Raw genomic sequence first — 72,089 nt, 5'->3', positions numbered from 1 at the left:
CAGCTGTGTGTTGGAGAAGCTGATTTGGTGGGGTGTGAGGGAGATGATGGCATCCAATACCTTGGGAAGGAAGGCAGACAATGAGGGCTGTGAGATCCCAGCAATCAGGGCACCAGTGGTTTGAAAAGAGCCACTTGCCAACACATGGAGGACAGCTAGCAGCTTGGCCTCTGGTGGAATGATGTGGGGTGTCTGCATGCTGGGTGCCAACTGTGGCTCAATGTGGTGCAGCAGCTGCTGTAGGGCTTGCCAGTTTAGCCTGTACCTCAGGATGATGTCATGTTCCCTGAGGCCCTAAAGGATTGTCCTGGTCCAGAATATCCTCTCCTGACTTTGGCGTTGCCTTTGGGGTCTCTGCTGTTGTGGTGGAAGCTGCTGCTGTTGGTCCTGTGCTCTGCGTCTTCGTGCATGTTGGATTAATAGCACCTCCATGTCTTCCTTTTGGAGCTCTGATGTTGCTTCTGTGTGTTTTCCTTAAGTACTGGTGTCTTTGCCCCATTTTAACGCCTGCCCTGACCCAGGCGTTAATTTTTTACGCAAATCGGGCTGTGCGTCATTTTTCGACTCTGCCTCCCAGCCGTGCGGGATTTTTGCACGGTTGGATAAATATGGCGCACAGGTGTTTAAGTCATTTTTTGGACGGGAATGCCTACCTTGCATGTCATTAATGCAAGGCGGTGCCACGCATCCAGAAAATTACGCACACAGAGATATTTTGAGCGGGGTCTAGTGTCAAAGTATAAATATTGTGTTAGGTTTGCGCCAAATTTGTGTAAAAAAAAAGATGCAAATCCGGCACAAGCAGAGTATAAATATGCCCCTCAGTGTGCAACATGTCCTACGCTAGTTGCACAGGGTGGCCCAACAACTGTCACACACCTCCATGCACCATTTGGGAATGGGCACAAAAGTGAACATATACAACACATGGGGCATGTCTGTGATAATTTGTGCTGCTGTACAAGTATCTCCCATTTCACCATGTTACAAGGTTGCCTGTGTTATGAGAATGGTTGGTGTTGTGCACAAAGGGTCATCTTCATGCGTGCCACAAGTGACATCAATGTCACACTAGGAGCCCAATGTTACAAGGTAACACAACATTAGCATCATACAAATTGTTGCCTATGTGGATCCTAGATGTCCATTTCCCTTGTGCCATATTAACAAAGTCCCACAATGCATGCATTGATCCACTTTTACGTCCTTACATCACTATATGCCTGTGGCAGATATGCTGTACGCAAGGAAATATTCCTTATGCAGGTAAGGATTAACTCATGTGGTTGACAATCCACAAAAGTTACACTGTGCCATCTAATTACCTCAAATGTGAGGCCTGCCATAGGCAGATGACAAAGTCACACAAGCATTGTACGCAATGGACCTCCCTGTGCTTTGCTGCTCTAGTGCAATCATTCATGGTGCCAGTGCAGTAAATCACCAAAATAGTGACAAAACTCATTAAACTACTGTAGGAATGTCCACCATGGTGAACAGTAATATAAATAAATGACGGGCTTCCATGTTGTTAATGGCTGGGGCAATTGGCCTGCAAAGAAAATGGTGGTATGGAATCAATGCACCAAATACTTTGAAAGGTTGCCCAATGCAACACATAATTAACAACTACAAGCTGTAGAATTACAACCTTGCCACACACCCACTTGTCACTCCCACACCACAATGAGTTCTTTGACTACACTAAACCTAATCCAGATGTGCTGACCTTTTCAAAGACATCATAACCCGGGTGGGTCACACATGTGCTGCATGGGAAGATCACCAATATACACATGTAATGCCTATTGCATGCAGTGTCAGGTGTGCGAGGGGCACATGGAAACACGCCAGGATAAGGAATACAAGGTACTTCAGCTTGGCATGTTAAGTATGACTGTGGAAAGTAGCCTCTTTCTAGCATGGTTACCCCCACTTTTGGCCTGTTTGTGAGTGTGTGGCAGTGTGTTTTTACTGTGTCACTGGGATCCTGCTAGCCAGGACCCCAGTGCTCATAGTGAAAACCCTATATGTCAGTGTGTTTTGCCTCTCTCACTGAGACCCTGCTAGCCAGGACCCCAGTGCTCATAGTTTGTGGCCTAATGTGTGTGTTGTCAGTAGTGCTTAACTGTGTCACCGAGGCTCTGCTAACCAGAACCTCAGTGCTTATGCTCTCTCTGCTTTTAAATTTGTCACTATAGACTAGTGACCTAATTTACTAATTTCAATTGGCACACTGGACGCCCCTTATGAGTCCCTAGTATATGGTACCTATGCACCCAGGGCATTGGGGTTCCAGGAGATCCATATGGGCTGCACCATTTCTTTTGCCACCCATAGTTGCTCAGACAAATCCTTTCACAGGCCTACCACTGCAGCTAGTGTGAAATAGTGAACAGACTATTTCACGTCCATTTTCACTTAAGTAACTTATAACTCATCTATATGTCTAACCTTAATTTACTGAAGGCTAGGTGCAAAGTTACTAAGGGCCATATTTATACTCTGTTTGCGCCGGATTTGCGTCGTTTTTTTTAACGCAAATTCGACGCAAAACAAACTCCATATTTATACTTTGGCGTTAGACGCATCTAGCGCCAAAGTTCATGGAGTTTGCGTCATTTTTTAGCGTGGACACCTTCCTTGTGTTAATGATATGCAAGGTAGGCGTTCCCGTCTAAAAAATGACTCCGAGGCATGTGCGCCGTATTTATACTCCCGGGCAAAAATGACACCCGGGATTGGGCGGGTCAAATAAAATGACGTCCAGCCGCTTTTGCGTCGTTTTTTAGCGCCTGGTCAGGGCAGGCGTTAAGGGACCTGTGGGCTCGGAAGGAGCCCAGAGGTGCCCTCCCATGCCCCCAGGGACATCCCCTGCCACCCTTGCCCACCCCAGGAGGACGCCCAAGGATGGAGGGACCCACCCCTGGGACATTAAGGTAAGTGCTGGTAAGTATTTTATTTTTTTATTTTTTGTGGCATAGGGGGGCCTGATTTGTGCCCCCCTGCATGCCACTATGCCCAATGACCATGCCCAGGGGACATAAGTCCCCTGGGCATGGCCATTGGGCTAGGGGGCATGACTCCTGTCTTTGCTAAGACAGGAGTCATTTCAATGGGGGTTGGGAGTCTAAAAAAATGGCGCAAATCGGGTTGAGGCGAAAATTTTGCCTCAGCCTGACTTGCCCCATTTTTTGACGCCCAAGCTCCATATTCCCCTACGCCGGCGCTACCTGGTGTAAGTCATTTTTTTTGACGCACACCAGGCAGCTCTGCCGGCTAACGCCGGCTAACGTCATTGAATAAATACGGCACCCGCATGGCGCTTCAGAATGGCGTTAGCCGGCGTTAAATGTTTTGACGCACAACTGCGTTGGCGCAGTTGTGCGTCGAAAAGTATAAATATGGGCCTAAGTGTGAGGGCACCCTTGCACTAGCAAAGGTGCCCCCATGCAGTCCAGGGCTAATTCCCCGGACTTTGTGAGTGTGGGGACTCCATTACATGCGTGCACTACATATAGGTCAAAACCTATATGTAGCTTCACAATGGTAACCCTGAATATGGCCCTGTAAGGTGTCTAAGATCATGGAATTGTCCCCCCATTCCAAATCTGGTATTGGTGAGCCAATCCCATGCATCCTGGGGGCTCCACCATGGACCCCCAGTACTGCCAAACCAGATCTCTGAGGCTTGCACTGCAGCTACAGCTGCTGCCACCTCACAGACAGGGTTCTGCTCTCCTGGGGCCTGAGCAGCTCAGTCCCAGGAAGGCAGAACAAAGCATTTCCTTTGTGAGGAGGGTGTTACACCCTCTCCCTTTGGAGATAGGTGTTACAGGCTCCCCTAGCCTCTGGAAATGCTTTGAAGGGCACAGATGGTGCCCTTCTTGCATAAGCCAGTCCACACCAGTTCAGGGACCAAAAGTCCCTGCTCTGGTGCGAAACTGGACAAAGGAAATGGGAGTGACCACTCCCCTGCCCATCACCACCCCAGGCGTGGTGCCCAGAGCTCCTCCAGTGTGTCCCAGACTTCAGCCATCTTGTTTGCCAAGGTGTGGGGACACTCTGGAGGCCTCTGAGTGGCCAGTGCCAGCAGTTGATGTCAGAGACCCCTTCTGATAGGTCCATACCTGATAAGGTATCCAATCCCCCTCTCAGGGCTATTTAGGGCCTCTCCTGTGGGTTTATCTTCAGATTCTACTTGCAAGTTTCATCAGGAATCTTCTGCAAATACAACTTCATCCTCTGACCTTGGATCGACCGCAGACTGCTCCAGGAACCGCTGTAACTGCAACAAAGTATCCAGACGGGCTACTTCAACTCTGCAACTTCAGCTCCAGCCAACAACTGCAACTGTTTCCACGTGTGCACGCTCTCAGAACCCCCTGTCTTCACCCTGCACCAGAAGGACCGAAGAAATCTCCTGTGGAGTGACGGAGTCACTTCCTAGCTCCAGCAGGCACCTTCTAAGGTCTGGCTGTCTAAATTTGGAGGAAGTAAGAGCTTGCCTACCCGTTTGCGAGAGTACCCCTCTGCACCACGTCATATTCACCTCCTGAGTCCTCTGTGCACTATTTGCAATAATCCTTTGTGCACAGCCTGGCCCAGGCCTCAGGGGTGGGGTATTTTACTCACCTTTGTGGTTTTCTTACTCTCCCAGCGATTCTCTACACAATACCCTTGTCTAGGGGGAATTTGTGATTCGCTTTCCACTTTCTTAGTACATGGTTTGTGTTGCCCCTAGACTTATTTCTTCCTATTGCATTCTATGGTATTTTCTATTGTTTGCACTATCCTCTATCTAATTACTTACCTTATTTTGGTGTCTAGTATATATATTGTGTATAATACGTACCTCCAGAAGGAATATTGCCTCTAAGATATTTTTTGCCTTGTGTCACTAAAATAAACTACCTTTATTTTTGGTAACACTGAGTATTGTCTTTACTTGTGTATAATTACTGTGTAACTATAGTGGTATTGCAGGAGCTTTGCATGTCTCCTAGTTCAGCCTAAGCTGCTCTGTTACAGCTACCTCTGTCAGCCTAAGCTGCTAGAATACTATTACATTTCACTAAAAAGGGATAACTGGTGGACCTGGTATAAGGTGTAAGTATTCAAGGTACCCACTACAAACCAGGCCAGCCTCTTACCATTACCTATCACTATCCACAACTCAAGTACAAGTCAGAAGTTTTAGATGCTGGGTACAGCACTATGATGTCTGTATCTGGATATATTGGCACATATATACCCATTGATGAAGACACACACTGTGCAAGAGCTCGGCTTGCTCGGCTGTGCAGCATGAATTCTAATGTCCAGGGATGTGTCCTTCTCACAGATAGTCAATGCATCCCTCTACTAACCTTGGTAATTTCCATATATAGGAGGGACCTTACCAACATTGCCACACAACCTGCATGGTGTAGGGGTGTCCCTCTTTTCTGGCCTTATGCACATCTGCAGGAAGGAACACATCCTGCTAAATCTACTAACTGGAATGCTATCTGCCACTCACAGTTTTTGACGATGATTGTAATACACATTGAAAGTAGTCCACAATAGGATTAGTACAATGTCTGTTCTCAGTACCACAACTACAATGCCACCCTTAATGTGGTGTCACAACATGATGGATCCACACATCAACAAGCCTAAAAATGTTTCATGTCTGCCTCCTACCACACGTGTGTTCACAGAGTGATAGACGTGGTGGGCTTTCCACATACATCCTCCTAGCAACTTAGGCCCAGTTTCATGACAAAGTGGTGCAGCGTGCTGCTGTAAAAAAATAAAAAAATAGCAGTGCTGTGCCACTTTTGAAATCCAGGGATGCACCTTATTTACAGGAATATGTCTCATCCATTCTGTTCCCTCTGTGCTGGCACTGAAGTAAGCTGCATTCGCCAACGCAGGCATCCATGCACCATAGTGCAAAGGTGTCTGCTTTGAGGAGACTGTTTATGTGCAGGAAGGGACACCTTCCTGTACATGAAGAAACATCTATGGCAGTGGTTCCCAACCTTTTGACTTCTGTGGACCCCCACTTTATCAACAATGGAACTGAGGGACCCCCACTGAATCATAATTGGAATCCGGGGACCCCCACTGAGTCATTACTGGAAGCATGAGACCTTATTTGTCAATATTTGTTAATATTTTTAAATTTTTGAAGCAGTCGCGGACCCCCTGAGAAGGCTTCACGGACCCCCAGGTGTCCCCGGACCACAGGTTGGGAACCACTGATCTATGGCTTCCTGCTTCTCCTATGTGTGCTGTAGAATGCTGCACACATGGAAAAAGCAAACAACAAGGAGGAATAAAAGCATACCTCCTCATCTTGTCATGTTAAAGCCAACCCTGGGTTGGCGTCAGTAATTGCAGCTGCCACAAATTTTTGATTTCTTGTAAATCTGTGGAACACTGAAAAGTGCCACCGGATTATTGCTAAAAGTGAAGCTCCGGCGGTGATAGGACCTTGTAAATCTGGTCCCCAGAGACGTATATTTAGCATCCTGCACCAAACAACATAACAATGAACCATCTTTTGTGTATGTGTGCAAACAGGAAGGTCTATCTTCCACTAAAACAACACTCAGTCCAGCAGTGCAATATCCTTGCAGCTATGCAACAAGGAAACCTGAGATGCATGGATGAGTGTTGTCTTGCAGGAAGGGAGAAACTCCTGTTTGCTCAAATACACACAACGTGGTTGAATCTCACAATGGGTGGTGCAGAATGCTGGGCCCATCACTTAAAGTGTCCAGGAGGATACATGTGGACAGCTCCCTCACTACTGCCAGTCCAACAACACACATAGGGTGGGAGATGAGATACTTCATAACTCAAATACCTGTAAGAACAAATTCCAAGTATATCTGAACATCTCCACTTGTGGAGTGAGCACATATCTGGAACAAAGTTCCAGATTTCTTGCAAAGTTTACACAGTCACGTCAATGAAAGGGTACTTATGTCGAAGACCATGATTAAAAAATCAAGGTGTGTGTAACACACTGGGAACTGTGATGTGGCCGATTGTGCAAATGGTGACTGTACACAAATGATGTTCAGGTGGCATAGTGTGCCATTAGGGGACCACAAATGTGTGCCTTGCTGTGAGGGTCTGTTATATGTCACTGAGCCACCAGTAGCAAGTAAATCATGAGCCATGTCAACAGCCACTACAGTCAAAGATTGACCTTTCACTATCCCATTGCAAAGGATGATGCCTTACCTCCTGCGGACTGCCTGACCTGGATTTTACAGTTGACATGGTTGACTAGCTGCTGACCCTCAATGAAGAGACTTTCCAGGATAGTCTGGGTTCCTTCTAGACACCATCTCCAGTCGCAGGTAGGACACACAGCGCTGCAGGATCTCCACATGAACCACTCAACTACCAACACACAGCACCAACCAGTTCTGCCACAGCCCTGGACTCTGAGGACCCAGACTATCCCTTTCAGAGGACTGTGGTAGGAGTCCAGTGTGAGCTGGCACAGCAGGTGTGGGTGGGGATGTGGACCATGACAGGCAGCCTAGAAGGAGTGCAAGGTGCCTCAGTCCGAATGAGGAAAACTCAGCTGCCATCAGAGGCACCCACTTCGTGCTCCATGGACTTCAGCAGTCCCTGGCCGACATAGGTTCTTACATGAGGCAGAGGCTAAAACAATTGCCCTCCCAAAGTGGCAGCAGCTTGATAGATAACCAGCTAGGGGCTATACAAAATGCCCTGGAGTCCATACAGCGAGAAGTGGCCTCCCTCAGGGACAACATGTCTGCCTTCCACCATGCTGTAGCAGCGGTGTTGCAAAATCAGCAGTTCCCCCTTGCTGCAGTGATGCTTTATGTATCCCCACAAATGACCTTTGATTCCACATCTCTGTCTCCTGATATTGGTGTGGCCCCCTCAACTTCAACAACAGCACCACCCATGGCACAGGAGGCACCACACACATCAGAGGATGAAGATTGTGGAAGGAACAACATTCACACGTAAAACCGCCTGGTAGCTTCAATCTGTGCCACATGGACAGTATCTATTTAGTTATGTGCTTAAGATCATGCCAGTGTTGTAACAGCTGGCAATGTGCCCTCTTCACTGTATCACTGTTGACTTATCTTGTATGGACTGGCATTGTCTCAATTCCTACCAATTGTCAATTTGGAAACCTCCTCACTGATGCACACTTCTCCTACACATGTCTCATGATGTAAATTGCACATATAAATAAATCACCATATTCACATGTATAATGCTCTTTTTCAGTGTTCAATCAACTAATATATATGTATGCATTGTGTGAAGCTATGTCAATGAGAATAGAACCAAATGACACGTGTGGCTTAGTGTCAGACACAAAGGCACACACTAGGACTCAAAACATGATAAAATTGACCTATACTAGTGTGGACTCCAAACAACTTTCTGAGCCTTCAAAGCAAATGTCCCTGCTAGTTGTACCAGTACAACAAATGTGTGGGGGGCAGCTTATTTAAGATTGTGATGGGTACATGTTAGTGTGCCAGTATCCATACTCCAAATAAGGTGGAGTTTAATGTGCAAAACTTTGTAAGAATGATTGTGATAGACCTTAGCAATGACAATTGATGTTGCATTATTACCTGTCAAAGATTTTGTATCCATACACAATCTGCGTGTCAGGAGCTGCGCTGAAAACTATCTTGAGTAGCTGATGTTATACCACCGGCAAACAGACTGCCCCTTGATCGTATGGGATATACATAGCCATACATGTAAAACAATACTGAATGCATAACCTAAGGCATTTCTCTAACTTGACCAGTGCAGACATGAGAATACCCAGACAGCCAATCATCCTGGACACCTAATTGTCTGAAACTGACAGGATTTGTTGGTACTTAAAAACACAACCTATTAAAAACCTAAACTACTCACTAACCTACACTACACTAACCTAATCTGACTTATTTTAACTTAACCCTACAGCTATCTATCCTAAATCTAAACTTAACTTATACACATAACGCCACTCAATAAACATTGTCCCCCCCATTCCCCTTATGAGACAATAGGCGTGTAGGACGACTAAAGCTACACATATACGAACTAATCCTATGTCCTAAACAAATATATATATTTTTGTATTTCAAAAAAAATATATTTAATTTTTTATTTTTTAACATATACCCCTAAACATAACCCCCACCCAACCCTCAAACAAAAAAAGCCTAAAACCCCACCCCAAACTACACTAACTGTATCCTACAACTAACCTATTCTGTGCCCCCTAACCTATGTCTACCCCCTAAAACCACCCACTAAAACTATACACAGTGCAGACTGGGGAAGGGAATGACCTGGGAAGTGGTTAGTGGCCACACCTACAGCTTCTTCAGCTTCCTCTTTATGAACTTAAGCAGTCTGTAGTTCCTAGCAGTGTCCACCTCAAGTCTAGCCAACCTAGCCTTGACCTCGGCCAGGTCTCGTCGCATTTCAGCCTCAAAGGAGGAGCCGGTGGCAGATGGTGGTGGCTGTTGCAGTGCTGTTTGCGTTAGATGTGCAGTGGATGTTGAGGGTGCAGGACCTGATGGAGCACCATGGACTCTGGGTGCAGAGGACACTCCTTTTTTGAGGTGGTTGTAGGCTGTTGAGCTGGTCCTTTATTCGGGAAAGCCTTCCACGACCCTGATGACTTCTCAGTGCAGTACCTCCTAGACATCTTCCGGTAACCAGCCAGGACCTTGCAGATGTGTCTGAAGCATTCAACAAGTTTCTCACACTGGTGTTTCTGGGCTTGAGATATTGTGGCAGCTAAATCATAAGGAGAACATGTCATCAGTAACTGTATTGGGTTGAGAAAGAACAAGCATGCATTGTAAACAGCATTTTCTGATGACCCATGTTGTCAACCAGTAAACCAACAACAAGGGCAAGACCCATGTCTGTATAAATCTGCCTAGCAAGCATCTACGGTATTTTGTACATTTCACGGGGATAATGGCTCTCCCAAGTTACACACTATGGCCAAGATTTAGAGTCTAGGGCCTCCTTGCACCACATTAGTGTCATAATTAATATGACTCTAATAAGGCACAACAAGGCCAAATGGTCAACAGAATATCAACAAAGTGGTGCAATCCCTGCATTGTGCCCTTCATCACCCCTTGCGCCATATTAGACCTGTGCCAGGCATGATGTATGCAAGGGTGGCGTTCCCCTGGTAGGATGACTGCCAAAATGGCGCACTGCAATCTAAGAGATTCGGCTGTGTTGTTTTATTTTGGCTTCTTTGAATGCCAGCTCAAAGCTGGCATTAAAAGTGGGCACACCTTTGGTCACAGTGGGCCCCTATGTACAGTCCAGGGTTAGCAGAAGATTCTCTTGCAAGAAAAGTGGAGCAGCACTGGGTGCAATGTCTGTTTTCCTGTATCTGCTCCATCTGTTCACAAACTTGATACACCTCCTAACTACCAAGAAAACACTCACCATGCACATTTCATACACACATGGTATGATCGTGCTTGCTCACAACTATCATGGCTAAAACCTGTTGTTTCATCTGCACACATCTTTTTTGCTACAATCCATGGACTTGTCCCACATCCATCAGGAGAAGAGTGCAAATCTCTGTGTGTATGCAACTGACTGTTTTCCTTCTTAAAAAGCGCCTTGCACGTCCGATGCCTCACTTCATTATTGAAGAGCAGTAAAGCACTGGTCGTACAAGTGTCTCCTTGCGAAAGGCCCTTGTAGAGCTCTACACAGGTACATATATTGTACCATGTCCTGACTAAATTTGTGCAATGTGTGGCACATACTGCAGGAACAGGTGCTGTGACAAATATGTTGGAAACATCCGTGCATTGCAGAAAGCCAGCACCTCTGACACATATCTTGGCTGACACCAGTGTCTGCAGGCATGCATAAAATTTCTTGAGACCCACTAATCGATAGCAGCACATGTTGGCTCTTGCGCATCATTCAAATTATTCCCCATCCTCAGCATACCATCAGACATGATGTTGATACTGAAAGATAGATGGTGGTTTCCAATTTGACACACATGCCATCTGTACATGGCTTTACACACATCATACTCTCTCGTACACAACACTGTATGTACACATGTGACATACAAGGTGACACTTAGGGCCTGATTACAACTTTGGCGGAGGGTGTTAATCCGTCCCAAATGTGACGGATATTCCACCCTCCGTCTTACGAGTTCTATAGGATATAATGGACTCGTAATACGGCGGGTGGTATATCAGTCACATTTGGGACGGATTAACACCCTCCACCAAAGTTGTAATCAGCCCCTTAGTGGCTGCATCAGGGTCTTCAAAAGTGGAAGCCTCGATGAACAGGGTCAAGACTGATTTGCATATGGCTGGGTCCAAACTGGAATGGCATGGGCAGCAAAAAAACGATGGAATTAGGCCCAGATCACTGTACTGGGGGTGAATGTTTGACAATGTTCAGCATTCCGTCCATCACTTGTTGTTTTTTGCTTTGTCGCCCTAAGTGGGAAGGGTATGCCCAGACGTGGGTCCGTGCTTCCCATGCCACTGGATTCAAGCTAGCCTGGCTGATGAGGGGTGAAACCCCAAAACCGGTCCCAGGATGTTTGTTTCCAGTCCAGGGAGGACCTGGCCAGCAGTTCGGGCTGGACTGTTCCCATGGGGAACAGGGTCAAGACTGATTTGCATATGGCTGGGTCCAAACTGGAATGGCATGGGCAGCAAAAAAACGATGGATTTAGGCCCAGATCACTCCCAGGATGCTGGTTTCCAGTCCAGGGAGGACCTGGCCTAGCAGTTCGGGCTGGACTGTTCCCATGGGGAACAGGGTCAAGACTGATTTGCATATGGCTGGGTCCAAACTGGAATGGCATGGGCAGCAAAAAAACGATGGATTTAGGCCCAGATCACTGTACTGGGGGTGAATGTTTGACAATGTTCAGCATTCCCTCCATCACTTGTTGTTCAGCTGACTGACCTAGTCAACTTAGTGTTAGGAATGACTGACTGCCATCTACAACATGTCAGGCAGACAGACGTAGGTAGCATCCAAACCACATATAGCAATGTGACTCACACTCACATACATGTCTTTCATACGTCACGCTTACTGGGGGACAGGGTGCTGTCGATTGTCGGAAGCTTAGCGGCAGATAATCGGGAAGTGGCACTGCACCCAGTGCAGCACCACTTTTTTTGCGCCCCTTAGCACCCCCTACCACCACCATGTGTGCGCTGTATCTAAGATACGGCGCACCATGGCACTGGGTAGCGGGCAATGGCATCATAATTTTTGACGCTATTGAGGTACTTTTCAGGGTTAGTGCCAAGAATTTGTCCCAACCCTGAACAGTACATAGGGGCCATCATGAATAATGGTGTGCCCCCTTTTGACGCCTGGTCTAGAAAATGCCAGAATGATTTGCACAAAGAAATCTCTTTGTTTTCTTTGTGCCTTTTATATTTTGCCCCCCCCTAATGGGGGAATGCCCCCTTTGTATACATCATGCATGTCGTAGGCATAATGTTGCCCATAGGCTCACAAAGTGGCGCAATGCATGCATTGCACAACTTTAGCACCCTTTCTGCTGCATTATGCCTGTGCCAGCCATAATGTATCCTAAGTGGGTGTTTGCCCATTACGGGGGTCGAAAAAATGGCATATAGAAACCTAAAGGAATATTTTGCGTCATTTTGTTCTGCACATTTTAACACCTGCTCAAAGCAGACGCGTTAAAAGAGGGCACAATATTATATTTTGTTGGCCCCTCTATGTACTGGTCAGGTTTAGTGCCAAATTTATGGCAATAACTCTGAACAGTACATCAATAGCATCAAAAGTTATGACCCAATTACCCCCTAATCTACACCATGGTGTTCCGTATTTTATATACAGTGCACATATGGTGGTGGTTGGGGATGCTAAGGGACGCAAGGAAAGCAGCGCCACTTTCCTTAAATCTGCCCCTTGCTGTCCTCACCTTTCTCATAACATGCTGCACTTATCCTTATGTCCTACTGTCATGCAAATGCAAAGTAAGATGTTGCTATGTTACAGGTTTACTTCCCAACAGGTTTGCCAAACCGAACCACCAGGTGATCCAGTAGATCCCCTTCCTGGGCAATGAGGTCTGCCCACCAGTAATTGATCTGCGGGTCCTGCGCTCAACCTGGAAGATCCCGCATAGCTGGGACAACACCTTCCCCGAGCGCAGCTTCCTGCCCTCCGTAGAGTAGCCCATGATGACATGGCCACCCATTTTCACCATGGTGGGGAGGTAGTGGCACACTAACCATATAAACCCCCCAGTTCATCTGAACTCATAAGCTGTGCCCTCCCCTTCTCAGACATACTGCTGTTTCCCTCCACAGCAACCAACAAACCCCCCAAAAATATATATTTGAACCCCACCTAACCCCTAATAACCCCAACAAACGTCTCTAGCCCAAGTCAGACCCCCAACGATACAAACACAATGATAGTATAACTATGGACTAAAAACTTTAAAAAATTTACAATATGTGACAAAATGCAGACAGGACACAGCACAATAGTCTCCAAATCCAACACCCCTCACACCAGCACAAGCATTACACAACCTCTCACAAGCACAGACTAAAAGATTGTAAAGTGAAAGTAACATCACCATTCCATGTGCAGCAGCAAGGAAGACATATTAAATCACTTCCTAGCCATATGCGTCACGTTTCCTGATACATGTAGTTTTTTTGACGCATGACAGGCATGTGTGTTTTTTCCAATGAAGGCTGTCTTGGCCTGTCGAGTTAGTTTCGATGCGCAGGTGCGATGTGTCAAATTTTGTTTATGCAATTTATGGAGAACTACCTACTTTTTCAATGAAGGCTGACACTGCATGACGATTTAGAGTTGATGAGCATGGTGCAATGCACTATTTTAGTGATATGATAAGTACTGAACACTACCGTATGCGTAATTCTTTTTGACTCATGATGGGTATGCATGGTTTTTTGAGGGGAGGCTGACAAGGCACCCAGATTCACATTCCCAATTACAGTGGCTATGCATCTTTGTTGTTTGTCTGGTATGGCAACATGTGTTTGCATGTGTACCTAACTGTCTACCGGTAACATTGGAATATTTAAGCCATATGTTATAATGTGTGTGTTATGCATGGGAGTACAGGTATTGTTTGCAAATGTGCATTGTGACCGGGCATTCCCGGCACAGAGTACTACAAGTGACGTATCGGAGGGTACCGATACGTCACTTCCGCGTCTCCCCGTTGTCGGGGAAACGCGACGAGAGCGAGGCTGGCAAGATGCCGTTGCCAGGGAAACCAGTGTGGTTTCCCGGCACGGCAAGATAGAAAAGGGGGACGCGCCGCAACAGCGGAGAGAGGAGAGACCCGTGGAGAAGAAGGAGAGACTCGTGGAGAAGAAGGAGAGACCCGTGGAGAAAGAGGAGAGAGCCGTGGAGAAAGAGGAGAGACCTGTTGTGAGAGAGGAGAGACCCGTGGAGCGAGAGGAGAAACCCAAGGGGGTGGAGCACCACAAGGAAGAACCGACGAGGACGGGAGGACGAGGAGATCCTGGAGAGGACGAGGAATCCGAGCTGGATAACCCTGGAAGGAGAGATCAACAGGAGGACCGCCACAGTGCCAGCCACGACCCTGGAGGGTCGTGGCTAAACAAGGTACGGTCCTTTTGGACTCCGAAAAGGGGCACAAAGCTAAAAGGGGACTGGGGAGGGGATATAAAGGAGGGGTGAAAGGGAAGAATAAAAAAGAGGGCACCGTGACCACCGCTTGTGAGACACTTCTTCCCCTCACCAATATTAGACTATGGTCAGGTCATTCCCCAACTCCTCACCGGCACCAACCCCATCCTTTTGTTCTTACCTTTTCCCCAGTCAGTGAGAGTAGAGAGAGAATGAAACCCGGTTGTAAACCCCATACTTACCCTAGCGTTTTTCTGTCCTTCTGTTTCCGGTACCGTGCTGGATCCACCTGAGCGAACAAGCCAGTAATTCCACCTGGAAGAGAAAACAAGAGAAACAGAGGAAATCACCAATCCAGGAAAAAGACGAACAAGGCCATAATTTTGGGAGAACCAACCCCACCTTAGTTTTAAACATTTCTTGTTTTTCACCATTTCATTTGAATAAACCACTTCCTAAGCAATACCGCCACCTCTCCGTTGCATTTATACTGTTCGGTCTGTCACAGTGGTGTCAGAAGTGGGATTTGGGGACCCCTCCCAGACAACCGAACAGTATACATAATGAGTGACACCCCCTCGTTGGAAGATATGATAAAACAACTGGCCGAAGGCCAGCGACATCTGCAGTTGGTGTGGGAGGCACACCAACGAGAAGCAAAAGAGGACAGGGAAGCCTTACAGTCGGCTTTGAAAAGCCAGGCAACAATCCTCGCAAATAATCAACTGGTCCACGAGACGGCCATGAAGAAATTAACCGAGACTATTGCTGTCAGTAAGGTTCACCCCAATGTGCCAAGCTCTGTGTTGCAGAAATATCAAGAAGGTGAAGACCCCGAATCCTTTTTCACTAACTTTGAGAGAGTGGCTTCGTCAGCCAAATGGCCTGAGGATAGATGGGGTCAGTATGTCGCACCACTTCTTACCGGGATATTACAAGCAGCATATCAAGCAGCAAACCCGGGGGGAACCACACCATACCAAGAGATAAAGACTAGTATATTAGAACGTGTGGGACATGACACCGAATACTATAGGGTCAAATTCCAGAAAATCAAATGGGGACCGAATGAGGACCCCCGAACCTTTTATTATCGTGTAAAAGATTTGGCTTTGAAATGGTTAGGTTCTTCCGGGAATAGCAGGGAGGAAGTGATCCAGACGATCGTTCTCGAACAATATTTAGATGCCTTGCCTACGGCTACAAAACACTGGATCCGCCAACATCCAAAAGTGAATACTGACATGGCGATCGATTTAGCATGTGCCTATCATCGCTTGGTGGATATAAGGAGTGTACCACCCCGACCCAGCATAAAACCGGGGCTATCCAACCCCAAAAGTACTCCCCGAGCCCTTCCCGACGAGCCAGTTCCCCGCAGACTAATCGACCATCCACCGGTACCAGGTCCCCAATGTTACAACTGTGGGGAATGGGGACACATCGCCCGCATGTGTCCAAGGAAACAAGATACTAGTGAGCCAATGGAGATCGGAGTAACTCGGCGAAGGGTACTGTGTTTAGGAAGAGGTAGCCTGAAGTTTAAACAGACCCTGAGCATCAATGGACGAGCGGTATGGGCTCTTATTGATTCAGGTTGTAGCCAATCCGTAGTGAGGAAAGATATAGTAAACCTAGCAGACAAGGAAGTAGAACGATGGGTGAATATTTGCTGTATTCACGGAGACAAAGAGCAATACCCCTTATATAAACTAACAGTAGAGTGGGGAAATTACCGAGATGTCCTACCCTTGGGAATAATGACAGAACTGATTGAGGAATGTATCATCGGGACTGATTATGAGCATTTTTAAGAGATCCTGGATCATGTTAGAAAACCCAAGCTGACACAGGACTGGTGGAGGGAAGCCCCCTTTTCTGATAGTGTTATTGAATGCCCTATAACCCGTAGGAAATTGTCACGTAGAGAAAAACGGGCAGAAAAAGCGAATCACCGGGGGAAAGAGGCACAAGGACAAAGCCCAGGCCTTATAGCTGAAACACATGAGGCACCTGTCAGTTTTCCCCAGCAACAGAGGGAAGATCCTTCTCTCGCGCAAGCTTGGAAGTCCGCAAAATCAGAAGAGACCGAGGAGGTGGGTCCCTACTTCCTAATTAAGAAAAACCTCTTATACAGGATAACCACTACTCGTACAGGGGAACATAAACAACAGCTATTGGTACCCAAGCATTATAGAGATCACGTCCTAACTCTGGCTCATAGTCAACCAGGTGGGGGTCATTATGGGAGGGAAAAAAACGAAGAGTACCTCCTTAGGCGGTTTTATTGGCCGGGGGTCTTCGCCCACATACGCAAATATTGTGCCCAATGTCCCAGGTGCCAACTTACTGAACCGGGTAGACCTAAGAAAGCCCCTCTAATGTCCTTACCCATCATAGACATCCCTTTTAGTAGGATGGGGATGGATCTGATTGGACCTGTAGTACCCTCAACGAAAGGTCATATGTATATCCTGGTTATGGTTGATTATGCCACCCGATACCCCGAGGCTGTTCCTCTGAAAAGTATGACAACCAAAACTGTTGCCCAAGCAATGATAAACGTCTTCTCTCGAGTTGGGTTTCCGCATGAAATACTCACCGACCAGGGGACCCCCTTTATGTCTACTCTCATGAAGCAGGTGTGTAAGACATTGGGTATTTCCCAAATCCGAACTTCGGTGTACCATCCACAGACAGATGGATTGGTGGAACGGTACAACCGAACAATAAAAACCCTATTGTGGAAAATAGTACAGGACTCAGGGAGAGACTGGGATCAGAAATTACCATTAGTATTATACGCTATACGAACCCATGAACAAGCCTCAACAGGCCATAGCCCTTTTGAGCTCGTGTTCGGAAGACAGCCTCGGTCCCTTTTAGACATGGCCATTGAAACATGGGAAGAAGAGGCGGAAGAAGGGGGAAGACCCTTATTAGAATATGCCCACAAATTACGGTCTCAACTACAAAGTTTATGGGAAACAGTTAGAGTAAATATGGAACAAGCTCAACAAACCCAAAAACAGTATTATGACAGAGGGAGTAAGTTAAGGGTTCTGCAACCAGGAAATCAGGTTCTAATAATGCGTCCCACGTCTGAACAAAAACTGATTGCAAAATGGCAAGGTCCCTATAGAGTCCTACAAGCCGTTTCTCCTATCACCTATCCGATTGAAATCTCGAACGATCCTCAGAAAACCCAGATTTATCATATAAATCTCTTAAAAAAATGGGAAGAACCAGACAACTCCGACACTTCCGGAGAAATGGGCCGATTCCTATGTCCTAGCAAAAACTTGCATATCGAGTTTTGTCCAACCGAACACAACGATGGGGAAAGGCTACCAGCAGTAAATGAAACATTAACGATACCAGAAAAGGAACAGGTATATAGCCTACTAGAGCACTTCCGAAAGTTCTTTTCAGTAGTGCCAGGTAAAACCCCCTTGATAACCCATAAAATAAGGACTACACCGGGTAAAATTGTTAGGTTACGGCCGTATCGTATCCCCGAGGCAAGGAAACAGATTATGGAGGACGAAATAAAAAAAATGCTAGAACTAGGAGTGGTAGAGCCTTCGACTAGTCCCTGGTGCTCCCCAGTCGTCCTGGTGCCAAAACCTGACGGTACTATCAGATTCTGTATTGACTTCCGGAAGCTTAACGAAAATTCTATGTTTGACACATATCCAATACCTAGAGTGGATGACGTCCTGGAAAAACTGGGAAAGGCAAAATATATGTCCACATTAGATTTGACTAAAGGGTATTGGCAGATTCCCTTAGCCCCAGAGGATAAAGAGAAAACGGCTTTTGCCACTCAGTCCGGTCTTTATCATTTTACCGTGCTACCATTCGGACTTCATGGAGCACCCGCTACGTTCCAACGGTTAATGGATAGACTCTTAAAACCATTTCAAACTTTTGCAGCAGCTTACCTAGATGACGTAGTTATCTTTAGTGAAACCTGGGATGATCATCTCATCCATTTACACCAGATATTCCACACTCTCGCAAACGCTGGTTTAACTGCCAACTCTAAAAAGTGCGTTATAGGAAAACCCGATATATCATACTAAGGATACAAAATCGGTCAAGGGACTCTGCAACCTCAAACTAAGAAAGTAGACGCCATTCTAAATGCACCTAACCCTCAAACAAAAAAAGATTTACGCTCGTTCCTAGGATTAGTAGGGTACTATCGTAGGTTCATTCCCGAATATTCCACCCTTGCCACCCCCCTCACAGATCTTTTGTCTAAATCCCATCCTAATCGGTTAGCCCCTTTTTCGGATAACCAGAAGGCTAGCTTTGAGCAACTGAAGTCCTGTCTGACCAGAGACCCCATCCTACAATGCCCGGATTTCTCGAAACCCTTCCATCTATACACAGATGCCTCTGATGTAGGGTTGGGGGGAGTACTGGCCCAACCCGACGGGGAAGGTAGGGATCACCGGGTAGTATATGTCAGTAAAAAGCTATTTCCCCGGGAACGTCACTATCCTGCCATCGAAAGGGAATGTTTGGCCATTAAATGGGCCGTGGACACTTTACAGTATTACCTGTTAGGTCGACCTTTTATTCTTTTTACGGATCATGCTCCCCTCACGTGGTTGTCCGCTCATAAAGATACAAATTCACGGATTTTGAGATGGTTCCTTGAACTACAACCATTTTCCTTTCAGGTCCGTCACATACCAGGACCCCAACAGGCCCCGGCTGATTATTTGTCACGGTTCCCAGACTCTACTACGGTCCTCGAACAGGACCGTTCATGGGGAGAGGTGTGTGACCGGGCATTCCCGGCACAGAGTACTACAAGTGACGTATTGGAGGGTTCCGATACGTCACTTCCGCGTCTCCCCGTTGTCGGGGAAACGCGACGAGAGCGAGGCTGGCAAGATGCCGTTGCCAGGGAAACCAGTGTGGTTTCCCGGCACGGCAAGATAGAAAAGGGGGATGCACCGCAACAGCGGAGAGAGGAGAGACCCGTGGAGAAGGAGGAGAGACCCGTGGAGAAGAAGGAGAGACCCGTGGAGAAGAAGGAGAGACCCGTGGAGAAAGAGGAGAGAGCCGTGGAGAAGGAGGAGAGACCCGTTGTGAGAGAGGAGAGACCTGTGGAGCGAGAGGAGAAACCCAAGGGGGTGGAGCACCACAAGGAAGAACCGACGAGGACGGGAGGACGAGGAGATCCTGGAGAGGACGAGGAATCCGAGCTGGATAACCCTGGAAGGAGAGATCAACAGGAGGACCGCCACAGCGCCAGCCACGACCCTGGAGGGTCGTGGCTAAACAAGGTACGGTCCTTTTGGACTCCGAAAAGGGGCACAAAGCTAAAAGGGGACTGGGGAGGGGATATAAAGGAGGGGTGAAAGGGAGGAATAAAAAAGAGGGCACCATGACCACCGCTTGTGAGACACTTCTTCCCCTCACCAATATTAGACTATGGTCAGGTCATTCCCCAACTCCTCACCGGCACCAACCCCATCCTTTTGTTCTTACCTTTTCCCCAGTCAGTGAGAGTAGAGAGAGAGTGAAACCCGGTTGTAAACCCCATACTTACCCTAGCGTTTTTCTGTCCTTCTGTTTCCGGTACCGTGCTGGATCCACCTGAGCGAACAAGCCAGTAATTCCACCTGGAAGAGAAAACAAGAAAAACAGAGGAAATCACCAATCCAGGAAAAAGACGAACAAGGCCATAATTTCGGGAGAACCAACCCCACCTTAGTTTTAAACATTTCTTGTTTTTCACCATTTCATTTGAATAAACCACTTCCTAAGCAATACCACCACCTCTCCGTTGCATTTATACTGTTCGGTCTGTCACATGCATGTAGACTTTTTTCCACATACATGTTACCTCATGTGTACTGTGAGTATACAGATGTGATGGTGCTCATTTTTGGGGTCCAGCACATTGTCAAGTCTGATTTCTAAATGTACATTTCACAACACTGCATAAGATATGATGGGCTATGTCCAATACATGTTCATGCATGTGATACCCTTTACAAATCTTATGCAAAGGATGCTGTTGACTAAGGCTGGGTTGACTTCCAGTAACCCATGGCAATGTGAGTGCATATCTGTCCACACTGTGGTGTGTTGTATGGTCCAGACTTCATGATACAAAGCTACACATGTAATGTATTGTTCCCCATGCATACATGATGCAGGAGATGGTGTGCTGACATGTGTCAATTAAATTAGGTATGTGAAGTGTGTGTGAAAAGGTATGTAATGTATGCTACAGCGGTGTGTTTAGGATATGACAACTAACAAATATAAATTCCAGCAGTGACATATGTAGGCCATTGTTTCATGGCTGTGTATTTATATCTGTGCCAACTATGTTTCCCTCTGTGGGAACATTTTTACAGGTCATATAAGTCTACACGTGATTATGTGAGACATACACATTTTCAGTAGTGAAAATGTCCCTTTTGTACATACTCCAATACACGGTTCCAAGCCTGAGACACCTAGGCGGGACATGTGTGCTAAGATTTTTTAAATATGTGTGAAAGACACAGACTTGGAATGTACAATGACCCAAAGCATGTTTAATTTCCAGATTTACATATTGGCATACAATCTATGCAGCAGGGCTGCTGTCAGGCAATGATGGTACTGCAGTCATTATTTGTCCTGTGGCAGCTTGTATGCCCACACGGGCCCATTGTTGCATGCATCGAGACAGGTTGACTGTGTTCCCCTCAGCTCCGCCCACTGACCACAAGCAGCAGGCTTCTGACTGTGTCAAGAGTCAATGTGGCCTCTGCTGGGGAGTTTGGGGGCGCTGGTTGGGGATCTACCTTTCTCATGATCGCTTTTCAGCAGCACATTACACAGTCACCTGCAGACATACACCTGCCCAAATGTGATCCCATGGCCTAGTATATTTGTTTTCCTTTGAGGTTCTTGATGTCAGGCTTTCCCTATCATATATAGGTGACTGGCAGCTTGTTTGTGTAGGACATGTCTCTTCATTTGACATGGTTTGACATGGTTTCACATTAATTGGCATACATAGGTGGAATATTCCATATGATGCTTGGTTAGGGCATTTATATTTTGTGTAACTTGGTTAAGTTTTCAGACCCAGGGGACAGATTTTGTCATCTGTCACTAGCTTCTGTCATACTAGTGTGTGCTGGCCAAGCACATAGTTGCGATTGTTGCCAACGTGAACAAGTTACGTACTGACCTAGACATTCTCTGTGAATATGTGTCTGGTATTACATGGTAATGTTGTGTTCTACAGTGAGTATTGGTATGTGTGTGTTCCTTCACCCTCATTAATGGCATATCATGTCTGGTATGGGTCTAGTCCTACATTCCTGGCATTCTTTCTGCTGCTTACCCTTAGTACCCATCTTCGATAGAACCATTGAGCCCCTTCATACATGCACATGATACTAAGACAGATGTGTGTACTTTGTAGATGGACCCATCTTCTTCTACAGGCTAAGTGATAGTATCCCTCCCATTTCCAGTCTTTGCCTGATCACATGACTGCGACCGACATATCACAGTACACCTGCCACAGCCCTATTGTAGTGTCAGAGTGACCTCCACATGTTGGATCTCCAAGTGTCTAAGGGAGTCTCTCACCTGCTCTTCCACATCATTTAGTATACATCGGCATGCACTCACAGCTGCATTCCACAACCTATGTAACTGTCACCATGAGTGTATTTTGTTAGTGTGTTGACTCACCTCAGCTGTGAGTAGAGGAAATGCCACATGCAACCTTTCTGTCTCCTTCACACATACAAATTTGGAAGGGTCTGTGACATGTTTGGACATTGCTAGACTTACATGTACATTCAAAACAGGATTGGCTGTGGGAGACCTAGACATTTATGTGTTTTGGGACCCGAATGTCACTCTCTCTTGGTCAGACATGTGAGTGTCATTGAGAGGTATGTCACGTGTAATAGTGTCATAAAGACGTCTTGCTTGGTAACCTCACAGACACAATCCAGCATATGTAGGTAATTGCTTTCCCTTTCCTCCTAGGCGATACACCAGTACAGCAGTCTTTACGTGTATTTCCAGATTTGTGCAGGCATATGTCATGCCATCACACTTGTGTGATATGTGTCTGACAATGCTAATTGTAAGTGCTTCAGACTATGTCTACATTCCACCCACACATTCATGTGGAAGGGCAGTCTTCCAATGTGCTAATCAATCATGATTATGGGGCATATGTGAGAAAAGTGGAGCTGCACTCATTGCTGCCCCACTTGTCTTGCGGCCCTTGGCACACTCCACTGCCAGCATGTGTGTGCTGTTTGGATGGGTGGTTGCATTGGTGTGTGGTGGTGCACATTTCTATCATGGGCTGTGCCTCTAGGACCTGGTGATAGTCAATTAAATTCTGGACTGATAGTTCCCCCATGCCAAATATGTATTGTGTTGTCCATACTTAAGGCTGGGTCCAAATGTTACTGGGAGCACCTCCTTGCACCACAATAGTGTCATTTAGATTGACACTATGGTAGCCCTACAAGGTCAAACTCAGGGCACCATGTTTTCGTGTGGCACTACGCATTATGAGTTTGGTGGGTGGCGGAGGACGCCAACCAAACTCTTTGGGCCGGAAGACTACCACTACGGTTTTCCGGCTGCTGGCCCTATCACAAGTTTCCCGCTGGGCCAGCGGGTAGAAACAGCATTTACGCCCACTGGCCCAGTGGAAAACGTACCACAACATTGACACCGGCTCATAATCGAGTTAGTTGTAATGTTGCAGTTCGTCAGGGGCACCACTCTTGTAATGAGGGCCTTAGTGACCCTTTGTGGCAGTTTTTGCCTGTGACAGGCATCATGTACACAAGGGGGTCATTCCCCCATTAGGAGGACTGAAGAAGTTGGTGCAGAGGACTCCAAGGTTCCAATGCATAATTTTTTAGCAGGTAGTTTTCACACCTGCATAGAGCAGGTGTTAGAAGGGAACACACCATTTATTTAAATGTGACCCTATGTACTGTGCAGGATTTGGTCAGAAATGTTGTAACTACCCCTATAGAGTCCATCAATGGCATCCACTATATTGACACTATTGAACCTACTCTGGGCCATGGTGTGCTGTATATTGTATATGGTCCCCACATGGTGGTGGTAGGGGGCCGCAATGGGGCACAATTACAATGGCGCTGCTGTAGATGCTGAACCACTTTCCTGACATGTGGCCTATACACCCTCCACTTTAGACTTGCAGAAGAGTGATCTTCTGGGAATTTGTACATATTTTTTTGTGTTGTGTGCCATGAAAGAGATGTTGGGCCCTGTATTTTGCATGGGGAACCCGCCCCTTTGCCCTTGGAATACCTCCCTTGCACAAAGTATTGTTGTTGCCAATAGCTGGCTAGCATACGTATGTGCATGAGGATCATATGCACAGTGTGGCACCATTCTATGGTATGTTTGTGTTGTATGCAAGAGTTTTTAGACACCTGTGTGACAGGACAGGGCATGATGTGGTTTTCTGCAGTGCCCTGCATTGCGGGACCAGTCCTGCTAAGTCCCATCTCTCCTCATTCACATGCATTTGTGGCTTCTTCCAGTACATTGTCAGTAGTCCAGCTGCCACAGTCTACTTTTGTTACCTTTGTATCATGGTAGGGAGATGTGGGATTACCGGGTATGACTGTTGGTGTGCTTTGAGGTGTCCATTCCTACACATGATCTTTCATAGCTGGTAATGTGGTATTTATATGTGCACTATGCACCAGACAAGAGAAAGGTGAATACTTTGGGTATGTCTAGCATGTTTTGGTGATGTGTAGATGATGATAGCAACAGTCGGATGGCATTTGATGTTGGTGCTGCCTGAGGATCCTACACCATGATAAATGTGGGGAAGTGCCTAAATATGAATAGCTTTACATTGGCATGGGCAATGCAATTCACATAGCGGAGCTATTTCTTGGTAATTGTCATGTGTGAGGGATCTGTATTTTGTTGCCAACCTGTGGATACTAGTAATGGTTTGGGCCCAACTTTTGTATGCAAATGGGACATAGTACCACCTGACCTTCATGTAGTGTGTCAGTCAGTTGGCAACAGGAACTTGTACAGATGGGTTTATATGTGTGTGATGTGAATTGGATGCAGTATAGTGTGGCATGTGACATATCTGTTGTTGACTGATAAGCTGTGTTCCCCTGTCCATGTGTGTTTAGTGAGGTGTATGTATTGTTTGTCCCACAAGATGAGTGTGTTGTCTGTGTAATGATTATTGTGGTGGCTTACCTACGAGTAGCTCATTGCCATATTGACCATCCTGGAACCGCTAGTGGATGATAGAGGACCAGAATATGTAGGCATCATGGACACTGCTGGGATATTTAGCTAGGATGTTATGTCCCACAGTGGTCCACAATGACCTGAGATTGATGGAGTGGGTATGTTTGGAGTTCCTGTAGAGATGTTTGGTAGCAGCAGGATGCACAATTAGGACATGGGAGAAGTCCATTGCACCCAGGAGATGCGGGAACCCAGCTATTCTGTAGAAAACTTGCTTGATCTCCTGCTGCAGTTGGTGGGTGTTGGGGTAGCGAATGTAGTGGGGTGTGAGGCAGATGATGGCGTTCAGGGCTTTCGGAAGGAAGACAGAGAACGTTGGCTGGGAGATCCCACCCACTTGTGCCGCAGTAGTCTGGAAAGGCCCTGACGCCAGCATATGGAGGACAGCCAGGAGTTTGGTCATGGGTGGAATTGTTGTTTGACCTTCCACTCTTGCAATGATGTCTGGTGCTATATGTTGCAGCAGGAGTACAATAGACTCCTGCTTCAGACAGTAGAGTCTGATCGCCTCTTCTTCCCTGAGGGCACAGATAGTTATGCGCTGGCGAAGTATCCTCTCCTGCCTTCTGTGCTGCCTTTGTGGCTGCTGTGGTGGTGTTTGGGGTTGCCACGGTGGTGCTGGTAGCACTTATTGTTGTCGCTGTCATCTACGGCGTCTGCCGAGCTGGAGCAGTAACAGGTCAGTGTTGTCCAGTTGCTTGCCAATGCTCCTTCTGTGACTTTTCCTTATGTAGAAGTGTGGACCGGGTTCTTTGCATGCACCATTTTCGCATCAGGTTGTAAATATGGGACTAGCGTCATTTTTTGGGAGGGAACGCCTACCTTGCATATCATTGTCGTTAAACGACCCAAGGTTGGGTGACGCGCCCAAAAAATTATGCTAAGTCTAGAATTTTGTCGCTAGACTGGTCTAGCGACAAAATATAAATATGGTGCTAGGTTATCACTGATTTTGCATAAAAAATAATGGTGCAAAGTTGGTGCTAACTTTTCTTAAAATATGGACCAATGTGGTTTTGTTTCCTACACTAAACAATGATGTATAATATACTTTGCTTAGATGGGTGCAATTTTTACAATAACACTTTTTTACACAGAAACAAGCACAAAAATCACTGCTTTAAAGGTACTGTAGAAATAAACCCAATTTGAAGACTACAAAGCTTAAAGGGAGCATCTAGTGAATGGCGTCATAATAAATCTCCAAGCCCCAGCTGAACTCATCAGTCAAAGCAAAATTCTAGAATGCCTATTGTCATGGTGCCAAGGTGGTGCCTCTCCAGCTGCCTGCTGCCTCATGGAGCTGGGGTGGTGTTTTCCTGTGGCCGGTGCAGCCCCCTATGGCACAACCATGCCGCTCAATGGTGCCACTTCACTTACCTGTGATGCAGTGCCATATTTCTTCAGCTCTGTAGTGGTCACCTTCATGTCTCTCTGCGCCAGTGCCTGGATCCTTCCAAAAGCACCATATCCTGCGTAGTCTAGAGCAGAAACGTCCTCTCGTGCCTACGGCCAGCATTACATTCTTCAATGGAGACTGTGAAAGCGTCTTCTTTAGAAGCAATGTGGTGAGCTGTGCTGGTGGCTGTGTGATTTTCTATTTTAAATCTTGGATTCCATGGTCTTTTCTAATTGCTTAGTTTTTCTTCCTTCTTCACACTGAACATTTTCTGGAGAGTTCCTGGTCTTACCTTTGGAAAGACTCTATTTATGAATTCTTCTCCATATTTGCTATTAATTTAACATGGGGAGGGATGATTCCTATTTAACTTAAACTTTTTCTTAAAGAGCGCTTACTCAAAGAGGTTGAGTCTGCGCATCAGTGCGACACAATTCTGCCTAAGGCCTCTTCAGTGTGTTACTCACTTTAATGCCTGTGACTTACAATCGACCCTGACTACAGTATTCCTTCATCGCTCAAGTTCTCTACATTTGCTTCTGCAAACCATCATAAAAAGTTGTGCCTTCTGTCAAGTTTCTATGATTTCCTCCAGAGGTACTGGAGAAAGGATGGTTTCTCAGGAGAAGTAATAGTTAAGAATATAAAATTTATTAAAGTAAGTTCAGTTATTTAGAGATCCCATCCATCAAGTGTCCGACCACTCCAGCTGCTCATCTCCAACTCTTCACCTTCAATTACAAACTTTCTATCCTGAAGTGGTCGTCACAGAACATTCCGGGATTACGGCATACCACACACATCTCCCTCAGAATAGTAAAACACGCAAGTATACCTATATCACTAAAGAATAAATAAAACACATATTATAATCAACAACATACTCATCATTGAAAACCTTACTTGCACATGTAATAATCATTGCATATATTACATTGCACAAAATCCTCCAGGTGGGCTGATCTTTCACTGACGCGTAAACTTTTCCTTCTTAAGGTTTTACCTGCATTTTCTGGTGTTTTATCCATATTTTCTGGAGTCTTTATTGAGATATTCTCAGACACTCCTCCTTTGTTTGTTAGATCTCTACTTAAGTTTTTCCAAAGGGAAATCCTATTCAGATTCCAAATGTGGTGGTCTTCAGTTTTTACTGCATCTCTGAAGACTTTGATAAACTTGATACGTTGACTGAATTTTTCCATCAAACAACATCTCTTTGAGTTTTTTATTTTGACCCAATCTTCGACTTCAGGTTTGTTTTCTACTGCCATACGTTCATCAAATCTTTCTTTCCTTTTACTCAACACCCCTTTTTCTTTCTCAATACACTTTTCTCTTTCTACTTCCACTCTTTCATCGTCAGTTTTATTATTGACTCCCCTGCTTTTTATCTTGTTTACCCATGCTGGACTAACCAGGTCATCAGGAAATCTCTTTCTAAATAATTAAAAAGGTGTTTTACTTTACCTTGTTGGAGTGTTCAAACATACCATTGGCATCTGGATTATACAAAGATGCTCTTTTGGTGTTTAATACCCCTCTACTCTAAAATTTCCTCCATAATATTGTATGTCAACTGAACTCCATTATCACTGGAAATCCCTCTCTTCCAAATACTTCTTCCAAAAATAAGATTACATCAAGTGTTTGCACTGAATTTACCAACTTCAACTCAGGTCATCTAGAGAATGTGTCAGTGTATGATATTATAGACTTGTCATTGCTGTACACTCTAATAGGTCCAACTACATTGAAAGATACTTCAAACCAGGGCCGAGTTGCTAACTCTCTGATTACTATGGGTTGTGTCCTGCATTTCAGAATCTTATCACTCTCATTCCATTTAGTGCAGTCATGCACCTCTCTTTCGATCACAAAATCCATTCCTGGCAACCAGTATGTTTCCCGCACTCTCTCCTTGGTCTTTGATATATCAGGGTGGCTTTCATGTGCCCAATTGATCAGTCTCATTCTGGCCATCCCAGGTAGAATAAGTCTCCCACTTTTCATCACCAGATTATCTTCTACTGAAAGTTCATGTCTTATTTGCTAAAATCCTCTTAAGTCTTCACATGCTTTGTCTTCACTAGACCATCCACCTTTTATACTAATCACTACTTTTTTGAGATGCATGCCATCCTTCAGTGTTTCTTTCCATTCCTCTTCTTGTACAATGCCTCCAGACACCACACAAACCTTAACTGTTCCTCACCAAACTCATCTTCCATTTCAAGCTCTTTCTGTTCATTGTTACCATTTACACATAGCCGTTTGAAACAATCTACATTGATGTTCTTCACACCAGGTACATAAGAAATTTCTAAATTAAACTCTTGCAATGCTACCACCCATCTTCTAATTCTGTTGGATATTACATCAATACCCTTGTTTCAAAACACTTCCATCAGGGACTTATGATCTGTCATTATCTCAAAAGAACTGCCCCACAATATTTGTTTGAATGTTCTGGTAGCCCAATAAACAGCCAGTGCTACCTTCTCTATTACTGAATAATTATATTCAGCTCCAAGTAGTGTCCTTGACAAAAACAAATTTGTGTTGACATTTCCTTCAGTCATTTGTTCTAACACTGAACCCAAACCTTTGGCACTAGCATCAGTTCTTAGCACACTTTTTGCTCCTGGTTCAAAACTTTGAAGATTTGCTGTCATGGAAAGATTTTCCATCATTTTTACAAATTATTTGTCACACTCCTGTGACCATTTGCACTCCACTCCTGTTTTTTTAGCAGTTTTCTCATACTACTATAACATTTAGCAAAATGTGTGATACATTTGCTGTACAATTCTGCAGTTCCTACGAATTTCACCAGCTCCTCCTTACTAGAGGGAAATGGCATGCTGTTAATAGCATTAACCAAATTCTCCTTAGGGCGAATCCCTTCCATGGTAATCAAATGTCCTAAATATTCTATCTCACTCACACCAAGCCCACATTTTTCATGCTTTAGCGTAAGTCCACTCTCTCTCAATCTCTTCAGTATTTCACACACTGTAAGATCATGTTCTTCCAGAATTATTCCATGAACCAACACATCATCATGATATATTTTCAAACCATTTATTCTCCTCAATAGATATTCCTTGGCTCTCTGGAAAACTGCTGAAACAGAAATCAACCCAAAAGGCATTTGTAGATACTTACATGTTCCAAACCGTGTGATAAAAAAGGCCAACTCTTGTGACTGAGGGTGCAATGATGTCTGATGGTACGCTGAGGTTAGATCTAGAGAGGTAAACCATTTAGCCCCTTAAAACAACATAACATCGGAGTAATACTTGGTAAGGGATATCAATCTACCACTACTGCCTTGTTCAACTCCCTGAGATCCACACAAAGTCTCACTTCTCCATTCACCTTCCGAGCAATGACAATAGGTGACTCCCATTCTAAAGCTTCAAATTATTGAATCACACCACACTTTAGCAGTTTCTCCAATTCCATCTCAGGGCATCCCTGTTCCTCATTGGAACATTGCTTACCTTACACACTTTGGGCATCACACCAGATCTAAGTTTTATGTAATGAACATAGTTTTTAAGATGATCTAGTTCTTTCCTAAGCACTTCAGGAAACTGTTTTTCTTAATCAATTTTTACAAAGGTTTCACGCACCTTTGATGCCATTACATCTTCCTTATCAACCCATTTTTCCTTCCACCTCACGGAAGGTTTTTTATTTGGATCAAGGGTACTCTGTCAGGTCTTTTAGATGGAGCAAACTGATCAAAGAATCACCCTTTACTGACACAAATAATTTTTCTAGAATGATTCTATCTTGTGATTCCACTGTGCCCCAAATATAATCCATAAATTTGATGGGTTGTCCTCCATGCCTTTTAGGTTTTATAGCCAGTTTTGACAATTTTACTGATTTTCACAGTTTTTCCTAAAAAACCCTCAGAATAAGTGTTATCTTTGCACCTGAATCAAATAGCATGCTCACAGGAGACCGCCTCAAATGGTCCTCCCTTTTCCTGACCTTTGATATGCAAAACATTTCCTTCACTTTCATTATCATGGTCACACGATACTTCACTCACTTTTTTCTTATTCTTTTCAGATCTACAGCAAGAAGTAAAATGTCCTTTTCTTCCACAAGTTTTACTTTTTCAAGTTCCACCCTGGATATTCTTGAAATTTGCTACATGTCCCATATTGCCACACTTGAAATATCTAATTTGTGTTTTTTTCACTTCTTGTTTTTCTCTTAATAGCCATTATCATCAGTTTTCACTACCTGAACCACATATTTTTTTGGGGGCAAACTTATGGTTACAAAATACTCCCACACATGCTTGGGAATGTTCACATGACTTTGCCATGGTTATCACTTCATTAAGTGTAGGGTTATATTTTAACCACAAAGCTTCCCTTGCCTTATCTAAGACACAACCTAACATAAATTGGTCTCTCAACCTCTCATCAATTGTTGCTCCAAAATTTCAAGTTGAAGCAAGTTTCCTTAAACTAGAAATATAAGCCTTTACAGATTCTCTTACTTGTTGCATTCTTCTCCCATAGTGACATCATTCTAACGCACTGCTTATCTTTGGTAAGTAATGTAGATCAAGTTTTCTTAGACAAATCTAAGCCCATTTGCATTTTCTGCAGTCAACTTACATAAGTGTTCAAATACTTACTGGCCCTCAGCTCCCAAACAATGCATAAGTAGAAACGTACTTCTCTCTGAGCTAAGAGTGGTACCACAAGCTCTGGCATAATGCATGAAAATCTTCTTCCACTTCTGCCAAGGTATTGTTGATTTGCCAGTGGGAGGAAGAAAAAATATGCATGCAGTGACATTTTGCATTATGCCTTATAAATAGTAAATAATGTACAATTTTAAACAAAAATACATTTTGAGTTATTAACACACCAAGTCACAGAATCACAAGTTTGTGTGTATTACTGTGGCTCATCACAGAATGCTGGTGATGTTGATACACAATACGAATAATGAGTTTGCAAGTTTGTGTGTTTTTGATGTATTATTGTGTCCGGATCACAGAATAGTATTGACGTTCACATGCAAAATAAATTACGACCAATCACCACACTCTGTAAGTATCACACAATATTGCACAGTTATTGATACGCAGTTATTAAATATAAATAAATGTGTGCATATTATAGAATATCAGCAGGTAGTGAGATGGAAAATAAATGGTGAATCCTTGTGTGCATGTCACAGAGCACATTTGTAATTCTTTAAATATGGTTGAGGTTTGAGTTTCTTTTAATATGACCACCAGTCCTTCGACAAGAGTCTACATGCAAATGTACTGTAATTACTGTATATTTCATTAACTGCAAAACCAATTATGCTGTCTATGTCTTAGGCTGCAGCTGTAATAAAATGTATGTAGGGAGTACCATTAGACCACTCAAACTCTGTGTGCAGGAACACGTTCGTGCAATAAAGAACAAAGACATGAGATATCCTCTGGCGCTCCATATGATTGAGCAACATCCCAATGACAGCAAAATCTGGTTACATGGGGTAGATCAAGTATTACCTAATGGGAGAGGAGGTGACAGAGAACTAGCCCTATGACGTGAGGAGGCAGCATAGATATGCCACCTACGCGCTGTAGGAATGGTCCATAATACTGATGAGGAATTTCATTATTTCCTCTAAGTATTTTATACAGTCACTCCTATTGGGTTGACAACTTTGCCATTATCAATGTTGTAATAGGCATTTTTCTTATTCTAGGCCCTCTTTTTTTTCCATTCAGGACCACCTCTTTTTCTTTTTCTTCTCTAACATTGTTGTTATTTGATTCGCTTAGACAACTCCATTTGCTTGTTATTATGTAGTTCTTATTTTCGTTATATGAGCACAATTATTTATGTATTGGTTTCATACATTTTTTCACTCTTTTTTGTTGATGGCTTTTTTAGCATTCTTCGAAATCGTTTTCCGTTATTTCTTAACAATTCGTTTCATATGCCCGCTGGTTTTTTTATTTATAATCATTGGGTTTCTTTGTTTTTGACACGTGATATTACACTACATATTTTTATATCCTTATGATTTCTGAACTTCTTATGCTTGCCAACCCAATTCCCCCATCCATTCCTAGCTTTCTTTATGGTTTCTTATTCTGGTATTCCTACCTTTTACATATTACTCTTTGGTATCTTGGAATGGTATCCTTCCAAGATGGCCGCCTTCATTTCGACCATCGGCACTGCCTCCGACGACTGGTTGCCTTAGCAACGTCTGTTTCCTTGCGAAACTGGCTTTGTCGGCGTGTTTATGAAAAAAAGGGGACCATACCATGCCCGGCGTTAACGTACTACGCACGGTAACAGCAGAGCCGCAGCGGTTTGAGACGCTCTCGCCGATCGATATGGTATTTGTTCCATTTCGTTCTTTTTTTCTTACCCTATGCTTTACCACCATGATCTCCTGGACGGGGTTTGGCATTTAGATTTACCGAACCCTGAGACACTAGCCAAATACGATCGTCTTAAGCGTACCTGCATATATCCTCCTCACAATAGCTTACCTTTAACCACCAATACTTTTTGTTTTCTATCTACATTGCCCGTCGGGCCCGTTTTTTAGTTAAAGTTGTATTTTCATTCATTACTTCATTATATCATAATAATTCGAGCTGAATATTTCATAGTTCTTTCCTGGTTTAATTTTTGCCACTATTGCCCCCTTATTATAGGGTTTTCCTTTCTTTTCTGTTTTTATACTCTTGTTTCTATTCAACATTCATTACTTGTTCTGCAATATATTTGGTTTTAACTTTCGTTATCTTTCTTTACATTGATAGTATACTACTCAGGCATTACATTTCTTGGTACTCATGACTTCAAAAATCAATATGCGAGCAGTTATCTACTATCATCCATACACAAGGTAGGACTTTCTGGTGATTTGTTCTTATGTGCAAGAAAAACTCAATATTGATAAGATGTTTTTGTGATGATTTATAGTATTCAGACCGCATTGTTCTATTCCAAGTGGTGCAGTTTCAAAATATCGTACTTCTCAGAATGTTTGTGACTTATAAAATACCTTAGAGAAAATCTTTTATTGGCACCTCTCGGTTTAGATATATGCTTGCGATCCTGTATCCCATTGATTCAGGGCCTACTTTTTGTGAGTCTTTTTGATTAGAATAGCGCACCCAAAAACACTATCATACATCTTAGATGAGGATATCTGTAAATTCCTCCTCTTTATTTTTCAAAAGTACTAACTATATATCAGGTTAATATTTTTTTTTACATTAATTCAATCATTTTTTCTTGGGTCACATTCCCTATGAATAACACACATATAGTATCATATTTCAAGCGTTTTTACATTAAGCCTAACAATATTCACTTCTAGCAATGTTCTTTTTTATATTTGGTGTCATCTAAATGTTTGATGACTTATTTTGGACCGCCAAGGTTAGCTATCAATACTGTTGTAAATATTTAGCACTTATTGTAGTTTCGTTTTTGTTTAATTTCTCCTTAAAGTTTGTACTTTTTGGTTCTTGTTGTCCCTTGTCTGCATGTTGTATAAATTAACGTAATTTGTTAGTCATGTTTTTAATGTGCACTTTATATGTGTTAGTATTTTTTATTTTTTATATTTTGTATGTATTTTTGGAAATATATTTAGGATATTCTTCCTGTCATATTTCAGCCCAGAAGAAGTCCTTTATTAAGGACGAAACTGTTGGCTGATTTGTCTGTATGTGCAGGGAAAACTAAATAAAGAAAGAAAAAGATGACCTTGTGATGATATGGACAATTGGACTTTATTTATATTTCTCTACTCTAAGGTGTGCACTATCAGAATATAGATTACTGTAATTACTGTGTGCGTGTCACAAACCTATTTGAAATACATGCTCTAGTGATTAAATAATCTTACTAAGGTGGACATATGGCAAGAAGGATGCACTCACGTCAGTGTGTTGGCTTCTGTATTTGTTAGCAAGAATTGTGAGGGAGAAGCAGCTTCACTCGCCGGAAAGTCAATGAAAGTGCCTTGTGCACGTTGATGATAGGAGTTGAAAGTAGCCATGTGAGGAAGGTTGAAGAGAGTGGCCGCATACAGTACTGGAAGGATCAAATATAAGGTAGGCGTGCACCTTAATTCTTTACTCAAAATGCAGTTACATGAGACGCTGCACCATAATTAAAAGTCTACCACGCGTGCCTTGACAGTTTCTGTATGGCTCGTGTTGTCCAAATAAATATTTTAAAAAAGCAGCATGAGGAAAAGTAATTAACACAACTCACCCACAAGTGTTAAATGTTTATATTTAACACATTTAAGTTCAGAACACACTTCAGGACACACTTTCCTATTCTCCTTCTTGTCCCCATACGCATAGATGTTGAGATCTCTACACCACTATTTTGTTGATTCCTTTCTCAGCTTGTCCCCAATCTAGAAAATATGGTTTCTCACGGGAAGTTATAGTTGAAAATACCTTATTTATTAAAGCAAGTTCAGTTACTTTAGAGACCCCATCCATCAAGTGTCCGACAACTCCAACTCTTCACCTTCAACGCTTCACCTTCAAATACAAACATTCTATCTTGTAGTGGTCGGCACAGAACTTTCTAGGATTTCAACATAGCACAGGTACCAGATACTAATTCAGTCTTTGTTTCATCTCTTATCCTGAATATTGCACGTGCCAAGCCCACAACGTCAGGCTGGTTGAATGAAATGGCTTGCCCTATCTTTGCTTCAAGGGCAATCAGACAATGACCTGAAGACCAACTGAAGACAACTGCAAATTAATTACAGACCGTTAAAGCAGAATTGAAAATATTGGCTCCACTCCACTCTGTGGCTAGGGACAAGATATCTGTGGAAAAAGAATGCATAGCTAGAAACAAGATACCTGTGAAAGGAAAATGTTCATCATATCCTCCATGCTATGATCTTGATGTTAATGGACCCAAAAAGGATACTGAGGTCCTGCAACAAAAACGAATATGATGAAGGAATTCTAATTTAAATGATGGCTTGGGAAACTGCAATATGCATGTATAGGCTGGCTTCAGCATATCCTGTTGATTTACTGATATCATAATGCATTGGAAATGTGTTTTCATTGCCAAGTTTGCAAGTGTTAGATACAGGTACGGTGTGGAGAGCATTTGAATTTGTTAAGTATTTGGGCTATCTCAATGAGGTAAACAATGCCACATGTTTTGTGCAGGAAATAGAAGCTTAAACTAGTTTTGTGGTGTGTTTTTATATATTTCTATTAAATACATTTTATTTTGTTTTATGTTGTGTTTCATTATGTGGATATTCTCTCTAATTACTTAATAGTTTGTAAAAATTTGAATCCATAGGATTTGTATATCATCTGTTCAGTGTTGTTGTATATTGAAGACTCTGAGATGGCTTTTTTTGTCTCTCTCTGTTCCCTGTTTCTTATTCAGTATCTTTCCTCCCTACTCTTTGTTTGTCTTGCCTGTGGAGCGTCTCTTCTTTGTCGTGCTCTGAATGGATTACTTGGATCCCTCAATTGTTTACATCCAGGAAACATACTTTTTGTTTTTCTTTAGGCATTCCATGGGAGTGTATGAGTTTCCATGCTCTCTCCCTCTCTTCATTGTGTGCTGATTACCCCTTCACAGCCCTCACCCTGCTTTCCTTGTAGCTCTCTCACCTAATCACTTCCTTTCCCTACCCATCGTGGTCCCACTCGCCTAATTTTTAAACACCCCTCTTCATCACTCTTCGCTTATGTAACTCACCTGATTCTCCCTCCTTCAATCTCTACTATATATGCTTAATATGTAACTAATAAAAGGTTATCACTAGCTGAAATTCCCACATCTTTTTCACATTTTGAAGAAAGAAGATTTGTCGATGGTGAACAAAATATATGGAATTTTAATTTTCCATTACGCACTTGCATCTTAGGTTCATCTCCAAACCCCAATTTAAATGTTGTTTCCTTGACACTTGGTTTCAATATGTTGTGTAATGGTATTATGGCAAAAAACAGAGGACTGAGGTCTTTCCTCCTAGGGCTATTATAACATGTATAGAGGCTTTGCACACATTCATTTAGTATATTTATCAATATAACAACCACTAAAGTGTTTCTCTACTTTTGGAGGATTTGCTTTCTATCACTCGTCGGTGTCTGGAATGTTGCATATGTTCGTTCACATCCACCAAAGTGTTTCTCCACTTTTGGAGGATTTGCTTTTTATCACTCATCAGTGTCTTGAATGCTACATGTGCTTGCTCACTAACTCAAAGGTCTTGTGTACCTATTAAAACTTGAGTATGGGGATCACAGGTTTGAATCCTCTTAAAATTACTATGGGATGTATCTTATAAAGTCGGCAATTAAAGTGCTAATTTTAGAAGTTTTGGGTTGACATTTCTTGAATACGTAAAAAGCTTGAGAAGCGGTATTTTACTACCCGACTGATTGACAAATTTATAAAACTAATCCGCTACTTTGGGAAAGAAGTGTCCTGGTGCTGATTTCAAGTTAAGCTGAATTTCTACCCTATTCAAAAGCCTGTTTGCACAGGGATCGGAAGTACATTTTTTGTGAAGATGATCACACCCTTTGCAGTTTTACCCTGATAAATTCGAAGCGGTTGAAATGTGCCCAAATTTATTAGAGGGAGGGAAAAGCCTGATAAATGGCCAAACATGCATAATTAGATGTGTTAACCCGATTCCGCATGTTATGCCTCATTTTCATGTTGAAAACTTGGAATGGGAGATATTTACCACATAGTAAATGCTTCACCCTGGGATAATAGTATATACCATGTTTGGTAAATACCCAAACCTATTCCTAAAAACTTGTAATCAGAGTCACAGTGGGAAATGTTCCTCACTGGAACATTAAAAAGGAATATACTGCTTTTGAATGGAAGTAACGCACCTTTTGTTGATATCACTGAAGTAAATACCAGTGCATAGTAATATGGCCTATTACAAAGCAAAAATGCAACACAGCAAAAAATAACAGGGCACAACATGGCAGTCAAGAGATTCTTCAACACAATAATCACTTTATAACACAACAGCACCATGCAGTAATGCAAAAAATGCAAAGGACAAAAACAACATATCCTCACCACAAGAAAGATACATTGCTATCCCTAAATCAAACTGGAAGAAACCGAGTGATCATTTTAATGGATCGGTTGAAGTCATCTGACGTGGTCTTGTAGATCCGTTCAGTAGGATCAAATTGGCTTAGAAGGTATATATGACTATTTGAGTACATACATCTGGAGTTAGGCACAAACTGCTCTTACGCCTGATTTACTCAAGCATTTAACACCACACCTGAAATGATGGTGCTTGCCTATTCAAAATAGTGAAACGGTTAACTTCTCACTAAAAATGTAAAGGTATGTGCTGATTTTGACACAAAACATAGCAGAATTATTTGACATGTGTATAGTAAATAACAGAAAATTACAATGTGCACAACGCCATGTAACAATCCAATTAAAACACAACAGGGTTCAGCACAGCAAAACAGTCAAAAACATAACAGAATAAAACAACCATAACACAATACCATCATAGTGTAGTGAGGCAAAACAAAAACACAGCAGCACAAAAAACAGAACACATCAACACCACAGCAAAGCGCAGCACAACAAATATGAACAAACATTCTTGTTGCACATCTCCCTACCTTCTTAACATAGTGGTAAAATCTGCTTGGATTAACCACTGCCTTCACTTATCACAAAGGACATGAAATAGTGGCAGTTAAAAATGTTTTGTGCTGGACTTGTAGGATCAGGTATGATGAACTATTTGGTTTTGGGAAATCTCTCTCTTGTTCATTAATATACTGTTATAAATTGGGTCTCTGGTTGGCAGTCAGTTTGCACTCTTTCAAAGCAGGGACCCTAACTCTAGTCAGGGCAATGGAGATACACACTTGAGATAACCCCAGCTCACCCCCTTGGTTGCTTGGAACAATCAGTCAAGCCAAAGACTACACAGGTACTCCCATCAAATTGTACAGCCCCTCATAAGTAGTCACCTTACTGCCCTTCACCCACCTATCCAGTGACCCTCAAAAAGAGTCTACACACTCCAACCAAGTTTGGAATTCCTTTTTCTTATATGATCTAAATTCCATTTTGTAATCCTCAGGAGTAAGACCATAACTGGTGAGTAGGGCGTCCTTCAAGATAGAATAAGTAAGTCCCCGAGAACCTCCTAAGGATGTCAGGTTGTCCCTCCCCTCTACCTCAAAGTGGTTCCATAGACCCACCCTCCAATGTGCTCCAGGGATCATGTTCATGTGGAGAGCTGACTCATACCCGTTAAACCACAAATAGATGTCACCTTCCCTCTTGTAATCCTTTACTAGATCCTTTGGACTGTGTACACTCCTTTCAGGCTGCACTGAAGTACTGCTGCCACCATCTCTGCTGGCTCCTTTAGTCCAGCTCCCTCAAACTTAACTCATGAGCCAAAAGCATATTGTTCTCCTCTATGGCCAACCTTCTCTCTTCCATCTCCATTTTAAGTTTCTTTAATTCAAATTGGTGCACCTTCTCTGCTTGTCCGTCCTTCAACTCCTCAGGAGGAAACACAACTGCCTGACCCAGACACACTCCCCCAGGCAAACAGGGTTACCCAATACACCATCATGAATACTCTGCACCTCCTCACCCCCATCCTCCTCCTCTGTGTGCCCCCAGCCTCCTTGGCTGCCACCCAGACTTCAGTGCCTTTTGCAGCTCCTCCTTCCTGGTGAAGCTCTTGACTGGGCAGGCAAGATCCTGGCAAAATGCTTAAATTGAGCTGCTGTGCACTCCTCCAGTGCTCAAACACAAGTTTTGTAGCCACAGCTGGTGCATCCCCAGATTGAGACATGCTGGAGAGGTTCCATAAAAATGCAAGTGTTACACAAAGGCAGAGAGTTTCCAAAAAATCAAACAAAAGGAGGGAGAAAAAATCCAAAAAGAGAAAAAAGAAAAACAAGCAGTATGTGGTCACGTAATGGTCTGCCCTAAAACAGTTGTGTACACTTAATCACTGTATGTCAAGTACAAATACAAGTTCTATCCTCATCGCTGATCACCAAAGTTAGATATGGGGTCTCTGGTTGGCAGTCAGTTTGCAATCTGTCCAAGAAGGGACCTTCACTCCATTCAGGGCAATGGAGATACACACTTAAAATAGCCCCTGCTTACCGCCTTGGTAACTTGGCACAAGCAGTCAGGCTTATCCCGAAGGCAATGTGTAAAGTATTTGTACCGACACACACAGTAATACGGTGAAACCACTACTAAATGGACACCACACCAGTTTCGAAAAATAGCCAATATTTATCTAAATCAAACAAGAACAAAACAAAGTTAAGTTATGATTTTTTATATTAAAAGAGTCTTACTCCATAGAAAACAATGGATATGTTGTTGTTACACAAAGTACCTGGTTTCTGTCACAAAAGTCAGTGATGCGACAATTCATTACTTGCAAGTGAGGCTGTGCATTGTGTCTTCTCCAGTTAGGTAGGCAATGCGTTGTTTTTCTCTCCCACAAGAGAGTGATGTGTCGCTTTCCGCATGGGTACCTCGGATCCAGGCAGGTTCACGTTGATTTAGACCCCCAGCGATGATGTTCCGGCCACACAGTGATGGAAAACCGCACTGCGTGGGTATGTGCCGATTTCCACTGTCACAAGTGGGTGTTGCGTCGTTTTTCTAGCCCCGTTGCAGGTGGTGTGTCGATTTCCCAGCAATGATGCAGGTGATGAGTCAATTTCTCAGTCACAATGCAGGTGATGTGTTGTTTTTACAGCTGTGTTGCAGGTGGTGCCCTGAATTTTTCCTCGCACAGCTCCTGTACATGGATTTCCGCCTTGGTTCCACCAGCTTCACTTTTCAAGGGCCCAGGGGCTGGATAGGGACACACTTGACAGGGTAGGAGTCTCAAAAAAGAGTCCAGGTACTGGCAGAAGAAGTCTTTTATGGCCCTGAGACTTCAAAACAGGAGGCAAGCTCAGTCCAAGCCTTTGGAGACTCTTCACAAGCAGGAATATACCACAAAGTCCAGTCTTTATCCTCTTTCAGGCAGAAGCAGCAACTGCAGGCCTACCCAGCAAAGCGCAGTCACAGACAAAGGGGCAGTACGACTCCTTCAGCTCTTCAGCACTTCCCCTTGGCAGAGGTTCCTCTTTCTTCCAGAAGTAATCTAAAAATCAGGAGTTATGGGTCCACTACTTATATCCCTTTCTGCCTTTGAATTAGGCAAACTTCAAAGGAAAGTCCCTTTTGTTCACAAGATCCTACCTCGCCCAGGCCTGGCTCCATACACACACCAGGGGGTTGGAGGCTGCATTGTGTGTGATATTAGGCACAGCCTTTCAGGTGTAATTGTCAGCTCCTCCCTCCACTCTAGCCCAGATGATCCATTAGGATATGCAGGCTACACCCCAGCTCCCTTTGTGTCACTGTCTAGTGGAGATTAAAAAACAGCCCAACTGTCAGTCTGACCCATACAGGAAATACACAAGCAGGCAGAGTCACAGAATGGTTTAAGCAAGAAAATTCCCACTTTTTAAAAGTGGCATTTTCAAACTGACAATCTAAAAACTAACTTTACCAAAAAGATGTATTTTTAAATTGTGAGTTCAGAGACCCAAAACTCCAGATCACTATCTGCTCCCAAAGGGAAACTGCACTTAATTTTTTTTTAAAGGCAGCCCCCATGTTTACCTGTGAGAGAGATAGGCCAGCAGCGAGAACCAACTTTGGCAGTATTTCTTTGTCAAGACATGTTAAAACACATAAATACATGTCCTAACTTTAACATACACTGCACCCTGCCCATGGGGCTACCTAGGGACTACTTTAGGGGTACCTTACATGTATAAAAAGGAAAGGTTTAGGCCTGGCAAGTGGGTTCACTTGCCATGTCAAATTGGCAGCGTAAAACAAACTGCACACACAGACACTGCAGTGGCAGGTCTGAGCCATGTTTACAGGGCTACTCATGTGGGTGGCACAATCAGTGCTGCAGGCCCACTAATAGCATTTGATTTACAGGCCCTGGACACCTCTAGTGCACTTTACTAGGGACTTACCAGTACATCAAATATGGCAATCATGGAAAAGCCACTTACACACACAATTCACACACAAAGCACTTGAACTTTAGCACTGGTCAGCGGTGGTAAAGTGCCCAGAGTACCAAAACCAGCAAAAACGAAGTCCAGCACACAGACAAACCATGGGAAACAGAGGCAAAAAAGACAGGGAGACCATGCCAAAATTGGCAGGTCTAACACATACGTATTTTGTTAACTGTCATTTTTTAATCCACTGACTGAAAACAATAGGATGCCTTCAGTGGTAGCTCCGTATATACAACAGCCACAATTGATAAGAGAATCCTGACACTTTGAAGGTCTGAAAGACCTTTTTTTCAAAAAAATAAAAAAAAGATATGCTGCGCAGCTTCTTCTCCATGGAGCCCGTTTGAGATGTGGCAAGCAGCACCTCAAAAATAGCTTTAGGGTGAGGGGAGAGAATCACACATTTGATGAAATGTAACAGCCACAGGGCAGAAGAAAAGGAAGCATGTTTTATTAACATTTGATCACTCAGCTCCGCTCCAGGGTTTGAAAATAAAAATGTATTTTATTTAAACATTGACAGCTCTGGGGCTTTGGGTATAAATTTAGAATTCAGAATACTGAAAATTTCCTAGGCCATGTTCGAATTCTAGAGAAAATGAGCAACTGTTAACATTTAAGGACATCAGTAATGAGGTTGACAAAAAGCATTAACGATTGTCAGAACACCCATGTCTCAAATGATATACTCTGTTGCAGCGCGTGGTGCTAACTCCAGGACTTTGGAACTTCTCAGGGAAGTCGTTGCCACTCAGATCCAAACCAGCTCTCTCATTTACAGTATGATCTCTTATACAAATGACAAAGGCAGTTTGAGTTTTATATATTGCTTTTAATAACACGCAAAGGATACATAAAACTGACCACACTACAAGGGACCACACTGGGATGCTACAGGCCACCTATGCTGTAGGGACGGCCAAGAGATTACTAGAAAGAGGAAGGTTACCCGCAATAAGAAGTGCCCAGGTAGCAGAATTAATAGGACTTACAAGAGCATGCAAGTTGGCAGAAGGATGGTCGGCAAACATTTACACAGACAGCCAATGTGATTTTGGGGTCATGCATGACTTTGGTCAGTTGTGGGCAATGTGGGGATTCCTCACCTCGGCTGGCCAACACATACAACATGCATCATTGATTGCTGATTTCTTGCAAGCTCTACTCCTGCCCAAAAGGATTGTAATTGTAAAACGTACAGCTCACACCTCCTCTAGGGATTACATTTCCATGGGGAATGGACTTGTTGACAAGGAACCACAACGAATAGCACTAAGTGGGTGTGACTACGAAATGGTACAGCTCACACCTGCCCCACTGGTTAAGGAAGAAAGTACATATTTCTATCCAAAAAGTGTTCAACAACAGGGTGGGGAATCAGAACTAGAAGAATGGAAGAGGAGCGGTTGCAGAGAAGATAAAGAGGGAATTTGGGTTGCCCCAAATGGTAAGATATGTTTGCCATCCATGTTACTTCCCTCTATGGCACGCCTTTTCCATGGCCCCTCACATGTGGGAAGGGATGGGATGATATGACTGTTCTCCCAGTATTTGGTTCAATACCAAATTCCAGCAATGTGCAGAACATTTATGTAAGAAATGCACCATCCGTGCACAGTACAACACTGGAAAGGGTACACCAACTGCTCCAGGCCACTTCCCACCACCACACGGACCCTTTGAAAGTCTTCAAATGGACTTTATTGAAATGCCCCCAAGTACAAATCAGATACGTCCTGGTATTAGTTTGCAAGTTCAGCAAGTGGACGGAAGCATACCCCACCAAGAATTGTGATGCACAGACAGTTGCTAAATTCCTTTTCAAAGAGCTGATACCGCGCTTTGGGGTACAGACTCTTTTAAGTTCTGACAATGGACCAGGATTCATTTCACATGTTATTCAGGGCCTTTGGAAAGGGTTAGGAATAGCACAGAGGTTGCATTGTGCGTATCATCCACCCGCAGCGGGAGCTGTTGAGAGGAAAAATGGGGTACTAAGGAACAAAATAGGAAAGATATGTGCCACGAATGAACTATCTTGGGTTGATGCACTGCTGCTGGCGTTGCTTGCAATGAGAATCACCCCCGACAGGGTTACAAAATTGAGTCCCCATGAGGTGGTATATGGGTGCCTCATGCACATACCAGGCCACATGTCAGTCGCGCCACTGGCAGTAACAGATGATCTATTGCTACAGAATTGCAGAAAAATAACAGAGACATTACGTTACCTCCACCGCCAGGTGCTGCAGGCCTTGCCAGAAGAAGAAACACCACCAGATCACGGATTGCAGCCAGAAGATTGGGTATGGGTCAAGGCCCACACCAGATACCACTGCCTACAACCAAGGTGGAAGGGACCCTACCAGGTCCTACTAACAACAGCCACAGCGGTTAAGTGTGAGGGGCTAACATCCTGGATCCACAGCTCACACACAAAGAAGGCAGACGGACCAATGGATCTTCAAAAACCACCTGTGGTGCCTATGAAAGCTTCACCACCAACACAGAGGTATAATCTTCGATCGACCAGCCACACAAGCCTACAGTGATAGGACTGCTCGTGCTGCACCCCATACAGGATCAAGGAGGTGCTAGTGGGTCCTGCGGTGACTCTCATAGGACTGCTCGTGCTGCACACCTCAGAGGATAAAGGTTTACAAGCGGGTCCTGCCGGCATATATCCACGGAGTACCTTGACTGGTGTCAAGTGCTACTAACCTCTGACACTACTCTGTGAGGTACCACCAAGGGAAAAGAAGGATCAAGAACTGAATAAAAGGAACAGACTGTGATATTATTTCATCAATAACGAACATCATGCCTGGAAGAAAGAAAGAAGAAAAGAAGTGGCCTGCAGTATTGACTGCCTTATGTACCCCAGTTCCAGGAAAAATATTGACAATAATACTAATAATATATGCAAATTATATATATATATATATATATATATATATATATATATATATATATATATATACCATTTTAGATCAGGATGATTATATAAATAAAAGTGAACAAGGGTTTATGAAGGCTTCAATGGGAAGGGACACAAGCCTAATGGAAGAGGTGGGGAGCAGGGGACAAACAGCGTGGGATGAAAATGAGGAAATTTGTGCTGATAACGCATTTGTACAAATGGTCAGATTATATAAAGAAATTGCAAATGTCTCAGACTGCTATATATGAACCCACCTGCCACTACTGTCCAGGCTACTACAAATTACATGCACATCCCGCTTAGCCAATATGTTGCATGCCATACGGTGAACAATATTTTGGAAAAGACGTTAAAGGGAAAAATAAAAAGTAGCATTAGAGTACGAAGGAAGGGAGCAAAAGAACGTGTAGAGAGGAAAAGGGAAAGTAGAAAAGAAAAACAAGGAAATTAAAATGTATGTGGGAAATTGGTCCCCCAACAGGGAGAAAAGGAAATACTTGCTACATTTAAATAAGAACGGGACAAGGGATATGTAAAAGACGAGACATCTGCAGCGGAGGAAATACCATCTCTTAGAATACATGAGAGGAAAAAAGCACTGTGGTGCATTCGATACCACACTGGCAGTGCCCCAGTAACTGGCAAAGGGCCAGTGATAAATGTGTTGCATAATAAAATGTGCACAGCTCTCACAATCTTTTTGCTTCCAACATCGGTCACATGTACGAACACAGGTTTGTCTTACGACATCAACATAGATGTGGGGATCAGCGACTGCGACAAATATTCCAATTTAGACTAAATATGAGATGGGCCCTAGGGGTTGTCAGTAGGCATCTCAGCGCCACAAGGTATATTTTTTGTGTGTGGAATGTCTGCATACTTTAAGCTGCCAGCAGGGTGGCAAGGCAGCTGTTACCCGGAGTTTGTATTACCTCGCATTTTACATATGACTGATTTGTCCCAAATAGTACATGAGACCCCCCCGGACGATATGCAGAAGGGGGACCTCCTCTTGGATAGATAAGGCTATAGCTCTAGAAGGAGTATTGATACCGCCATTGGGGTCATGCATTCAGAATATGAAATACACAAATTAGCAGGATTAGTGGAAAAATTGGCGAGTTCCACAGCTGCAGTCCTGGGAAATATTACTGAGGAACTAACAGATCTAAGAGCGGTTGTGATTTAAAACAGACTTGCGCTAGATATCATTCAAGCAAAAGATGATGGTGTCTGTCACGTGATCCATTAAGAATGCTGCATATATATTCCAGACAACAACAGTAATATAAGAAGGGCAATAGGGGAAATTAAAAAGGTAGAAAAGAGGGCAAAGGAAGTGTCAGATTTAATAGATGTTGGAGGAATACTGGGGACAATTGCTGCATGAGTCCGTGATTGGGGATCATGGCTAATAGAAGTGCTGGTAGTAGGGGTAGTGGCAATAATAACATTGTGTGTGCTGATAAGAGTTTGTCCCTACTTCCTGACAATACTTATAAAGAATGTCTGTCGCAGAGATACTGCACGCCAATGCCATGTGGGAGGTAAGAGTAATATCAGGGGTGGCGACCCTATCGAAATGACACCCATCCATCATGACATTTAGGTTGTCATTGGGTATCAGAGAGCCGAATGTGGAATCACATTCTCCTGGGACCCATTTTGGGCCTGTTGGGCCCTCTGATACCCAATGACAACCAGGCCTGTTTCTGTTGATCAACTTATAACCTATCATGAACTGTGCTTTTGATATGTTTTGATGCTGCTTGGAACGCATTATTTTTTATTTTTTATTTTTTTTCGTCCTCATAATTATCACCCATGCTTTGGTAGAGGAAAAATGGTACCGGACGGGGGAAACGTAACCCTTGGGTCGTCCCGTTTGGTCTACGTTTTATTATTCTCCCAATCGTATGCCATCAACCAGGATATACTATTTTCTATGAAACCTAGTCATAACCAAAGCATCGCCCAGTATTGGGTAAGGGGAGTACTAATCATTGGACTTAAGTTGCACGAGGAGGAGACCAGACAGCAAAACAGTAATATACTATTGGTAGACATTTTCCCAGTTCATCCAGAAGTTATCCCTTCTAGAAAGGGGACCTCGTTGTTCCATTATGCACATTCGATTTACAGATATTTGCCAATCCTTAGAACGGGGGGGAAAGGGGTCAACCCATTTACGACAAATTTCTCGTCTAGCCAAAATTATTAATACAAACAACAGGTGCTCCTGATGTGCTGACAATTTTTGATAATTCATACCCTGTTCACTGACCCCAAACACCACCATAGAAAGATCCAATTTTACGTTCACATTAAATATTATCTTTAAAGTGTTTCCTATCTCCTCCCAATATTCCCACAACTTTGAACATTGCCAAAACATGTGTATATCGTTTGCCTTATCGTCACCACACCTCGGACAGTTTTTCTGAGTTTTCCCGATAGCTGTTAATCTGGCCGGCGTCCAGTAAACCCTATGAAGTGTGAACAAATGGTTTTTCTTCAACTCTGCCGGGCTGGTCGTGAACCACAATTCTGAGCAGGACCTATTCCATAAAGATTTCACATCTAGAGTTGGAAAGATCCCCCCCCACTTCGACAAGGGAAGGGATGTCCCATCCCTTGTTGCTTCCAACAGAGCATGGTACCACAGAGCAACTTCCTTATTAATGATTTTCTGGTTTAATTTCCCTTCCCATATATTCCTTCCTATTTCTCCTATTTGTTGTGATTTAACCCAACTAGCTATCTGAAGATACTTGAATTTGGAGACTGTGCCTCCAGTCCCTTCATCAAGTGTCGACCAGCTTAACAGTTCTGGTCCTTCCATTATCTGGCCCCATCTTACAATCCCACTCACTCTCAAAGGAATTGATAATTTATCAGTGAGGCATTCAGGAGTGCCAGGTGAATCCCAAATGGGGGAAGAGCTGCAAAAATAGGGTATCTCTAGCACCTTCCGAAAGTGCATCCAAATGTTGCATGCATGTCTGAGTGTCTTCAAGCGTACCTTCTTGAAGTACTTAGGATGGCCGAATTTATATAGAAAATGATCTGCTTTTTCCTCGAGGTGTGCCGTTAAGGCTTTCCACGCCGGATCATATTCTGACTTCTTATTCAATAGGTTTCTAATGTTTTTTAATTGAAATGCCAGATAATACTTGAAGAAATCTGGAGACGCAATGCCCCCCCACTCTTTTTTTTTACTCATCTTTTTCCACGAGATCCTTACTCCTTTAGAGGCCCATACAAACGAGGATAAATCCCCCTGTAGTTTTTTAAACCAGCAGTTCTTAAACTCTAGTGGAATAGTGTTGAATAAAAAGGTGAATTTTGGGAGAATACACATCTTCAAAATGTTGGATCTTCCAATTATGGAAAGAGGGAGAGCGGCCCACGTCTTTAGCAATTTTTTGGTTTCTCTGTATGTTATGTTAAAATTTAGTTTAGGTACCTCATTTAGATCATTTGTTAATCGTATACCCAAATATCTGATCTCTTGTTTGACTAAAGGAGAAGCATAAGTCAAATTCCAACACATTATTTCTGTATTTTCTGTGTTTACGCTGTAACCAGAAAGTTTACCAAATTGCTCCATCAAAGTATTGAACGCTAGTAGGGTAGAACTAACATCCTTGGTGTATAGCATAAGATCATCCGCATATAATGCTACTTTTTTTTCCCAGTCCCCACTTTGAAATGGAGTAATTTCCTTACTTAACCTAAGAGAAATTGCCAGAGGCTCAATATATAAGTTAAAAAGCAAGGGAGACAATGGACATCCCTGTCGCGTACCCCGCCAAATCCTAAATTCTTGTGATAACTGGCCGTTGACCAGAATTCTCGCTGAGGGGCATCTATACAATTCCCTGACTGTCCTAACAAAAGGAAATCCCAAGCCTCCTTTTTCCAGCACTAACCTCAAAAAAGACCAATTGACCCGATCGAAGGCCTTTGCTGCGTCAAAAGTCAGGATCGCCAGAGGGGTCTTTTCTTGTTCCGCCAGATCTATTGCAGCAAATAACTCATGTGTTACATCCTGGAGATACCTCCCTTTCATAAAACCCTTTTGATCCGTATGAATCAGATTGCCTATGGCACTCCCTAATCTCCTGGCTAAAATCCCTGTATAAAGTTTGTAGTCGGCATTCAACAGGGAGATGGGTCTGTAAGATGCACAAGACATTGGGTCCTTACCTGGCTTTAAAACTAGACAAATTATAGCCTCTCTCCAGGATTTAGGCGTCTGAGCCCCCTCAACCAGCATAGAATTAAATAATTCTAATAAAAAAGGACTAATAACTTCCCCCAAGACCTTGTACAATTCATTAGGTAGATTGTCTGGACCAGCGGCCTTTCCTTTTTTTAACGCTTTTATGCCTTCAATAAGCTCAGCCTCATTTATTTTACAATTTAATAGGGTCTTTTCAGAATCTTCTAGAGCTGGAAGGTGTAGTTTTTCTAGAAAATCACTAATCGACTCGTCTGAATTAACCAGGCTTTCTGAGTATACGTCTTGGAAAAAAGATACAAATGCCCCCTCAATCTCTTCTTGCTCCACACAAATCGTATTGTCCGATTTGACTGCTGAAATATATCTTTTAGAGAGGTCTGACTTAACCTTCCATGCTAGTAGCTTACTGCAACCTTCTCCATATTCATGGTGAGCATATCGGCTAGCTTCCCATTTTAACTTACTGCGATTTTCCAAAAAAGCCTCTAGCTTAGTCCGAACATTAACCTCTTGACATATCAAGTCCTCTAATAAATTGACCTTCTCTTCTGCTCGTGCTTTATGGATTGCAGCTTGCAAGGTTTTTAGAGATAATTCCATATCTCCCAATTTCTCTTTTTCTTCACCATGTTTGTATATTGCCAGGCTCATAAGCCTCCCTCTAATATAAGCCTTAAAGGCGTCCCAAACACACCATAAACTTGCCGTACCTTGGTTCAAAAGAAAGAAATCTCTTGTGTCTCTTTTTAATGCTTCTACTATAGAGTCGTCTAATAGTATAGCGCGATTAATTATACATCTAATACCTTTATTTACGACCCTGATATCCAAGTGTAATTTTACAGCTGAATGATCTGAGAGGTGAGCTGGATTGTGGGTTACCTTTCTGACCTCTGGGCATAAACTTTTATGTATTAAAAAAAAATCTATTCTAGATCTATGCCCATATTTTTTATTGTAAAATGTATATCTGTCTCCTTCGCCTCCTCTGCAGTGCCATATGTCTACCAATCCTAAATCTTGCATGGCTTGTTTCACCTGTGCCCTCATTTTAGGAGAGTTATCCGTACCTCGAGGGGTTGACTTATCGTGTACAGGGTCTAACAAAATGTTGAAGTCTCCGCCTAGTACCACTGGATATCTAGCTAGAAGTAAAATATTGAATAACTCTTGAAATGGTGTGGGATCATCTAGGTTAGGTCCATAATAGCCTGCCACCGTGACCCAATAACCACATACGCACAGTTCTACCACTACCCATCTCCCTCTAGGGTCAACTTGCACCGATCCTATCCTAAGCTTTATGGATTTTTTGATGAGAACTGCCACACCTTTTATCACACTAGTTTGGGAGGAGCATACGCTAAGAGAAACCCAATTCAACCGTTTAACCCAGGTCTCCCACTCTGTTTGTTGGAGATGAGTTTCTTGCAATATGATAATCTCCTCTTCCGCCAATCTTAAATATTCAAAAATCTTCCTCCTCCTGCTTACCACTCTTAAACCATTCACATTCCAAGAAAGAAATTTCAATCTTAAATTCCCATACTTAGACATATCTGTCAGGAGAAAAGGAAAACGTCATAAGCACAGCGCACCCCCCTCCTAGGTAAACAACATATGAGGACTTTCTTATTTTTATCCTTTCAACCCACCTAACCCACCTAACCCAACCCAAACCCCCACACCCAGTGCCTTCCACCCCCTCCACCAACACCAACCCCAACTCCCACCCAAACCCAACCCCCCTACCCTGGGGAACCCTCCCTGATTCTACTAGGATAACCATCCTGTTATCCTAAATTCGAACTCCCCATCGGACGAGATACTTCCACTAGATCTTATTGTGACGCCTTAATCTGGTCTATAAATGCGCTAACCTCCCCCGGATCTCTCATGTTATACATTTTGTTCTTCCACATGATCCGGAGTGCTGCCGGAAACCTTAGCTGTACGGTAGCCCCAAGAGAACGAAGCTCACGCATAAAATTTCCCAATTCCCACTGTCTATCTAACGTTGCTTTAGACAAGTCCGATCTTATCCTGAAGGCCCAATCCCCCTTGGAAAAAACACCAACTTTAAGGGCTTCAGACAGAATTTTTTCCTTGATAGAGTACGTATTGAAATTTATCAGAATCCTCCTGGGATTCTTCCTCCCGGGATTTTTCTTGAACGGGTCACGATGGACTCTTTGAATATCCTCTTCCAGGTTAAACCCTGCTGTATTTGGGATAACCTCTTTTATCAAAGCAATCACATAGCCCTTAATATCTTCCCCTTCCAATCCCTCAGGAACACCCAAAAGCCTGATATTATTTCTCCGCATGTTATTTTCCAAAATCTCTAGTTTGTCCTGTAACAACTTTTCTCCACGTTTTAATTGTGAAATATCCTCAGATTGAGCTGCCACCCGCTCCTCATGGGCCGCCACCACAGTCTCGAGTTTACCCATCCGATCTGTTAACAAAGTGATTTTATTTTCCAAAGCCTCACATACTTCCCGAATCCTTGTTTGGTTATTTTCTGATGTCTCAAATGTTTCCCTAATCTCTTTAGTAAGAGAGATTAGCAGGGCCTGTACGTCCATACCATAAGACATTGTACCTCTGAGAGGGTTGCTCTCCACTTCTAACAAAGCCGATAATTTAGAGGAATCCTCTCCCTGTCCATCTAGATCCTTGTCTAATGGATTTAGGGGCGACCGCCTAGCCAAACGCATAGCTAAATTTGACATTTCTAAATCATCTGAGGTTAGTTGACTATTTGCCATATCCTGCGATGGAAAGGTAGTAGTCCGAAAATATCTTGTGATCAGTGATTCACTCCTCCCCAGAAGTTCAGGTTGGCCTTCCCCCAAGAGAGGGATAGGAGGGCCCACAGATGACAAAATTTGATCAGTCCCCTTTAAAGAGACTTCGCCGTGAGTCTTATATCCAGGATTTGTAACTGCTACAGTCTCTGATGAATAAACCTGGGGCTTATCACTCACACCCAGGGGGCCGGGCTTACAAGTCCTTGCACCAACCAGGTTTTTAACCTCTGCCCGTGCAACCCTGGGGCGGCGTTTGATTGGAGACATGCACCGAGAGGCTCTGCTGGTATCACGTTCTCCTCCCACCTTATTCCTGTTCAAATTACTCCTAGTGGAAAGCCCCGGAGTCTCCGGTAAACTCCCACGAAGAGAACAGCGAGAGGTATAAGATCTCCCTCGTCGCACACCCCTCACTGCTTCAGCCCAAATACTGGAATTTAAAGCTTGATTCCAGGGGACCCCCTGACCACCTCTCGCCGAAGCAATTTCGCCCCCCTCCTTGTTCGCCGTGATTTTTAATTAAATCTCCCGACCTGGGGCGGGGAGATCAATATAAACAAGTACACTCCAATAGTAACGTATTCCGAGACTGGATTTTCTAGGATCCTTCCGAGTCCTTCAAATAGCTACTCCAAGCCCGATAGGCAAATGATGCCCAGTGATGCCCAACTCGGTCTAATTCAAGGAGTAGAAACAACGTTGGAATAACTCTTAAAGCAAAGAGACAATGCTCAAAGTTAATGATAAGAGAGTTTAACATCAAACCTCTGTGGGTGACAGAAGAAGTCTCAAAAAAAAAAAGAAAGGCTCACAAAAAAAAAAAAAAATCCTATGCAGATTCAACCTGCGATTGTTTTTTAAAGATCCGATGTTCAGGTTAATTAACGATTTATGGTATTCCTACCAATCTGGATTTATCAGTGTGTATCTCTCACGCAGGGAGCTCTGTCAACCTCAACACCGAGAGAGAAAAAAAAAAAAAAAAAAAACGCCATCAACAGCTCTTCCCGGCAAGAGGGACGACTCACCCGGGGCGCCGGTCTAGGAGCCCTGCACAATCCCAGTCTCTCCCCTAGTCTCTTCCCCGGCGTCTCTCCTCCAAACCTCTTCCTCGTCACAACAAGGGGGCCCCTCTACGGCCGCGGTGATCCTCTCGCGCGTCGATCCAACTGCGGGACTGCTCCGGCTCTCAGCGCGTCGTTTCCAGGTCAGGGGTCGCAGGTCGCGTCTCTCGTCCGCGTCTCTCGTCCGATGGGAGTTCGCAGTCAGCGCTTCAACCGGCCGCCATGTTCCCCGTCCCTCTTCCCGTATCAAAAAAAAATCTTGAAATCTGAATCTTGTGGTTCAAAAGTGCAACATGCCTCTCTCATTCTTAAGAAACGTGAGCTAAACTGGAGGGAACTCCTTTTTTTTTTTTAGTTATCGAATGATGTGCTCTGGTTCTTGTGGCAAAATCCTGGAACGACTTCCCGCTTCACCTACGGACCTCATCCTCTATTCTGGAATTCAGGAAAGGACTCGAACTGGCTATTCAACTGAACTCCTTAGCAGCTGTGTTCTCAGCGCCCGGATACTCTTGTGGGTGGTTAGCCACACTTTACAAATCTCCCCCTTATCGCTCCTTGGCTTACACGCCAGGGATCTCGTAAGCATTCACGCTTTCGAAGACGGCGCGCACGGTGCTGAGGAGACTCTGACGCATTTGAAATTCGATCCGTCCTCCAGCTACCCGGACCGCCTTCCGTTGGTCCGCCCTTCTGATTTGCATTTACGTCAGTAAAGATCAAGAGGCCATTGCTTGCGGCTGTTTTAATTGGATCTGCTGCTGTCAAATTCAGTGGTCGCTTGGAACGCATTATGTTGCAAGGCTTGCTATTTGAACAGCCACCAACCATGAAATATCATTGCATGCTAGCTGGCGCAATCTTCATTTTCGAAAGTACCATCCTGTGCACTTATTGTTCCTATTTCTGTTTAAAGATGTATCACATGATATTAGACAAGTAGGGCATAATATGCAAGTCCCTTGTCTGTGATTTATTATCCATATATGGTGCTTTATAAAGAATTAATGATAAACAACTTTAGCAATCTTGCAGAAATTATCATACGTCGATATCAAGAACCAATAAAATGTACAAATTTGCTTGTGGTTTAATGATATAAAAGGTCATGTATTACTTCCTTTTTCAGACTGTTCGGGCTTGATCTCTTAGGCTGTTCAGTCTCCATGCGCACGTAATAAACAATTTTACTTTTCTAAGGAGATAGATGGTGATTGTTTTTTATACAGATTGGGCTGAGCTGATTTTGCTTCAACATATCCACATCAAAAGACATGGTACGCAAGGACAGATGCAAGCACCACAAACGGCACCACTGCCATACACACAAACCACATTCAGATGCAGACATGCCAAAATCCATTCCCATCACCGACTGCCCCACCACCTCCTCCCTGACAGTCACGACACCACCCACACTGCAGTCAGCACCTCACCAGCCCCTGCCACATGTGCCCTCACTGTCACCACAACATCAGTCCCTCATTCATGCACCCCATACACCACATGCGCTTTCACCACGACTACCAACGCCCCCACACGCAGCACATCCACCCTAGCTGTCGACACCAACCCAACATTCACTCACACTCCCCCTGCCATCTCCCTCCATCTCTTCTCCCCTCCTTCTCCCTGTACACCTATACCCCCACATTCACCCACCCAACAGTCACCCAGCATACACATGGTATCCACTCACACACCTACACCCAAGGCACCTCCACGTACACACCTCACAACCATATTCTCTCTCTCCACTCCCAAACGTCCTTCCCATGACCTACCTTGTGCCCCCAAGAAACATTTCCTGACCGAGTTTTCCCTGTTCCCCACCACTGTACCAGTCCCCTTTTCCCCCCAAGTGCCCTGCAACGCTTCCCAGACCCGGCCTTCCACCTCCTAGGCCTCCCCTGGTCACTGCCATGCTCCTCCCCGCCTAAGACGTCCACCCCCACCAAGTCCACAGTTGCCCCTTCCAAACCCAATACCAAGTCCACTCCCTCCACTTACAAGGCCAGGCCCACTCCCTCCACTACCAAAGCAAAGGCCTCCCTCCCCAAGATAAACCTGCACCATCCAGGTGCAAGCATAAAGAGCCCCCCCTCCAAGCCCAGCCCAAAAGACCGCCCCTCCAAGGCCTTAGTCCCCCGACCACTCAACCCTGAGGTACCTGCATGCCCCATTGATGCCCCTGCCCTGTCAACCGCACATTGCAGTCGGGAGTCAAGTTGGGGTGTGCTACTGTGCCCCTACTGTGCTCAGGGCACTGAAGAACATTTGGACTGGCCCTTGGGCTTCTTTGTAAATAGTTTATGAGCATTTTTATTGTAATTTCAATATATCTGCACCACTGCACTGTTGGTGTCAATGGTTACAATCTTGTCTTGGCTTTCCATCAATGTGTATGTGTGGTGAATGTGCAATATTGTGTCTGTATGTGTTGTGTGTGTGAACTAATGTCCTTCCCTCCAGTGTGTGCTAGGATGGTATACTTACGGTTGGTGTCTTGGTCGGCATCTTTGGTCCTAGAGGTCAATAGCCAGCAGGAGCATTGGGAAGAGTTGCAATTCAAGCCATGACACCTGCGGATGTGTCTTTGTTCCTGAAGGTGAGTGTTCCCTTTTATGCTGTTCGCTTCTGCCATGCTTTTGGTGGCGGTAAGACCGCCCCGGAAATCCTGGCAGTGTGCAACCATGTAATACGGTACTGGTAAACTGCCTGTCCGACGGCCTGGAGATGCCTGCCCCCGGCTGTGACAGTCTGTCCACACTGGAGGTTCGGATGGAAACCTGGCTGTGTTCTGCAGTTGGCTTTCCCCTGCTTGTAATGTTGCAGTCTTCATCGTCGGACCCACGATGGTGTGACCGCCACCTCCACCGCGGCGGTCAGCAGACCACCATACTCATAATAAGGGCTGAGTCTCTTTAAGTGGGACTACATTCTGTTTTGATTCTTTAGCTCCTATTTTTTTTGCTAGTCTTTAACTTACACCCAGGCAAAACGTTTAGGTAGTCTGTTTGTTACCTTCCGTCATAGTTCAATCCTGGAGGGGAGAGGGGGGTTAGGTGAAAAATGTCAGGAAAAGAGAAAGGAAAAGTCTGACAGCTGATCAAACTAGGAGGAAGATCAAAAAGTACATTCTTGCTTGTCCACTGGCACCCTTGCCAGTCATAACACCTCTTTGATCACAGCCAGTTAATCTTCGACGGAAATCTGTGGTGATTCAACTAGTGTACCTCCTTACCACATTCATTCAGTAGAGTCTGCACTTTGGGCATGAGTAACTATGCTCTCCCTCCAAAGCCTCCTAATTGATTTAGTGTCATGGTTATTCATTCACACATCAACCTCCAAGTTCCCGAAAATTCCACCGTTCCTACCCAACCATTTTATCCCATCATCACCTGCCCAAATGATTTATACTCGTTATTAAAGTAATGAAAAAGTACCTAGTGCATAATCAAGAAATACAAAATAGGCATGAATATCAAAATGGAATCGTATTACACTGTCTGACCTGATTGGCGATGCCATCCTCCCATAGAATATCTCTGTCTTACCCTGGTGCCTGCGTCTGTTAAGTGGAAGTCCAGTTCGGCTCCAGTCACCACTCCCATTCAATTCTTGGTGAAACCCACGAATGCACCAAGAAGTGTAGAAGAAAGCTCTGTCTCCCGTTACGATTGAGTCTAAAACGTTACTGTAAACAATAGTAGTCTGTGAATCACAGAAAGAAAAGATAGTACCACTACATACGTGATACGAAACACACGGTTTCTATTATCAATTAATATGGCTAAATTGTCACATAGAATACATGCAGGTGTCTAGCTGAACTCATAAGAATTAGAAATTGGCCTTTAGGAGTAACAAAAGATAAAGTTTTGGCTGAGCAACCTAATATGCTAATTTTGCATCTTAAAGGGCAGTGCGTCTAAACCCCTGACATTTGCACATTTGGATGGCAAATTAAGCACGAGCAAAAAAAAAAAACGGCCGGGGTGAAAAATTGATTTTACTATGAAATTGAGCAATGTGTTGTTAATCTTGCAATATTGACAACCCCGGCACTTCAGTTTATATTTTATGTTGAATCTGATTATATTATTCTGGTGATGTACCACCTTAGGGTATATTGGCAATCTCTCACCAAGAACCTATTGTTGTGGGGGGTTTTGCCCTACAAGCACACCCTCAGCCATGGCTCTCATAACTTCTCACATCCACAGTCTGTCACATTTACGTCTGTCAAGAGGCTTTCCCATTGTAGCAATAAGTGATCTCTATATAATTGACTGATAGTTTTCTTTTACATTTTTCTAGGACTGTAGCAACCATTGGTGATTTTGTTCACAAACTGTAAAGGCTTATCCTACATAGCTATCTTTAACGTATGCGATTAGTCAAACAACTCTCTTCTTGGTGGAAATATTTTAAAAAAGGCTAACAAAGGCGCCATGTGGATCTTGCATGCAGCAAATGCAAATGCGAATACGCCGCCACTCGCTGACGTACTGTAGACCTATTCTACAATAGCGAGTATAGCGTGGGTGTATGGGGGGCCTGGATCCTCTTTTAAGGCAAGAGATAAGGTCCAGCCTAGCCACTCGGTGGGAGAGGAGGATCTCACTTAAAAGTGCTACCTTCCGGAGGTACAGCGACAACTCATAGGCTATGTCTCGGAGCGATGGGCGACATATTTTGTAGAACGATGACGATATTATCTGTATTTTGGATTTTAATCAGAAATGACATTTGTCCTCAGATGTGCATGATGAAGAATACTTTGATCCACTTGCATCTCTGATCGTGACGACTGTCTGTGAAGGATTTTCCTGCTGAAATATACATTTTTCTGATGCACCTTTTGATGAAGGAGTCTCGTAGTGTAAGTCCTCCAGCACTCCTGGGGTCCTGACAATAAACGGGAGAACCTGCATTTCAAAGAGCAAGCATCCGATGTGTGGCTGATTGAATAATACTGCTCAACCTGTCATGCGCTCGGCTGCCCAATCATCTCTCCCCCTGGGGAGATGTGAGGCACTGCTAGTTAGCCGGAGCAAAACCGGATTTAAGGTAACAGAGGTCCTTCCAAGTGGGTAAGACTTAGTTCCTCACACCAGGAACAACCCTGCCACCTATAAATCCAGTAATCTCATTTAGAATAATGAGAGCCCACGCAACACCTAATGCATGACCCAGCGACAAACAAATCACGCTTGGCATCTGGGAACAGGGTGTCTCTGATGTCTGGTCTCACCTTTGTGTCTGTCGACCGCTATAATGAAGACGTGGAAGGATTTGTCTATGGAGGGGTTATCATGGTCATGGGCGGTGGGCGAGACCCCTATCAGTGGCAGGGAAGGAATTCCCTGGTACTGATAGTGCTTACCGCCAGGGATTTCATGGCGGTTTCAAACCGCATGAAATCCATGGAGGTAAGCCAGGTCAAAATACTGGCGGAGGTATAGTGAAGGCTGCTGGGCTGGAGACCCTGGTCTCCAGCCCGGCGGTCGTCTTCGCCCTAGCGGGCGGAACGGGGAACCGGCGGATGACCATGGCGGTAACCGCCATGGTCATAATACAAAAAAAAAGACCGCCAGCCTGTTGGCGGTCTTACCGCCGCTTCTCTGCCTTCCGCCAGGGTCATAATGACCCCCTTTATGTTGTGCAACAAGGTCAGCTCGTATCGTGAGAGGCAAGCATTTGTTAGGCGCTGAGTCTTAGTGGAGAACAATATTCTCTGATTGTTCTACTGCTAGAGCGGCTGCTGGTACTGCCCTCAGGCATGCGGAAGACCTGACGATCCTGGGTCTAGGATGGCCGAATAATAAGCCACTGTGCGGTAGAAGGTGCTGTGCTTTTGTGCCAGTACTCCTAATGAGCAGCCTCCCTTTTCATGACAAAATAGGTGGAACTCTATGGTGCAATCTGGGAGGCCAAGCGCTGGAGCTGCGCATAGTTCCCTCTTCAACTTTTGGAAAGCCTCCTCACAACTTTCTGGCCATGGTACTTTGTCTGGCACCTCCTTGTGTGTGAGGTTCTGGAGTGGACGTGCAATGAGGGAAAAGTTTGGTATCCTACAGCTGTTATCTGTGTCCCTGATAATGGTGCGTCTGGCATGGCGGACGCTTTCAGCATTCAATTAATCAATCAATGATTTATAGAGCGCACTAGTCACCCGTTAGGGTCTCAAGACGCTGGGGGGGGGAAGCTACTGGTCATAGAGCCATGTCTTGAGACGTTTCCTGAAAGTCTGGAGGTCTTTGGTCTGGCGAAGTTGGAGTGGTAGGGAGTTCCAGGTCCTGGCTGCTAGGTGAGAGAAGGCTCTTCCTCCAGCGGTGGTGCGGAGGATGCGGGGGACGGAGGCGAGGGCTGTTGGAGCGAAGATTGCGGCTGGGGGTGTAGAAGGTGAGTCTGTCATTAAGGTAGGCAGGGCCTGTGTCATGGAGGGCCTTGTGTGCATGGATGAGGAGTTTGAAGGTGATCCTCTTTGATACTGATAGCCAGTGTAGGTCTCTGAGGTGGGGGGAGATGTGGTTGCGGCGTGGAATGTCCAGAATGAGGCGGGCGGATGCGTTCTGGATTCTTTGCAGCTTTGTTAGGAGTTTGCTTGATATTCCTTCATATAGGGCGTTTCTGTAGTCCAAACGGCTGCTGACAAGGGCGTGGGTGACAGTTTTCCTGGTTTCAACGGGAATCCATTTGAAGATTTTGCGGAGCATGCAGAGAGTGTTGTAGCAGGGAGAGGAGATGGCATTGACCTGCTGAGTCATGCTGAGTGTGGAGTCCAGGATGAAGTCCAGGTTGTGTGCATGGGTGGTGGGTGAGGGTGCGGATCCTAGGGAGGTGGGCCACCAGGAGTCATTCCAAGCTGAGGGGTTGGTGCCAAAGATGAGGATTTCCGTCTTGTCTGTGTTTAACCTGAGGTGGCTTGATTCCATCCAGCTGGCGATAGCGTGCAGTCCGTTGTGGAGGTTGTCCTTTGCAGTTGTCGGGTCTTTCGTGAGGGAGAGGATAAGCTGAGTGTCGTCTGCGTAGGAAACTATGTTGATGTGGTGTGCGATGTTGGTGAGGGGGGCCATGTAAACGTTGAAGAGCGTTGGGCTGAGCGAAGATCCTTGGGGGAGGCCGTAGATGATTCTGGAGGCTTCTGGCAGGAATGGTGGGAGGCGGACTCTCTGGTTTCTGTCTGAGAAAAATGACGAGATCCAGTCGAGTGCCTTGTCGCGGATTCCAGCGTTGTGGAGGTGTGTGAGGAGAGTGTGATGACATACTGTGTTGAATGCTGCGGAGAGGTCCAGGAGGATAAGTGCTGCTGTTTCTCCTTCGTCGAGCATGGTCCTAATGTCATCTGTGGCAGCGATGAGTGCGGTCTCGGTGCTGTGGTTTCTGCGGAATCCGGATTGGGAGGTGTCAAGTGCCTTGCTGTCTTCCAGGAACCAGGATAGTTGGCTGTTCACAATTTTTTCGGTGACCTTGGCTGGGAAGGGGAGGAGGGAGATCAGCCGGTAGTTCTTGGGGTCTTCTGGGTCTGCCTTTGGTTTCTTCGGTAGGGCGTTGATTTCTGCGTGCTTCCATATTTCTGGGAAGGTGGCTGATTCGAAGGAGCTGTTGATGGTTTTGCAGAGGTGGGGGGCGATGATGCTATTTGTCTTGTTGAAGATATGGTGTGGGCAGGGGTCCGATGGTGATCCAGAGTGGATGGAGGCCATGGTGGTGGCGGTGTCCTCTATGTTGACGGGGGTCTAGGTGTGGAGGAGTTGGGTGTTGCTTAGAGCGTTGGGTTCTTGGGTGTTTGTAGTCAGCTGGTGGCTCTGGGGCTTGAAGCTATTATGGATTTCTTCTATCTTTCAACGGAAGTGGGTTGCCAGTGAGTTGCAGAATTCTTGTGATGGTGGAGGTTCGTTGGAGCAGGTCCTGGGGGTGGAGAGTTAATTGATGATGCTGAAAAGCTCTTTACTGTTGTGAGCTTTGGCGTCAATGCGGTTTTTGAAGTGGGTCCTTTTGATGGTGCGGATCAATTGGTGGTGTTTGCGTAGGGCATCCTTGAAAGCGATGTGGTTGGAGTTGGTAGGGTCAAGGTGCCAGGTTTTTTCCATTCTGCGACATAGCCGTTTAGATTCCCGTAGTTCTGGTGTGAACCAGCTGGCCTTGATTCTGTGGGAGGTGTTTTTTTTTTTTTTGAGCGGTGCGAGGTTGTTGGCGCATCCTCTATCCAGCGGTGTAGGTTGGTGGCGGCTGTGTTGGGGTCCGAGGTCCCAGGCGGTGGGGCCCGGGCGAGAGTGGAGATCAGTTGATCTGTTGATATTTTGCTCCAATTGCGTCAGGGGGGTTGTGGTGGGTGACTGGTTTCTGGTAGGAGAAGTGGATGCAGCGGTGGTCTGTCCAGCTGAGTTCGGTGGTGTGGCTGAAGGAGACGTCGTTGCTAGCTGAGAAGATGGGGTCGAGTGTGTGGCCTGCAGAATGGGTGGGTGAAGTGACGAGTTGCTTGAGACCGAAGTTGGAGAGGTTGTTGATTAGGTTGGTGGTGTTGATATTGTTGTTATTTTCTAGGTGGAAGTTCAGGTCACCTAGGAGGATGTAGTCTGTTGAGGCGAGGGCTTGGGAGCTGATGGCGTCAGCGAAGTTGTCGCAGAACTGCAGTCTGGGGCCAGGGGGTCTGTAGCTCAATGTTCCTATTAGTGTGTTGTTGGCGTTGATGTGGATTTTGAAGTGGAGGTGCTCGGCGGTGTTGATGGTGTCGTGGGAGTTGGTGGAGACTCTTATGGTGTTTTTGTAGACTATGGCGATTCCTTCTCCTTGTCTGTTGCTTCGGTCTCTTCTGGTGATCTTGTGGTTTGCTGATATGGCTATGGCTACGTCTGGTTCCGATGCCAAATTCATCCAGGTTTCGGGGAGGAATGCAACGTCGGGTGAGTATGTGGTCAGTAGGTCCCAGAGTTCAATTGTATGTTTGTGGACGGAGTGGGTATTGAGTAGGAGGCATCTTAGGCAGTTGTCTGTTTTGTTTTGGAGTTTGGAGGTTCGGAGGTTCGGTTGCAGGTGAAATTGCAGGCTTTGCAGGAGAAGTGTTGTTTGGTGTGCATTGGTGTGGCATGGAAGCAGATATAAGAGCGTCCTGGATTGAGGGCATGGAGTTCGCTGGCAGAGTAATGGTGTTCGGTGGTGCGGGGGTGTGTTGGCCAGGGGGTCTGGCGCTGGGCACGGACTTGGCGCGGATGGGCGCAGACGGGCTTGCCTTTGGTGTGCCTGCTGTGCGCTCGCACTGCAGCCGGCATAAGAGGGGAGGTGGGAGGGAGTGGCAGCTGGGAGGAGGGAGGGAAACCTCCAATGGGAGTGTGGGGGGGCGGGACAGCGGGGAAGCAGCGGCGGGAAACCTGGAGGGAGAGCCTCGGGAAAGGAGAAAAAAAACAGAAAAACACTCAAGAGATGGCTGCACCTACCGGAGCAGTGGCGAGGAGGGATTGCCTGCCTGCAGTGATGCAGGGTCAAAGGTCGCTGCTACCCTCGTGCTTTGGCCAGCATAAGAGGGGAGGTGGGAGGGAGTGGTAGCTGGGAGGAGGAGGGAGGGAAGCCTCCAATGGGAGTGTGGGGGCGGGGCAGCGGGGAAGGAGCGGCGGGAAACCTGGAGGGAGAGCCTAAGGAAAGGAGGAAAAAACAGAAAAACACTCAAGAAATGGCCGCACATACCGGAGCAGTGGCGAGGAAGGAGGGGCCTTGCTATCCTGCCTGAAAATAGGGGGCGGCTATGAGGAATTGAAACCCGTCCGAATTCATGAGGGGGGTAACACTCAGGTGAGGCATAGGCAGTCAACTCTACACACAATTACAATGAGACCAACGAAACACAAAAAACTGGTGCTAGTCCCGTACCATGACAGTGCCTCCTACCCGTTGCACTGGTAGCTGCTAACAGCCGAGTACCCTGGGCAGGAGCTAGGCGGTGAGGGAGGAGATCATGTTGCAACATGCGTCTATTGTCATATATGTAGCATGCCCTATGTTGTGATCCCTATAGGAGTTGTAGTGATAATCCAAAGCATGACCATTTGGTCCTGGTCCTGGTATAATAGCAGCCTCAATCCGTCAGTTTGTACTGTGTCGAAATACCCCCTTTGTTATGTCAGTCTGTTCTACCAGGAACCAACCCACCTTCGCTGTGACCCCTGCATGTTCAACTCTCCCATACAAAAAAACACAAACAATACGTCAATAATATAGCACACCATGCTGTATGTAACACATTCAGGAATCAACTATACTGATACGCCAATCAAAATAACACACAACCCATCAGTGGCACGCAAATAAACACAAATAAGTAGAAAACAAACAATAATCACAAAACCTCAATGTAACAGATAAGACAAACAAAGAAACGATCAAAGAGCCAGGCACCGCCTCTCTGCTCCATTGGAATGCAGAACTACCACTTAACAACACCTGGGCACCACCTGCCCCTTTATACTGGGGTGGAGAACTACCAACCCCTCTGGCTAGAGTATTCCTCTCCAGCCCCTCCTGTTGGAGATGCCAATGCCTTGCGCCCCATCCCCTCCCAGTTGGAGGCACTGGCTCCACAGCGCCTCCCGCTGGGAGCCACACGCAGCCCCACCGGCCAGCGTCAATCACAAAAGATGTCTGTACCAAGAAATTGTGAACAGAAAAGGAACTACGCACTTAAAACAAAAGGGGGAAGAAAATGCTTAAATGAGATAGAAACAATAACATTAATACAAAATCTCAGAATCCGGCGTGTGGCGAAAGGCCACCAACGGACAATCCAGGTCAGCCACTGCAGAGGGGCCAGGAATGTGAAAGGTAGAGACTTCAGCATGCCAGCACAAACAAAGGATAAACATGACAAGAAAGAAGAGCAGGCTAAAACAAACAGAAAATATCCAAATAATCCCGAATTCCATTATTAAGTTAATATGGTGCTCCACTACTTCCCCCTCCTTATCCGAAAAACAAAAACCCACACAGCCGTGGCAAGAGAAAAATATGAGAGGCGACCAAGGAAGTGACAGAAACCTTTCCAGTGCCCAGAGTGAACCCAGGGGTGCCGGTCCCCTTCCACACAGAGGCAGGAGCCGGGCCTGGGAGACCGTCAGTTCAAACACCGCATTCTTCACCAAGATGTTGAAGCGAAATCAGCTCAGCCCAATCTGTATAAAAACCAATCACCAGCCTGTTCCTTAGATAAGTAAAGTAGTTTATTATGTGCACACGGAGACTGAACAGCTTAAGAGATCAAGCCCGAACAGTCTGAAAAAGGATGTAACACATGACATTTGATATCATTAAACCACAAGCAAACTTGTACATTTCATTGGTTCTTGATATTGACGTGTGATCATTTCTGCAAGATTGCTAAAGTTGTTTATCATTAATTCTTCATAACGCACCATATATGGATGATACATCACAGACAAGGAACTTGCATACTATGTCCTACTTGTCTGATATCACGTGACACATCTTTAAACAGAAATAGGAACAGTAAGTGCACAGGATGGTACTTTCGAGAAGGAAGATTGCATCAGCTAGCATGCAATGATATTTCATGGTGGCTGTTCAAATAGCAAGCCTTGCAACATAATGCGTTCCAAGCAACATCAAAACATATCAAAAGCATAGTTCATGATAGGTTATAAGTTGATCAACAGAAACAGGCCTAGTTGTCATTGGGTATCACAGGGCTGAACAGGCCAAAACGGGTCCCAGGAGAATGCGATTTCACAGGTGCACGTGGATCAGTAAGTGTGCCTTGGATGGGTGAGGGGAGAGGGATGTGGGTTGGGAACAGGTAGCTGGAGGGGGAACGGAAGAAGAAGGGATACTGGCTGCCGTCAAGGAGGAGGCCAGAGCCTGAAATTACCTCTACAGGCCAGAAGACAGGGCACTGTGAATGCCTTCCAGGAACACATTGGTCTGTTGCATGTGGGATGACAGTTCCTGGATGGCATTCACAATGGTTGTCTGCCCCACAGAGATGGACCTCAGGAGGTCAATAGCCTCGTTCATTGAGGGCAGCAGGGCTGACTGGGGCAGAGGTTCCTGCGGTGAAGGAGACGCCCACCCTCCTGGGTGAGCGGGCACAGGCAACTGGGTGAGGAGCTACAGGGAGGGCGGTGCTGGTAAGGGGGTGGCGGACAAGGATGGTGCTGGGATGGTCCGAGATGGGTCCACCACCGCCAGGGAGCGTCCATTGGAGGGGGAATCCAAAGATGTTGTCATCGATCCTGTCTCCCCCATGACACTCCCTTTGCCCTCCGTTCCAGTGATCCCCCTGGCTCTGCTGGTATCAGCCACCTGGGTCCCGTAGGCTGCAGCATCCCCACTCGCCGGTGCCCCTTCTCCTTTGCCAGATAATGCTGATGCACGCCAAGACAGAGGAGGACAGGGAGGGAGGGTGGGTGGAAGAGAGAGAGACAGGGTGTAATCTGTCAATGCCAGCACAACAGTCACATAGAGTAACTACATTATCTACTATTGATGCCATGCAGTGACATGCCATGCCCTCACCTACACATGCTACAACAGTGGAACACCATGGGGGGTCACCACAGCAATGCACATGTATCCCGTTGAAACTGATACAGATGCAATAGTGTACATGATGAGAGGCATACCCGCCACACTTGCCCAGGACCTGCCCTCTTCACATGCCCATAAGGTGACACTATTCCTGGACTACAAAACCAACAGAAACCAGCATGGCTAGTTGGCATGCCAACTAGGCATAGTCAAATTACACAGTTACATCTTGGCCCACCTTGCCTCACTACACATACAGTACCTGGCAGCAGATTGAGGCCACAACATTCACCCCTGTCACAGTGGTTGGCTTCAACTGACTACAATGGCCTGACACCACAGATGTTGTGACCCAGTTGGCTTGTGCTGCCCAGCAGATCTTGGGAGTAGCTGACAACATAGATACTACATTGTAACTAACTGCCCCTCCACCCACTGAGTGCATGGCCACACATCTATGATGCCAATCCTGCCCGACTGTCACATACCCATAGTGGACATGAATCCACCTAGTACCCATGCTTCAGCTACCCCCCAATAGTGCACACCTAGAGCTACTGTGGCAACACATATTGTGAGTGAGTGTTTACTCACCCCCTTGTGGCTGCGAGGTAGTGAGTACATGCCTCAGGGTGGGACACTGCCAAAATGCAGGCCATTAGGGGGGGTCAGGGTCCGACTTGCACACCCTGCCACATTGGGAGGAAATACCCAGCTGGGCCTCCGCAGTCTTACGGGCCCAGCGTCTCAGGTCCTCCCACCTATTTCTGCAGTGGGTGCTCTGCGGGGCATGGACCCTGAGGGTCCGCACTTGCTTGGCGATGGCACACCAAATCCCCTTCTTCTGATGGGCGCTGACCTGCATGGGTGACACAGACAGAAGGGAAAAGTCATGTAGAGTGGCTTCAAAGGGACAGCAGTGGACAGCACACATCTTATGACCACACTCACATGTCATCAATCTACGTAAGCTCAGACGTCTCACCCATGTCCGAACTCCAGTCATACTGCCTCATCCCAAGGCCCCCGTATACACCACTCACAGACAGGTCAGTCACATTGGCCTCACCTGCTGCTTTGGTGCCCCTTACAACTGTCCATACAGGGGTAGGACCCCCTCCACGAGCTTCTCCAATTCCTCCTGGGTGAAGGCCGGAGCCCTGTCTTCTGAAGGATGTTGCATTTTGGCTACCGGATTCTAAACACAGCAGGACATGCAGTGGAGGTCTTCTGTGCATGACTGTCAGGAGTCAAGTGAGCAAGAGCACATGAAATGGCGGTCACAACCACCACAGACATCACCGTCAATGCCAGCGGTGATCACCATTGGCTTCAGTCTCCCATAGGCAACCATGTTAACTAATGAGGAGTTGCAGGGCGGTTTAGACTGCTACCGCCATGACGTGGTATGCCGGCAGGATGAGCTCTCTTCCATCTGTTCAGTGCATGCAGGACAGGCAGATCCCATTTTACATGTCCAATGTGCATTTCAGGTGCATTTCAGGTGCATTATGGGTGACATTTACTGAACTGTGCACAGCTCTACTACGTCTACACAGTCAATGCTGCACATAATGATTTCGACTCCCTCCAATTTGAAGGTACAGTGGAAGGTTGAGGATGAAGTATGCTCCGGTGTACAGGCCCCTAGAAGACCTTACCACCCTGGAAGAGCGACACGTCATACAGAGCTATTGTCTGAACCATTAGACAATCGTGGAGCTGGTGACCCAGTTGGAGCCGGATCTATTCCCTGCCATTCGTCATCCCAATGCCATCTCTCCCACAGTACAGCTGTTGTCAGTCCTCCACTTCCTTGCCTCAGGTGACAGTGGGTTTAACAACAGGGATATCACAGCCCATGTTCAGCAACTTCCTGAGGGATGTCCTATGTGCCCTGCTACAACATATGCACAGCTACATCAGGTTTCCAAATCGTGCTGATGTGGCCACTGTAGAAGCTGCCTTCTATGATCTGGCACATGTCTACACAGTCAATGCTGCACATAATGATTTCAACTCCCTCCTATTTGCATCTGGCACATGTCCCCCGTGTGATAGGGGCCATAGATGGCACCCACATTGCCCTGGTGCCACCCAGGAGAAGTGAACAAGTGTATAGAAACCATAAGAACTTCTGTTCCACCAATGTGCAGGTGGTGTGTCTGGCTGACCAATATATCACTTCAAAAAAGAAAGGGGATCAGAGGCTTAATGGTCCAGTGTATATCCTCCAGTGAATATAGTTATATAATACAGTACACTGTTCCAAGAAAGATAAAGAGAAAAAGAATACTGGGGAGTCCTAATTAATAGGAGCAAGAGTCCTCACACACCCTATTAGGTGTCATGCTTCATCATCGGACGGCTCCTCGTCAGACCGGCGCTGCAATGTCTGACGGGCTCTCCCCATACTCGACCGAGATCTCTCATTACCTCGACCAGACAAAGGTCCCTGTGGGATCTTCCCTTAGTTAAGAGCCATTTTCCATGTGGAAACTGTAATGTGTATTCACTCACTAAACGGACAGATATCCTTGATTTAGAACCTATACTGACATGGCGGTTGATGAAACATACCAATTGCAATACTCGCAATTGCATCTATTTGATTACCTGCTCTTGCAATTTGCGGTATGTAGGGATGACTACAAGAGCAGTCAAAGTGAGGATAAATGAACACTGCAGCAACATTCGTTGTGGACGAGCCACAACCAAACTTAGTATTCATTTTTATAGAAGCTAATCATATTCCAGATAACATGTGGTGGGTTGTACTACAGACCTGTGCACAGAAAGAGACCCGTCCACTCTTTGAACTTGAACAGCGCTGGGTTTATAGACTTAAAACTCATCGTCAAGGGTTAAATGATGACATACCTTGGTTTAACCTCTCCCTTTAGGCATTCTTGTTGCCTGACAGCTACCCTCCTCCAGTGACAACCCTTTTTGTTGACTTACCAGGGCTGATGTTTGAGCCTATATCATCCACATCAGGATTACCTTGGGAGTCGAATGACAGTACATCATCTTGTTGGTTTACTAATTTTTACAATATTTTCGATGACTGACATACTCAAAATCACAAATTACCCTGTTTTTCAACGCTCGTAATCTTATCTAGACTTATTGGCTGATCGTTGACTTTTGAACTACATTAGATTTAACATTAGCTTAAAATGGCCGCCACACTTTTTCGTGGTAGTAATGGAATCTGAAGTTCCTTTCTCCATTTCTATTATTACACGCTACGGCTTTAGCGTGCCGCGCGTGTTTGAGTTGCCAAGCAACGAGAACAGCAAATGCTGTTCGCGCGCTCTGAACGTGCGTCATTTATACCCCTGACGCGCGGCTCCCTTGTACGTTCGGGAACACAGCCAGGGGTATGTGACATATCCCACACCGGTTTAATTCAAGTAAGTGCCATCGGCTTGTCGGTGTCCACGTTTTGTCCTTTACGAGCGTGCCGCTCTCGCTTCGATGTTACACTGATCCCAAAGCTTGGGACCTGTGTTTTACTTGCCTGATGATATGTTATTCTCTCCTTTATTTTTCACTATATGCAAGAGGAGTTAACGGCACGGATCCCAGAAGCTCGGGATCCGTGTTCTACATGCCCTGTGATTTGTGATTTTGAAAAGGAGAGACCCAGGTTTCGGATCACGAACCGGACTCCCCTATACTATCAGATTACTACACCTCTTCCGTGACCTACGGACTAACTGGCTTTTGTTATACGACATTGGGAACTTTAGTGCATTTTTCAGAACATTGCATTTCCTTAACGTTACTGCTTATCACTTCCTGTGTTTAAGTGAGGATTCTCACTTTTAAAACTATCTTCATACACATCAAGTTGTGGCTGTTGAGTGACCTTATGTGTTTGATGATTATTATCAGTACTAACGACTGCATTAGTGTGTTTTCTATCAGTTGAAGTGTAATTGATCTGATGAGCTATTTTTCAGCTTTTGAACACTCTCTGCTTTAATGTGAATTAAGTTCCTAATTATATGATAATATAGGTGTGTGTCTTTTTGTTTGTGTCCCTGTTTATTTCATGACCAGAGTTGTTGTAAACCTGGCTACAAGCCTGCGTGATCCCATGAAGCCCGTTCTCGATTTGGGATGGTAAGCTCTCCTGCACATATCTAGCATGGGTTGCTACCATCCACTTCACCACTTTGTGTTGCACAGCTTGCCACTTTTATGTTTGCTTGATCGATTTGATTGGGCCATCATTATGACAATGAATTGTTGATGAAGAAGCTATGAAGTGTTAACCTCTTCTCTTCATATCTCTAGGGTGACTAATAGGAACAGCAAGTCCGGGTTAAAGTGAACTCGTGTAAGTGACTGTTGACGTCTTGACTGTGAGCATCAGAGTGCAGGAGTCTATATTTTTTGTTTTTTTTATTGGAGAAGTGTAATGATATACTAGGTCCTGAAGAAGCGTCATAGGATCCGTGTGGACCGAAAGAGACGCGAAACATGTCGACCTCATCTTGAGGAATGTCAGGTAACTACTGACTTCCTCCACACTTTATCAATTTTCTAGTGAGTGTTTGAGCATTATCTCTATTTCACTCCCTTGTTATTTTTAATCTTGGCCACTACCCTACATCAATGAATAAATGAATAAATGAATATTTAGTGAGGGTTCTGAGCCAATTTTATTTTCTATTGATCTCTCCTCTCTCCCTTCGGACCCATAATTGGGTTATGTGGCATCATCTATAAAAAGATCTCCGGCAAAGAGCCCCCCTTCAGGGGGAGCCCGTCAGACATTGCAGCGCCGGTCTGATGAGGAGCCGTCCGATGATGAAGCATGACACCTAATAGGGTGTGTGAGGACTCTTGCTCCTAATAATTAGGACTCCCTAGTATTCTTTTTCACTTTATCTTTCTTGGAACAGTGTACTGCATTATATGACCAATATATCACACAAGTGACGGCCAGGTTAGCTGGGTCTGGGCATGACTCCTTCATTCTGTGGAACAGCACCGTCCCACACATGATGGCAACACTTCAGAGGGACCGGGCCTGGCTCATCTGTATGTATCCCTACATATGTGCGCTCCTCTGCTCTCAACATTCTTCACAACCTGTACTACACCCTCCTGGTCTTGACATGGGTCTTACCTTTGTGCACACAGGTGACTCTAGCTATCCCAACCTTCCATGGCTACTGACACTTGTGAGGCATCTCACTACAGCTGCGGAATACAGTTGCAATGATGCCAACGGTAGGACAAGACGGGTGGTTAAGGGGACCCTTGTCCTGCTGAAGGCCAGATTCTGGTGTCTGCACATCTCCGTAGGTGCCCTACTCTGCACACCACAGAAAGTGTGCCAGATCATTGTTGCTTGCTGCATGCTACACAATCTGGCCCTAAGATGTCAAATCCCATTGCTGGATGCAGAGGAGGTGGCAGCTGTACCAGTGGCTGATGAAGGGAACATGGGGAGTGATGATGAGGAAGATGATGATGATGCAGCTGTCTCCAGAGCAGAGCGGATACAACAATACTTCCACTGAGATACAGGTATGTGTCTTATGCATGGTATGTGTCCTGTTTGACCGTATGCCTTGTGCCATGGTACCATCTGCTGTCTATAATAACAGGAGATATTGGAGCTCTGACTCAGGGTGGGTTGGGAAGGATTACATGTGGCCATGTGTTGGGTACTTACTGTACACAGGTCAGTGCTAATCTCATCAAGTTGTTGTGTTGCTGCACTCGTGACAAATATGTGCAGGACTATTGTTCCCTGAACTGCCAGATCTAGTGCAACATGTGAGCTACACTAGGTGGTTTCGTCTGTATGGAATCCTGGCCTGGGATTCGACATTGGGAGGCAGTGCAACATTACTGTTGGTGGCAGTTTTCACTGCCTAATGTGTCTCTGTTTGCTGTGAGGGAGGGACCATGTGGGTGGTGTGTCTTGGGAATGTGGTTTTGTTAGGGTCATATATTTCTTGATTTAACTTGCCATCTCAGCCTTGCCTTTCTGTTGTTACAGTGCATGTGTGTAGATTTGGCATATGTGAAGGCTATTGTTTTCCCTGTCTTTTTCTACTTTCAGGACATTGTTATGGTGCACTCTGGTCCCTGCCTCCCTCAACCCATCTCTCCAGCCACTGCCTGCTCCACTGTTGTCCTTTCTACATAATGTTCCTCCTCTGTCAGTCACACATACATTTGCAGGAAATGGGGTTAACTGTTGCACATGTGATGGAAGCATCTGTTGTACCCATGGCAACAAAGATGTAGGCAGCAACTGTGCTCAATGGTGTTTATTTGGGAGGTACAAGTGCAAGGGGTGATGAGTGGGGTTATTGTGGGTGGGATCATCGGAGTAGTTGGCCCACTCGTGGGTAGTCGAGGTTTAGTATGGTGGCCATGGGAGTACAGAGAGATGACAGTGGACAGTCAACAGGATGCCTCAGTGACACACAGGGGAGAATGTTCAGGAAAGGGTCACTTCCTAGCTGTGGTCCTGGTCTTGGCATCAGTACCGGCAGGTTGTCCGGTTGGACGTCCTTGCTTGCCTGAGGGCTCGTCGCTACTGGGGTAGGGGTTCTGGCATCCTGCAGGTCCTGTGGCAGGGCCTCCATTCCACTAGCTGCTGCTGACCTGGAGGACTTGGATGGGATGTGGCTAACAGAAGGGGCCTGCTGGTGGGAGATGGACTCACTCAGGATGGTGGTGAGTTCCTGCAGCACCCCTGCCATGGAGGCCATGGTGGAATTGTGGGTCTGCCACTGCTGCATGGCCTCCTGATGGTATTCACTCTGCAGCCTCTGGGTCTCCTTCTCAGTGGCGAGGATCTGGCCCATGGTGTCCTGGGTATTGTGGTATGCACCCAGGATTTGGGTGAGGGCCTCCTGG

General features: G+C 45.1%; 1 protein-coding gene across 1 annotated transcript; it reads left to right on the top strand.

Annotated features, from left to right (window-relative positions):
• Nucleotides 1-14,163: 14,163 nt before the first annotated feature.
• Nucleotides 14,164-30,532, top strand: LOC138275816 (cilia- and flagella-associated protein 251-like). The gene is made up of 3 exons (XM_069219135.1): nucleotides 14,164-14,685; nucleotides 19,401-20,012; nucleotides 30,515-30,532. Exons 1-3 carry the CDS (start codon nucleotides 14,164-14,166, stop codon nucleotides 30,530-30,532), a joined length of 1,152 nt encoding a protein of 383 aa, XP_069075236.1.
• Nucleotides 30,533-72,089: the final 41,557 nt, after the last annotated feature.

Source organism: Pleurodeles waltl, chromosome 2_2 (genome assembly GCF_031143425.1).
Source record: "Pleurodeles waltl isolate 20211129_DDA chromosome 2_2, aPleWal1.hap1.20221129, whole genome shotgun sequence".
NCBI lineage: Eukaryota > Metazoa > Chordata > Amphibia > Caudata > Salamandridae > Pleurodeles > Pleurodeles waltl.
This window is presented reverse-complemented; position numbering and strand designations above follow the sequence as displayed.

Coding starts and splice junctions, on each gene's coding strand:
- LOC138275816 (XM_069219135.1), top strand. CDS start 14,164: ATGGGAGTACAGGTATTGTTTGCAAATGTGCATTGTGACCGGGCATTC. Junction 14,686..19,400: donor GAGGGTCGTGGCTAAACAAG/GTACGGTCCTTT, acceptor TTTTCCTTTCAG/GTCCGTCACATACCAGGACC.